Source organism: Malaclemys terrapin, chromosome 3 (assembly GCF_027887155.1).
Source record: "Malaclemys terrapin pileata isolate rMalTer1 chromosome 3, rMalTer1.hap1, whole genome shotgun sequence".
Lineage (NCBI taxonomy): Eukaryota > Metazoa > Chordata > Testudines > Emydidae > Malaclemys > Malaclemys terrapin.
Window position 1 is genome coordinate 92,621,929 of NC_071507.1, and position 72,089 is coordinate 92,694,017.

The following is a 72,089-nucleotide window of genomic DNA, read 5'->3' on the forward strand; positions in this document are numbered from 1 at the left end:
AGGCAGAGGAAATATCCTATCAGAAACCATACTTGTCAACTTTGGCCAGGAGGCGCTGCTGGAAGAACTGATTCAGGAATCTTCTGACCTAACAAAGGGAAATATTGAAACAAAAAGGCCCCTGTTTATTTGAACAAATTACTGTTACTCCACTGTCTTTTGGGGCCTCTGCTGCCTCCATTCCAGCAACTTATCACCTGTATCAGCTGGCTTGCCTCTCCACCCACTGCAGCCTGGCTCACATTTCCCCTAGGCCTAATTCTCCCATCTCCCTTGCTTTCCTCCAGTACCTTGGCCTGCCTCTACAATTGCCACAACTTCCCCACAGCTCCTCCCTTCCCCAGGTTGACACTATTTTCTGAGGCACAGTCTTCCACAACCTAACCCTTAGGCACTGCTATTTGGAGCCCATTTGGCTACAGAATGGGCCCCTGCCAGGACTGGGATAGCAAGGTGTGATGCAGGCCAGGATTCAGGTGTGCTGAGAAAGTGCTGTGTAAGGAAAGCTTGCGTAGCCAGCACTCTCAGTCCCTCACTTTTATGAGCACTAACCTCACCCACAAAGTTGGAAGGAAAAAAAATTCCACCCTGGAGCAAATTTTCGCAGTCATGTTAAACACACTTCTCTTGAACAGCAGGGTTTATAATGGAAATGCTGATACAACCTTAACCTTGGCGGCATGAGCACTGAGGCTGTAATAATCAATTTAAAGAGCAGAATCAGTGCTACAAGCATCAATAGGAATCCTTGAGCATATGGCATAGACATAACAAAAAAGGGTCAGAGCTGAACAAAAAAGACTTAGAAATTTGCTTTAAATTCTGCCGAGATGCTCAAGGTCCCACCCCACCTTCGTATGGAAACAATAAGGCAAAAAAATACAAATTGCTCATGCCTTTAATGATTAAATGACATCACATCTGAGTCTAGTTTCTGTTTTATCCATCCTGGCAAGATATCAGAAGAGCAGCTCCTTGGTGGATCTGGATTACAGAGGATGTAATATGTGCAGGAACTGTGTGTGTGTGTGTGTGTGTGTGTGAACAGTTGCAAGGGGGACATCCCTTTAATTAGGCAATAGATATGCTGAGGTTCAGGTTCCTCTAGACTAGAAAAAGTTGAAACTCAGCCTAACTAGGCTGCCAGTGGCCTTTAATGAAAATTTCCATTTGGAAAGGCTTGATGTTGACTTGGCATGACACCAAACAAGCAGCCTGCTGCAAAATTTTACACCAATTGTATTTTTCCTAATTAAACCCTGTCTGACCTCAGCATTAAGAAACAATTTGTTTCAGGATATAACCAGCACACATAAGCTGTTACATTCTGTTTGCCCCATTAGCATTATTTGGCTTCTACGCCTTCCAGTGCTGCTACTGTAGTGAATGCTGCCTGGGAGCCAGAGCTATAAAAAGCTTGAACTGTTTAGGTTGGTTGGGTTTTTTTGAGTTTTTTAGACTGAGAGTATCATCATATTTTAGCAAAGCTGTAGGCTCTGGGAACAGAGTGACCAGGTGAAAACTTCATGTTTATTCTGTGGAGGGGGGGGGAGAGAAAATAAGACTTACATGGATCAGAAAGAATCTCTACATTCATTTGCTACAATTAAAAACAAAACAAAACCCGACCACCTCCAGTGAAACTACTAAAATCTGATGTTATTTCTGCCTTCTTATTTTTCCCAGTTCTCTACCTTCAACTTCTTTCCACTCAGGTGTGGCCAGCAGAAAGGAAGGACTTTGGATTTCTAGCCATGAGCACTGGGCACCGCAGCTCTGCTTTAGAGGAAATGTGCATTAAAAAAAAATCCCTTCAGAAGAGACCATTAAAAAAACATCCAGTCTCCCTGCTAGATGTAGAGGTCTCTTGTCACCAGTCTTTGTTTCTCCCAGGTCAGGAAAAGAGTGGCTATGGATACAGGAGAAATAATTTGGAGATATGGGGAGAAAGAGAGAATAGGTCAGTTAGATATTTCAGAAGTTGAGGTGCTGAGCTCTTGGGAGCATAGTTTCTCACACTGAATTAAGAGCAACTCTTATTGGCAACTCAGTGACTCACTAAGACCACTCATTCCTAGTTCACAGAGAGAAGCCTGATTTCCTTCCCCTTGTTTGGGAGCATGCAGAAAACATCTGTGGTGTGCTTTCGCCTTTACCTGGTGCTACGGAAGCCCTTCCACTGATGCATTGCAGGGTCAGGTTTCTGGGGTTCAGGAGAGGTGCTATCAAGATAAGGTGGAAGTTGAGTGGGACCTGGTGAGAGGGCCATTGTCCCATGCATCTTCTGTCTTGAGACCAAGGGGACTGTGAAGCATAAGACGATGCTGACATGTTACAGTGTTTGTCCCGCCACTCAGTGAATCCCCCCAGCCTCTGAGAGAGTTAGTGACATCACTGAAATAGAAAAATGGAACAAACAAAATCATAGCTAAACTCACACCACTGTGTCTAGATATTGGAGCCCACTTGCTATTTGGAGATCTCACCTATGCTGGTCCATGGTAGGGTGGGCAAAGCACTAAGTTAGAGCCTTATCTCTCTACATTTCCTTGCTGTTTTTGGTCTAAGGAAAACTATTTCATCTCCAGATTTTCAAAGAGTTGACTGGAAGTTAGCAACAAGACACCTCTGTGCCCAGGCTGTTAACCCTGTATTACTGCCAACACTGTTAACCCTGTATTACTGCCAAATTATTAAATGAGAGAAAGAGAGAGATTCACATAATACTTTGACTGTGATATCTGGGTCAAAACAATACTTTTGAAGACTCTGCCTGCATTCAACTTTTACACAATTGACCCTTATGGCACTTTTAGAATTGTTGTGGCTTAGTGAGAATGTATGCATTGAAAAATTTCAAAATACTCATTTACCTGATAGATTCTATTGGCTCCTTATAGAGAAGCTTTTAAAGTTGAATAAATAATATGTATTTTTAAAAACTGCCTAACCACATTCATTTTATGTTCTATGTATTTTCATATTTACGCAATAGACTATAAATAGCCCATTTACTGTCTCTCGCTACACACAAGACAGTCTGGCTAAATCCTATGCAAACTTCTTGAAAATGTGGGGCTTAATGTGATTTAAATATCAATTTGTGTTGTTTAATTTTCTTTGTTGTTTTGGCTTTTTTTCATGTTAGTATTATACCCACACACAAAATAAGAAACTGCAAAAAGGAAAGCTTGCCTGGAACTGTCTGAGAGTAGAAACAACATGTGCTTTACAGTCCATTGTGTAAATATGAAAATACATGGAAATGGAATGTATTTAGGCAAGTTTTAAAATGCATAATATTTATTCAACTCTAATAGCTTCTTATTAGGAGTCAATAGAGTCTATCAAGTAAATGGGTATTTCAACCATTTTCAATACAGACATTATTTACTCAATAGACCATAATGATTCTGAAGGAGACATTAGGGCCTATTATGTAAATCTGTGTGTATTGTAGGTGTATTCAAAAACACTGAAGTTTGACCCTTTCTAATCTAACTGTTCAGCAGAAACTAATGACATGACTCTTTAGAAAGCAAATGGTGTGATTTAATCTGAATTACAGTGAACACGTAAGAGCATTAGTGTGAGTCAGGCATAGTACGGACAGGTGCTGTGCAAGCTTTCCAGACTTACGGCCTGCCTGATCCAAAGCACATTGAAGACAATGGAAAGATGTCCATTGATTTCAATAGACTTTGGAGTCAACTTGTGTTCCCTGAGATGTGTTGGTCAGAAAGGGTTTACTTTGGGGAGCCCACCCAGTGTACGCTGAAGAGAGAGGCAACTTCACAGGGTAATTCTCATCCACACGTAGTGGCCCTGAATTCCCTCACATGACCAATGTACATTTTAATGTAGGGGTATTATGGTGGAAGGAGACATGGTAGGCTGGAAAAGGAGTACAGCTAGGGAGCAGCCAGTTTGTGCAGCCAAGGAAACCTGCCTTGTGTGGCAAATTCCTGTGTAAATTAATGCTGAGTGTGCAGGATTAACAACCCTTCTGCTGCTTCTGAGGGAGAAGTAGTGCTACCATGACAGGGAAGCCAGTGGTACCACATCACGTGAGTCAGCCAGGTTGCTAATTCTGAGTAAGCTGCTCTGTGTTGAATGACCTGAGCTCCAGAGGGTTGGGCCATCTGTTCTGGCAAATTCCTGGGCTCCAGGGAAAGAGAGTAAATATCGAATTTCAGGCTGGCGAAATTTTGTTTTCTCAGAGGGAGAAAGGATGGGTTGTGGTTTGAATAGTATAGATCCATAGGTGCGGGAATTAGGGGTGCTGCCGCACCCCCTGGCTTGAAGTGGTTTCCATCATATATGGGGTTTACAATTTAGTTCAATGGCTCTCGGCACCCCCACTATACAAATTGTTCCAGCACTCCTGCATGGATCAAAGAGTCAGGAAATCACAGTTTTATTTGTGGCTTTGCCACAGATTCACTATGTGTCCTTTGGGAAATCACTTAAATGCTGAATGACTCAATTTCCCTCTGTAAAACAGGGATAATAATACCCACCTCACATGGACTATTATGAGGTTAGTGTTTGTAAACCACTTGGGAATTTTTGGTTGGAAGGTGCTATAGAAGTGCAAGTAATTATTGTTCTACTAGGCTCCTAGATATCTGAAAATAGGGGATTAGTAATAGACAGAAGCTCCATTCTTATCAAGTGCTGAGAAATCACGGGGTTTGAAAAAAAGAACAGAAAAATGTGCTACATTTGATAGAGATATAAATGAGATGTGTGCGCAGCAAGGAAAGTAGATAATGGAAAAGGAAGCCACATGACATGCAGAAAATCCCAAGATTTTTTGACTGGTATTTGCATGACTACATTAGGGTTTTTTTTAATGCCCAAATATCTGAAAACAGCAACAAAAAATTGGTGTGTTTGTGTAGCTCTCAGAACACCAGATATTTACAAAGGCAAAGTTTTTTGTCTAATAAATAATAAAAGGATGCAAAAGGTAAAGATTAAACCAGAGGCTAAATCTACACTGGGCCCATGTGTAAATGTGTGAACTGAGTGTATTTGGGGGGAATTCCGGGGGGTAATTGGCACTTACAACCCACAAAATAATTAAGTCTCTATTCAGATTATGTGACCGGAACCCACGCTCTGAGGACTGTGGACCAGGATGTTAGCTATGCTGCCATCTCTCAGAACAATGATACCTCATTTTTGGGAGTTGACTGACTCAGTTTACCAGAATAAGCTCTCCACTGAACCAGCCAGGGCCTACCACTTCCCACTCAGGGTACATACACACAGCAATAAGGAGGCGTGATTGCAGCATATAAAAGCATACCTGAGCTAGTGCTGATTGAACTAACTCAGTAAAATAGCAATGTAGCTCCAGTGGCATGGTGTAGCCACCTGAGTACAATAATTCCATCTGGGACCAGAGGTATGTATTCGGGTGGCTAGCCTGTACTGCTGTGGCTACACGGTTATTTTTAGTGAGCTAGCTCAATCAAATCTCGCTTGGATATATGTACACATGCTGTCCTGATTGCAGTGTAGAGCTACCCTCAGTTCAGCAAGTTCTGAGCTGCACTCGAGTTTAATTTTCACCAAACCCCATTGTCATTGTTGCAAGACTGCAAACGGAGGAACCTATGCTCCATTGTGACTGTAGAGTGCACACACAGGCAGGCACTGATGTCACATCAGAGGGGTGGAATGCTGTGTGTGCCAGCCACAAGAGGGTAAAGAACCAGTACTTCTATGTGTACAAGTGTTTGGGAATCACCATCTCAGAGTAGCAACACCCAACAACTTCTGTTTCCTGCTTTCTGCATTCACTGAGTGGGGAAAAATTATTGAAATGAGTTTTTGGGCAGATGAATACCCTGGAGTTGCTTTGGCCCATTACTTTCCTTTAGCCCATTTTCCTTTAACTCTCACTTGAGCTACTGTTTGGCAAAGTTAATAGCTGTAAACTCTTCAGGGAAGGTTTGTTAAATCATGTCCAAGAAAATAAATATAACGAATGAACAATCTCCAGAGAAAGTCTTGACATTTAAAAAAAAATGTAAATGAGTCTCACAAGTATCAGCCATGAAATAGGCAAAGTACATTAGTAAAAATGAGATATTTTTGCAGCAATTAGAGGTGGGGATAAAGTCTTCTCCAGGGGACCATACCTGAACTCTTGAAAGCTTAACCAAAAACCACTTGTCTATTGTATCCAGAAATCTAACACAACTGATCTAAATGTGTTCTGCTCATGACTTCCTTACCCTGCCTGCATTTCAATGCACTTCTGCTGCTGCTGAATCAATGGGCTTTGATATGATGAAGCTGGAGCACAGCTTTGAACTCCACTGAACCCAATTATGTCTTGCTATTTAGAAGTGCTGCAGCAGTATGATGGTAGAATCCTGCTCTTTGAACTGAGAGTTCAAGACAGGCTTGAGTGCAACAGCAAATTCATACATAGTAGAGGTATTGCTGGCTTTACTGTCCTGAAATGAGTACATGGAATGTGAAAAGTGAATTACATTCATCAACCTGAAGCTATTTTGGCAACTAGTGTAGCCTGTTCTGAAGAGAATATGTGTTTTGTTTGATTTAGGTTAATGTCTTCTCTTGTCCTGGGATGATTTATAAGTTCTACCTCACAGAGCACTTGAGGATGCTGAAGGAAGTCCTTCCTTGGAATAAGGGAAGTCAACTTTTCCCTCCTCCACTACTGGCAAGGGCAAATTGATATCTCAGTGCCACACATGCCAGTCATTTGACCCCTGGGATAGGCTGTGCACATCCCCTTCACCCCTTTAAAAAAATCAAGTCTTCTGTATCCATTAAAAAGATTAAGGAAAAGGCACATTCCCCAAATACCTTTAAATAAATGGCAACGATAAGCTATTACTGCATGAGAGCTTCTGAGACCCAGCCCCCTTTGTGGTCACAGGACTGCATTTAGGCTTTATAAACTGATCCTCCAAGTCTGAGTTGCTACTCTTGCTGTAGGAGATCTCCTGAGGCCTGGCTTCCTTTGTTGTTTGTAGTTTGGGCTTCCAACATTGCTTCTCATAGAGCGTTGTTGATTTTTTTTCTTTTCTTCTTTCTCTGTACATAATTTCTAAATATAGTTTGAACCATGAATCAAAGTCAGAATAACTCTTTTGGGATGGACTCTGATCAGCCCCCATTGGAATTTAATCTGATTTATCTACTTGTTATAAACCAAGCAAAATTATGGATTTTTTTGGCTGTTCTTGTACATATGTAAAGTTACTGTATCTCATGCTCATACTGTATCTCATGCAATATTCTTCTTGGTATTGCCACTATCTCTCAGGTTGAGTCAGAGCTGGACATTATTAGTTTTCGTAATGAATCTTATCAAAATATGTCACCACCACTGAGGTGAGGATTTCATTCAGAGGGGAGTGAATCCCTCTATTTTCACCACTGGGGGGCTAGTTAAATGCTTATGAAAGTCTATACCTTAATTTAAAAGTGCATTCTTTAATGTTAAAGTTTCACTGTCTGGTCTGTGGCAAGAATGGGGAAACTCCCAAGTTTTTAATAATTCTGCTCCAGAAAGAAGAATGATGCTCAAGAACTCAGATTGAAGGCAGGAAGGGATTGATTTGCAAATTCATAATTATAGAAGGAAAAAACACCAACATTTTAGATGATTAAGAAGATAAACTATCTTCCTAGTTATTATTAGCGGAGATAGAGTTGGTGGAAAATAACTGTCAAGGGAAGTAGAAAATTACTGTCTCCCCAAATAGGTTCATCTCTGTTAAATCCTCATATGGTTAAAAATCCAGTATTGCAACTGACTAGCTCTCTTAGGATTCCTAAATAGTCCTTTGCTTTGATTTTAATAAAGTCCCGTACTGAAAAGGGGAAATCTGTAGAAGTTTTTATAATATATTTTTGAAGTTTGGTTATTGTTCCATTCCTAGGGATCAAACATTTAGGTGTCCTAAACTTGTAATGGCAGGTGTATACTACTACCAAACTATACTACTAAAAAAGGCATTATTTAAGAACTAGTGGGCATTTAAGAAAATGCAGGGAATATAGAATTTTGTCTTTAATAGGAATTAGGGTAGAAAGAGTGGAAAATGAAAAAAAGTAAGATATAGGGTAATTTTCTTAGACGGTTTTGCCTCCAAAAATGTTAGTAAACTTTTCCAAATGTCTCTTCAAATATGGCTGTTAAATTTGCTTTCCTTAACACTATTCCATTACAAATTTTCTGTTACTCAGATAAATTTCCTCAGGCTTGCTCTCTAAAATGAGGTAGGTCATACAGATGTCTTGTTTTGGGACAAGTTTCATAGACTGATTCTTGACTCGCAATAGTTCATATTACAATAAATAAAGCAGCTAGGGAAAGGAACCAGACACAGTTGCCCCTGGTCTCCATTATTGTTAGTTAGGGAGATAGTGTAGATCCTCTGGCATCTTTAATAAGACAAGAAAAGGAAATTGAAGGTACTGTAATACATTAACAGACACAGTATGTCATCCTTCATCCTAAAGAATCCCGATGATGTTTGGAGTCTACATATACATTTAGCATTGTCCATTTCACACATATCCATTCCCAGAATCCTGCAGAACAAACATTTTCCTGCTGGTTTGTAATTATGATTAACCTTTTGTTTCTGTTTCCTGTCTCTGTTGGTACTATCCAGCGGATATGGCCAATTAGAATTTGTTCTGTTTTCCATTTGGTGCATGACATAGTGAGCATAGCTAGAGGACCCAAGCTCACACATGGTGTAAATGCTCCCAGGCTGCAAGATGAGCATTTTTAAACATGCTCAGCGTCCAGCAGCTCCCTCTGAGAACAATGAGATTTAGGTGCCTGTGGAGACACGATTCCTTTTGAAAGTATACATTTGTTTACAAAATGATCTTGTTTTGTCCAAATGGCTATGAGACAGGTCCCTTTTAAATAAGAAAGCAATTTAATAGCTTCCCCAGTCCCTTACCCTTCTTCTCTGCAAACATGCATGCACACAATCTCTGTGTCGCTCTGGTTATCACAGGCTAAAGGGAAAACTCCTCTTGGATGTCCCTTTCAAAAACACTGTCAGCTCATCACTGCTAATAAATAAGAGCTTCCTGCTGCAAACATTATGACTCTCTTAACCCTCAGCATATACTCTTGTCCTCTTCCTCTTAAAACTCACCAAAAACATCACAAGTAAAATGGCCACTATAATTAACCAAAGCACTAGAGTTCTCCAGTTGCTTTTAAACCGAACCACTATTTTCTTTTTTAAAAGTGCCCCTTTCCCTCCACCAAAAGTCTTCCGCAGCAAAAAGCAGAAAATCTCTCTTGGCTCCTGTTTTAACTGTGCCACCTCTGGATCAGAGGAATGCAAGCCATGAAGAGTTATTCCCTGATGGGTAACTCCTAGTTTTCAGTGTCTTTTTTGTTGCTGCAGAGCTGTTCACAGACTATTTCAGGGGTGCAGTTGGAGAATGCTTTTCAAACTGCCCCGTGGTTCAAAAGAGTTCAGCACTCCTTGGCATTTGCACACAAATGCTCTAGAAATGCATTATTTAAAGCCTTTATTCCTCTGTGTTTCATAAATAAAGGTGTAAACTTTCGTTAGAGGCCTGAGAAATGAAATCCTTTGCTCTAGTAAGAAAAAGTGAAAGGCCAGCCGTCAGGCTGCATATCCTCTGAGAGTCTTTGCACGGGAACAAGTGAGAATTACTTGAGATAATATTCCCATATCCCTGTTTGCATCTAAGGATGGTAAAACCACTGAGGCATGTTATGTCGACACCTTGCTGCTGCAGTCACTAGAAGGGTGGTGTAATGTTACCACAGCAACCGCACGTCTTGCGTAAGACTCTCTGTCTTGCTGGAGATGTGGGAGCTATCTTAAAAGTTTTATCAGGTTTTTCAAAGATTTATGATGCTTCCCTGCCTTCTACAATTGCCTGCTTGACCAGTTGCTCATGGTTGATAGCATATTAAAAGTTAGAAAACCCCTACCAGATGGTAAACATGTCCAGTGTTTTGAAGGCCTGGATCTGGAGCATCCAGTATAAATATTACGAGTAGAGCTGGTTAGAACATTTTCAACTCAATATTTTTCATCAAAATATTCTGTTTTGTCAAAGCCAAAGCATTTTGCAGCCATGTATGGCTTTTGATAAAGTTTTCAATGGGAAGATTTTGGAGATTGAAGGTTCTCTGGTCATCTCTGACTGGGGAGAGGAAGCGGGGATGGGAGGAAGATAGACCCAAATAAAACACCTAATAAAAATGGAAGTTTTGAAAAGATCCCAATGTGCGAAAGCTTTTAGAAGGTTTGTTTTTCGTTAACTCTTTGTGAAATGGAATTTTTGGTCTCTGGCCAGCTCTCATTCTGAGTATTAGCCTTACTACAATAAATAGTGCAGTATTCTGCAGTAATGGTCCCAAGCACATTAGTGAAAACAGTGTTACCTGGAATGTTTCGGAGCATAACTGCGGCAAAATATGATATTTTTATAAAGGGCTCAGCACACTTGGACTCCTGGAGTTACACACCCAGTCTGTGTGTGACACATAAGCTGTATCACCACTGGTCCTTGTAATGGGCCTCACTAGGGGTCCGGTTGGAGAGCATGGCCTAGTGGTCATGGCTGCAACCGCTGACTGCCCAGGGGGTTGTGGGAAGGGGAGCCCAGGCCCTCCTACTGTTCCAGGTTCCAACCCAGGGCCCTTTGGGGCTACCAGTGGTCTGGCAACCAAGACTGCTTAAGGCTGTCCTCCCTGGCCCTCATCCTCTCGTCCACCCCCTCTGGGGTCAGCTTAGTCCAAAGCTTTCCCCTTCTGGGGAAACCCAAACCACAATAAGTAAAGGGGGTTACCAAAGTCCAAGGTCCACAGGATACTTCCCTCTCTGGTTGTCTCTGGGGTGGGTTCTCCCTTTCCTCAGGGAGGTCCCCTTTGGGCAACTGTGTCAGAGTCTTAGGCTTCCCGCTGTACTGCTGGAGCTGTGGGCTGTAGGTCAGCTCACCTCCAGCTCTACAACCCAAATGAGCTAATTTTCCGCCTTTGAATTCCTCCAGCAGATGGAGCATCTGCTGCTGGTGTGGCCGGGCAGGGCTGAGCCTAAAATAATCCCTTAACACCTTGTTGTCCAGTGTGGGGTTTATACACCCTATCACAGTCCTCTACTTCTGAATGGCCATTGAATGCAGCTGAGTTTGTTGATGTATGGATGATGGAACATCTGCCCTTCAAAATTACAGTAATGCATCAGGTAAATGGAGGTGAGATTAACCCTTCATGCTGTGTCTAATATAATTAAGGTGATTAAATGTCATTGTAAAAAAATGTGGAACAGGTATTAATCCTTGGCCTCCATCACTGTATTAGTCCCTCAGGAATTAAGGCTGCACTAGATTTATGCCAGCAAAAGGATCCCCCACTACATACTCTGTAACTTTCATCATATGCTACCTGCTACAAAGTAAATGTTATCTCTTTGCAACCCTGACATGTTAAGATATAGTTCTTTGGATTATGTCAGGTTACATCTTGCCACAAGGGACAAATCATGTGTGATAACTTAATCCTCTAACAGTTGGATGTCTGTCCATGGATGAAATCTTTGGACTACTATCTAGGACAATATGACAAGTGATAGGGAAACCTGAGAAAGGTTCAATTGCAGGGGTATAAGAAGAAAAGTGGAGGAAAAGGGCTTGGTGTCATCTATGCAGTGGATCAGCTTCACTACTGACAGCCCTTCTATTACTGAAATCACTGATAAGCTGAACTAAGGGTGGCTGAGCCTTGGTCCTTAGACCTGGTATGGTGACAGTGTTGCGGTGAAAAAGATAACATAGAAGAGGCACCAATAGTGAAATCACTAAGAGCTGAAATCGTTAAGAACTGGGCTACGTGCTGGAACCCTTGAACACAGCATGGCTGCTAAAGGCAGCAGTGATGGTGTAGCGGAGAGTAGCAGCAGTGACAGTGGCAGAGAGAGCAGCAGAGACTGCAGCTGACCTAGGACAACAAACCACGAGTGGGGTGCAGTGGAGGGAAAAGGGGAGTGGTATGTTAAAGGGACATTCGTCTGCTGGACTTCCACACTGCAAAGTGGGAAACCAAGGCAAAGGATACTACCCAGGATACTGTGGGTGGGTATTTTACTTACTGCCTGTATACTTCCAAGTCATTGTCGCAGTGTTTTCCCAGATGAATGCTGTGTTTTCTTCTCCTCTTAATAAATGGTTTTTTTTGTTATACGCAGACACAATGCTTGCAAATGGGGAAGTATTGCCTGGTAGAGGCACCCAGGGGTGGTGTTTAGTTTCCCAGATTTCTGGCTGGGTGCTTGAGCTGATTCTGTTTTGTGATCCTAAGAGGACCCCCTAGATATTGAACCTGGCCCTTGTTGCTGCCAACATCACGTGGCTGAAGGTTACACTTAAAATGGAGAATGATGCTGGCGCGAGTAGTGCCTTGACAACCACAATAAACATTTGAAGTGCAGCTCGTTTATTTATTTGTCCTGCTGCAGCACCTGGAGAACCCAGCCAAGGATCAGGGCCTCACTGCACTACGTTGTGCACACATATAACAAAAAGACAGTCTGTACCGCAAGTGGCTTAAATATGACAATGTCTGTGTCAAAATCTTACACTGAATATGCAAGAAAAGTGGTGACCCAAGTAACAGAGTCGTATGAGAAGAATGTGAAGCACAACAATACCAGGCAAGCCAAATGATTCTGCACTGATTGAAATTAAGATAGAATAGATGCACTAAAACCAGCAAGAAAACCATTTCAGTAGCCAGGCTGAGAAAGAACCAAGGCATGCACCAAAGTCATTAACCAGAGTCATTAACCAAGCACAGTTTTTAAAGATGTTCAATAAATGGAATTGAAAACTCTTCACAACAGAGTTAATATGGGAGTCAAATAACAAATCAGAGTGAAAGGTTACACCCAAATGCTGTGCTGCAGAAGCAGGAACTTTACAAGATGATTTTACCTACAAAAAACAAACAAAAACGTGAAGGTGGAAAGCTGAGTGACTGGGCCTAAAAATAAACAGGAAACAGAACAGGACTTTGTAAACATGTTTTTGGAAATAACATGAAATCAAGTTGACTTGTATCACCAATTTCTCATGCTAATGAAAACAACTTGGTAAGGCCTCAAACTTTGGCTAACCATTTAGACCAAAGGGCCAACACTATTTGAATAATCTATAATGTCTATTGATGGTTCTGTTCTGCAGCCTCTCCCATATGAATTAGGGTCCTTAGCGGCTAGGACCTTATTTCTTTCTCTGTAATTTCTTGCGGATCTTTGTCCTCTTATTTCTTGCTCTTTCTTTAACTTTTGTAACTATGGAAAAGCTTCAATAAATAGATTTCAGAAATTGCATGAGGTTACACAGTATTATACAGTATGAGTATTACCATATTAGTGCTTCCCCTTTGTGCATTTGCATTATGTTCACCTAATGGAAGTTTCTGATTAGAGCAACCAGGTCTGTCTGGGAAAGGTAGCTGGCTATATGATGTGTGATTCTATCTTGATTTAGTAAGACTGTGAGTGTACAAATTCACCCATAAGGCAGGGCTGCTTTTACTTGAAAATCCAAATTGGATACTGGTGCAGACATAGTATCAGGACGCTTTGTGAACAGAATTGCATGTCTTAGAACTGTTCCAGGCATTTTTCTCCCTAAAGGGAAAGATGAACCAAGGTCAACAATTTCATTTTTCTAACAATTTTATGGTCAGGATTGTTTGTAATCCAGTTTTCTGGAAAACAGTTAGTGGGCAGCAATTTAAAAGTCTCCTGATCTCTTTGCTTCCAAAAATGCTGTGCCACATTACTGCACACAGCACTCTGCCCAATCCTCAGCTGGTAGAGTGTGCATTTCAGCCCGCAGCCATGGCATTGTGACCCTTAGTAGCTCTAGGCTTACAGATGCCTTTCCCCAGCCTTTTAGCTCAGTGCAGGTGAGACTCTAGCCCCGAAAGGTGGAGACTTGATCTGAAAAGCTCTTAGTTAGGAACATCACTAATGAGCCCTAGTGCTTTGATTCAAAGTGATCCCAGTAACTAAAGACAAGACAATATCTTTCTTCATGAACAGCAGGAATGGATAACTTTCATCCTGACTTTCTTTCTCTCTTCTATGTGGAGGTAACTTCCCTGTACCCCAACACTCTCCAGCTGCTCTATCTATGCACAAAAGGGGCTTAAAACCATGGCCAAGGATCTGGATCTGGCATTTTTAAAGCCTTTTTTTACCATCCTGTGTTACAAGAAATGTTTAACAATTTGAATTTTTCATCATTGAAATATTTCTATCTTCATCTCTTGGATATTTTCATCTTTTCCTGGAATGCTTCCTGTCTATACTAACTTCTTTTTGGCAAGGAGATAATATTTTAGGAGACTGCTCATTGCCCACATTGAGAAGGGCAGTGTCTTCAATTTTTTACGTAAGCTAGAAATACATATAATATTAGTATTAAATTAGGAAATGCTGGTCACAGCATCCCCCCAGCTAATAGTGTTGGGGGTGGGGTAATGCAGTGAAGAGGAATGAAGGGTAGACTGATGTGCCTCTGGGGAATAGTTTCATAAAGGGGTTGGTGGAAGGCTGGTATCCCTGGAGGGGCAAAGGTACTCGGTTATGGTGTGTATTCTGTGGTACATGATAGTGGGATAACTCATGCCTGTGGGTGGTGGAGGAGAAAACAGTATGTAGTTCTAAGAGGCTTAATCTTTCCTTGCTTTTGTGTCAGGTTTGTTTTTGTTTGTTAGTTAAATATATAGCAACCTTCTGTGATTCTCTGGTGGACTGGTAAACAGTTTGCTGTATTCCAGGAGTCTTAGTCTTTCTCATGGCAGCTGGTTCAAAATCTGAGAAAATGGGAAGGTCAGCCTGGTTTTATAATGGATCCTGGCAACTTTTGGTACAAAATCATATTTGTTACGTCAGTACCTAAGGGCTAACCAAGACTATAGCCCCGTTGTGCTAAGCTCTGAACAAACACAGAGTAGTAGACAAACCCTGCAAAAGTCAGCTCCATCCATCTGATATCATTTAAAAGAACAGGTGAATACTTGTGAGTGAAAAATGTTTATCGATTCCCCTCAGATAAAAATAACGAGTTACCTGTTCTTAAAATCAAAGGTGATCTGTATTTTTATCTCTAAGAACCAAAGACTTTAGTATGATTCTGACTCAGTTCACCTGTGCAAGGACCTAAGCCATGGTCTTCGAGCTACCTCACCTTGCCCCCATTCTTATTCCTGCTGCTGTTCCCCTGGCTCTTGCTGAGAGAAGGCTACTGGTGGCTGGCTTTGTCACTACGTCTTCTGGTCTTCCTGTTCCAGCCAATATATCCGGGGGAAGGGAGGGTCACCGGAGCTTGGGGCCTCCCCTGCTCAATTCCACGTCCTGTGTGTGGGTGAGGAAGGATTGTAGGGGACAAGATGTGTTGGCTGGCCCATACAAACCTTATCCCACCCTGCTACCATGTCCTAGGTCTCTTGAACCCAAAACAAAGCCTTGGCGATTAGGGCTTTGGCTGGCTGAGTTGTTGCCCTCTTAAGGCAGTATTTCCAGGGCTTGGTCACAACAGCTCATGACATAGGTGGGTAATGCGCTCACAACTATGGACAGTAGTCATTGGTATTTTCCGCTGTGCCCACCTCTCTCTATTTCACCTTGTTAAAATGATCTGAAATCCAATTATTTTCTGTCTGTCATTGATATCCGCATATACAGATGATTCATAATGGCTCCTTGTTGCTTTCTCTTGCTCTCTCTTTACGGTATGTGCATGTAGGTTCTAGGATGTGTGCCAGTTGTATCAATTAAACAGTAACTAATTCAAGTACATTTACAATCTGTGTTTGAAATGCCAGCCCCATACAGTAGTTACCAATTAAGCATGAGGCAGATTAATGGGATGCATTGTTCTCCTGGGTTAACTCCACCATGTTGTCATTAGGTATGTAAGCCCCAACGAACCAAAGACTTCCATTTGAAGGGAAAAGAAAACACAAGCTAAAAACTAGGGCAATTTCTCCCAAGCAGAATCAGTGGAGAGAGAAAGGAGTCTGCTCCACCCCTGCTTTTTAATTTTGGTTGTTAATTGTTTCTTCGACCCAGCGGTTTAGTGATTTCACGTATATTTAATTAACAGAGAAATGAATAGGGCACACTGGAAAACAAGAAAGAAAGATCAGACAGACAAATGGTCTCTATAAGTTCACAATTCTTAAAACAGATGTTCACCTCAGCTGGCTATAGTATATCATTATCTCTAGGAACCCTGATGAGAAAGCGGAATCTTTCATTGAATATAGGAAAAATAGAGTGAGCTTATAGGGCTAAACAGCCACATTTGCCCCCACCAGCAGATCCCATCTCACTGTGATTCAGGCAATGGCCAAAAAGGGGGGAATTATTTCTATTGTGGATGTATATTAAGGGGTAGATTGTGACTGCACCCACGTCTACTTCTGGGTGTAGACACCCCAGAAGTAGACGTGTATAGGAGGGAGGATTATGGTTCAGACATGCAGAGGCTCAGCGGCACAATCCTCTTTCTGCTTACCCCTTGTCAGGGCCATGGAGATTGTTGGGAGCCCAGAGCAAAATCTGAGCTCCCCCCCCCATCCTTCCAATGGCCAGGAGGCAGGTCCTACTTCTCCCTGAGCTCCAGCATTGCTGCCCTTGGGAGTGGTCTCCCCAACCTCACTCCTACCTCTGGGCTCTCAGCCTGTTGGGTCACCTCAGGCCTGGTGTGATGATGCCAGCGGCAGTGACACTGTCAGTGGGGGCCCACCTGGGGAGGGAGGGTTGCTCCCTGTACTATCGATGGTGGGCACCAAGCTTAAGTGGTGCTGTGACTCCATGTGCCAGGCTGCAATGCCTCTCACTCAAATTTGGCCCAGCTGCTCTTCAGTTGTAAATCCAAACTCTATGCTCTGGATCTACTGAGAAGGTATTAAATGTCTAGAGCCTCAGCAGGCTGAATCAGTGGTTTCTCCACTGGCCTCTCTGGCACATTTCCTGGGCACTGACTGTCAGTCTGCTACCACTTCTCGGAAATGGGATTCCTCATCCCACCTGCTGTAGGCCTCTAGGACAAGCACTGATCCCCGAGATGCCCCAGTTATTTGAGCACACCCCTCTCTCAGAACTCCACCGAAGGCTGTGAAGCTTCTGGTTTATAGTTTAACTTTCTCAGAGGCACACAGCAATTGTGAAGTCGAGTACCCACATTTTGCACAGTTTAACACCTTTATGCTCTTTTATACTTAACCATGTAAAGTGCAGGAGAATACAGATCATACAAAACAATAAACACTACACACATCTCTTTCTATCTTACCCGTCCCTTTGGGAGTTTTTAGGGCCCAATTGGTGTCCAGGAATGCAGGCAGAGAGGGTGTTCTTTCCTCATGCAGGCTGTTGCATGCTAACTGATCTCTCTTTCCCTCTGGGACCCCTTACCCAGCTTCTGTGACCTTGTTGTCTCTTGCCCCATGCTTCCTCTTCCTCTCTTTCTCTGTTCTTGTGTGTTTCCTTATGTTCAGCCCCTCCTGGTCACCTGGCCTCTTTTATTCTGCTCCTGGTAAGTTTCCACTGCTCCTACCTTCCCTCTCCCTTCAGACAAGTCAGCTTATTTCCTAAGCAAATAGCTTAACCATTGTTCCAGATATTTGCACCTAAATAGGGACAGTAAGTCTCAAACACCTTCTATTGTATCTGTTTGGCAAGTACCTTCTACAATCTACAGCACCTGTCAGCAATGGTGGATCCACATACATATAGGCAGTTTTGCATAACACAACTTCACAATATCAAAGAGAATTCACAAGTTGTACAGACAAAGCTCCACTTCATCACAACCTTTGCTCCAGGAAAGTTGTAACTTGCTGTTGACCTATACTATCACCAAATTATGACACACTTTGTGTAGGATCTGCTGTAGGGGTCAGTGCATAGGGGGAATGGAGCCAAGACTAAACCCATTTCCTGCCCACCTATGCCAAGTGGGTAACAAGTGACATGCAGCACCTGCTTATCCCTGTGCATCAAGACCCAAGGTTTGTAAAGCCTGTTTAGGGGTGTGAGCTGTATTTTTTACTCCCTCTTGTTCTTCTGCACAGACACATAAGCAAAGTCACAACCTAGCTCTAAATAATTATCATTCCTTTCATCCAAAAAGAGCAGTAGTTACAAAACACTCTGCTGCTCTTGGGAGAGTTGCAAAAACACATTAAAGGCCACATGCATACTTTTGCCAGGAAGAATTGTACATGCATCTGTTTGCATGTCAATAGACCCACAAGTGCAAACTGTAATTTTCATGTCTGACTGGTTTTTACATTGTTACCTAACTTGTGGGGAATGGGGGGACAAATGCCGGTTTTTCTTCATATAAATGGACATGCTTACAAATTTTAACCAGGGCTTTTGACAATTTGGCCTGAACAATTTGATTAGCAGTAGCCCCAGTTTTACAATGATCCTGCGATTTTTTTTTTTTTTTTTTTTTGCTCATACTGACTCCACTCACTTTAGCCACTTCAGAGTATTTCCAATCTGGCTGCCATTTCTGCCTTCCATTGCAGTAAAGAAGTATTCAGATGCCCAGAGAACTAGAATATATGAATATGTTAGAAATAAGGCACTAGATGAATCCTCTGCCTCCCCTATCATTCCCACCCTCCCCACATCCACTGGTGCACTAGTCAAGGAAAAGAGATGTTGGGAATCAATATAAGAATAAATTGCCACATGGTCTTTATTGTGGAGGCAAGGTTTCGACAGCAAATCCTTGTAATCAGAAAAGAGGGAAGATGAGATTAAACTGATTAAACTGAGAAAGTCAAAAAAGGACAACTTGAAAGATTAGCTCTAGGACGACTGAAAAGCATAATCCTCCATGCATGTTAAGTAGAACAGTCCCTCTCTGTTATCAGCCCCTTCATCTGGTGACCTTCTGTTGCATTAGCACAGCACTACTTGATCCAAGGCAAATAGTGAAAATTGAAAAGCCAGAATGCCAGTGATTACAACAGGTATCAATACTACTGCAACGATGCTTTGTTATCATTAGGGAGCCTCTTTGGGGCTCATTGTGGAAGCAAGAGGAGCAGACAATAACCAGGCATCAAGCTTGAGCCAGGCAACAGAAGAAGAGACGTTGTGCTACTGTGGAAAAACCTTTTTCATTTGTTTCCACCTCGAAAATTACAGCAGAAGAAAAGGGGGAGAGAGAGCTCAGCTACTGAGAAGCACTTAAGAGCTCTTGTCTTAGGAAACAATTGAACTTCAATAGGCTGCACACAATACATTAGCATCTGTTTTTGTCAACTGTGTGAGGAAAAAAACCAAAACCATGCATTTATTTTGCTGGTTTGATGATTTTACACATCACATATCCTATTATATGCCAAATTATTTCCAGTGCACTAACAGTAGCAGCAGCAGCAGAGAGGTAACTTCTGTGTTACCTGCACAAAAGGCTTACATCTCCACAATACATTGCTCCATGTTACAGTTCTGAATGATGGAGTTCAAATGCTGCATGTTGTTTGCTTTTCTTGGGAAGCGGGGAAAGACCCTTGAATAAAAACCAGGACATTTTTTGAACATACTGTTGCTGAGTTTATGCTGACCCAAAATACAATAAATCTCACATAACTGATTAATAAAATAGCACTTTCCCTGACTAGGGGTATGTCTATACTAAAGGGGGGGGGGCCTCAATTTAAGATACGCAAATTCAGCTACGCGAATAGCGTAGCTGAATTCGACGTATCGCAGCCGACTTACCCTGCTGTAGGGACGGCAGCAAAATCGACCTCTGCGGCTTCCAATCGACAGCGCTTACTCCCACCTCCGCTGGTGGAGTAAGAGCGTCAATTCGGGGATCGATTGTCGCGTCCCGACGGGACACGATAAATCGATCCCCAAGAGGTCGATTTCTACCTGCCAATTCAGGCGGGTAGTGTAGACCTAGCCTAGGCTCACTTTTAATGCTGTGGAAAATGTATATCAGCTAATTTATTGGATCAGAGTGTTTGTTTGTTTTTTGGTTTGTTGGGCTGTTTTTTTTTAAAGTAGGAATGGACAGCAAACGCCCAAGTAAACTGCTCAATGGATTCTGAATGTACATTCCACACCCTAATATTTATTAAGGATAATACTTTTCACTTGTGTTCAGAAGCATTCTGTTTGTCCCTTTCTCACTGCCCCAAACATCTTTCAGAAACATCTTTGGAAACTCAAGAAAAATCTGAGTTCGCAAAGCTACTTTTAAAAGTCCTGGTGAAAGAGCAGTGTGCTGAGAGCTCTTACTACTCTTGCAAAATGACCGAAATCCTAGGGTCATATTCATCTCTGGTGTAATTCTGTGGACTTAAGAGGAGTAAAAACAAGGGATGAATTTACCCTTTCCTATGTTTACATGCTTGGCAGGGTTTTGTAAAAATCTTACCTCTTCCATTGACTTGCTGTGTGACTTTGAGCCAGGCACTTTCCTTGTCTGTGCCTCTGTTTCTTCTCCTGCCCTTTGTCAGTCATGTCTATTTAGACTGTAAGCTCTTTGGGGCAGTTACTGGCTCTTGCTTGTGTTTGCACAGTGCCCACCATATAATGTGGCACCAGTCTCAGGGGAGACCTCCAGTCACTATATATATAATAAATAACAATAATAATTCTCCATTGGCTTTTTTTTGGGTCAACAATAGGAAAAAAACCTCACTAGATTTTGTTTCTGTAATATGTCAGTAGACTGGGTCCAAATGTAATCTGGATGTAAGCAGGTATAACTCTAAGGATTACATTGCAGTGGCTCCCACTTACACCATGGCTGAGTTTGGCCTCCGTTGCTTAACACTCTCTCTCTTTCTCTCTCACTCTGTTCCTCTCAAAAAAAGAAATCTTCAATTTAGAGTATAAGGGGTCCATTCTTGGAAATATCTACCTGATTGAGAAAGAGTCCCCTCAGGGTTGGTGCTCATGGGAAGGAGGGAGGTTGAAAAATGACCCATTTGGGAGTTTGTCTAATTAGCCACCGAAATATAAGTTGGGTGTTTTGCTAGATGAATTACAGTAATTATCTTAGTGAGGCTGCTCATGCTAGGACTGTCAGCAAGAGAGGAAGCTGGGAAGCTCAAAAGAGAAAAAAAAATAGAAAAGCACAATCCTTTGATTGCTTGCCCTATTATACTAATAATCACGTGATAAAGGAAAAATGGAAAGCTAAAAAGGAAAGGAGGCAAGACAGCTTCTACAAAGTTAAAATATTGAGGGCTTGTCCCTTGTAAATAAAACGATTGCCCAAGCTCTCTACATGAAAGCACTGCAGACAAATCATCACATCTAAACAGTGCATTCATCGTACAGAAGTGACATCCTTCTTCAGAACCCAGCCGGTAGATGTGGGGTGCTCCCACAGTACCGTATTTTTTTTTTACCTTTAGCATTGCCTCCTTCACTGAACTATGTTAAAAAAGAGTGACATTATTTTCTCTGGTTTGGAAGTGTTTCTTCTGCTATAGTATAGATTGGAATGAGATTGAAAAAATTATCCTCTATTTTTTCAATCTTCTGTTAAACTAGATTGCACACATCTCCTGAGATCATGGATGGCTCCTGACTACAGGGTTGCTGGCAGCTATGAAATAGCTTTCTCCAAGAAGGACTTCCAGTAAGAAACACATAGGACTGTGAATGGCAGGTTCTTTTTCTGGACTTGTTGTTGTTGTAAGGTTGCTAAATCTGCAGAACAGAGGAACGTTACTTGTGCACATATTATCTGTGAAATGTACTAATTCAGCAGGTGGGGAAACAGAGGAAGACACCTGTCCTAATGGCACAGCAGTCAGATATACCCCTTTCAAACATTTATTTATAAAATTTTAAGCCTCAATCTTGCAATTTGTTTTGCACAGGCAGAGAGGTCCTCACACTCAAATTATATTGCAGAATTGGGGCCCAGCGCACCTACTGCCTTGATGTCTATCATCATCACCATCATGTTCCTAATATGCCTCTGGTGTTTAGGGCAGTGACGAAGCTCCTCCACTCCGGTCTGTTTCTGGCAACTCTTTCAGTGGTTCCCCAGCTGTGCCCCAGGTTTTTCAGCTCGGCTTCCACAGCTCTTCACCATGTTGTTTTCGGGTGGCCTCGTTTTCGCTTGCCTTCAGGTGTCCATCTTATTGCTACTCTGGTGATGGAATCAGCTTCCATCCGAAGCACATGGCTGATCCATCTCCAACGCCTCCTGGCAATGTTGCTGCTCGGTGTCAATAGATCTTGTTCTGAGATCGACTCAATGCATTCAGCCAGCAAATTGGACTGAAAATCAACCGCAATAAGACAGATATCAGGACCTTTAATATTGCCTCACCATCACCAGTACGGATTATGTTCTCACCAATGTAGAAACATTCACATACTTGGGCAGCACTATCAGCCAGGACGGAGGAACAAGCCAGGGCATCTAGAACAAAATCAATAAAGCCAGGAACACCTTCAGGAGCTTAAATACAGTCTGGAAATCATCAAAATACAACACCAAAACCAAACTCAAGATTTATCAGAGATGCATACTTTCAACACTACTTTATAGTGCAGAATGCTGGGGAATGAGACAGTATGACATGTCCAAACTGTTTTAATTCCATACAACCTGCCTCAGAAAAATCCTCTGTTTTGGCCCAGGACAATCTCAAACCAAGATCTTGATGTCTATGCACTGAATAAAATCCTATAGAAGTAAGTTAAGTGAGAAAATATTTGCCCTATCTGCTGCACATCTTTTTTTACCTCTAACCCAAACTCTCCCTAAGCTTCACCTCTTTTATTTGTGGCTTTTCAGTGTATCTAAGTGCACAACCTTAATTCTCCCCAGTTTCTCATTAGCTTTTTGTTCAATAACACTGTGATCTTTTTGGAACAATTCTTATGTTGGAAGTATCAGAAATGGGTTTAATCACTTGAATCACGTGACTTCCAGAGGCACTGAGCACCAGCAGTCAAGAGGTGATCAGGACCACCTCAGGCCATTGATTTATTGAGGTTTTGAGTCATAGCTGCTGATTCTGACCCCAACTTGATTCCATTTTCTTTAGTGTGTTCTACACTAGAGCTGGGTGAAAATTTTCTGACTGAACATTTTCCTGTTGGAAAGTGCCATTTCATCAAAACTGAAACTTTCAGAGGTAACATGTTGCTTTTGATGAAATTTCATTTAGAAAAAAATGGAAAAAAAGCTTTTTTGATAAAGTGAAAACAGAACATTTTGACCTTACTGGAACAGAACATTTCAATTTTTTAATTTCTAAGTGATTTTTCATTTATTTATCTTAATATTATGGTGTAAATTAAAATATAAAATGTTTTAAAAGATCAAATCAACACAAAATGCTTTGATTGGACACCCAAACAATATATTTTTAGAAATTCCATCTTGCGGGAAATTTTGATTTTTTTTCTTTTGGTTTTTGTTCAGATTTGGAATGAAATGTAGAAATTCCAAGTTTCAACCAACTCTACTTAATGTCTTGTGCTGAGGTGACCATCACTCCCATCTACCTCCCTTAATAATTTCAGCATTAACCTACTCCTTAGTTTGTTTTTCTCCTTCCGCTGTAAGGGGAAAGTTCTCTTCCTGGATCAGAGTAAATATTTGCTGTGCTGATCTGAGACCAGCATTTTGCCCTTATTTTCTATTTTTGACATGCCACTGGGCTGTTTAGGAAGATGAATCCTCCTGGCATTTAGTTGCATCTGGTCAATGACAAATGCCTATTCCTCTTCAAAGTGAAGACCGTTTTGTTTTCTGATATCTACATACAAGTGCTGAGCCCCACTATTCTGTTCTCATTACTTGCATACAACTCCCTTTGATGACGACTGGCTACCTGAGAGGAGAATTTCCCCCCAAACAGTGCAATGGTATAAATGTGTGTGCATGAGAGAGAGAATTGAAGAATGAAAAGGGGAAAATGTAGCAAAGAATGAGGAAAAAATAAAAGACAGATGCAGAAGAAAGTAGCTAGGAATTATATGGGAAATGAAAGTAAAAAGGAATTAAAACCCTATCATTATACATCATGTTTTAAGTTGAATGAGAAACTAATTTTGGGAGGTTGCGTTAGCGAGAAGGAGCTCATACCAGTGGCTGCTTTTACTGTTGGCTCATTGATAAATTAGTCCCGGAGTCTTATCCACCTATCATTACAGTGGCTGTAACCCCAAGAACAGACTTTAAGTGATTATGTTCTGCACATGGTGATCAATCATATTGCAGGACACTGACACTTAAGCCATTCCAACTGAACGATATTACCACCTGAGGTACTTTAACTTGTATATCTGTGCTAAGGGATTTATGTTTATGTTTTAATTTAGGTTTAGATGTATTAGGAAAAGCTGGTTATACTAAATAAAGAAAAGACTTTGTTTTGGAAAAGTACTGTCTGGAGTCAATCCTTTGAGCGGAGGGCTGTATCTGTGTCCTCCCTCGGGGTGACTAGATCTAGTCTCTCCTCGGGAGTTTACTGAAAGGCATAGGGTAAACCCTGGCAATTCTATTGGCATCCCCTCTCCTTTCACCTTGCAGGAACAGATTAATAGGTCAACGTCTTGGGAATCTGGAAGTGAGCAATAGAGGGGGCTACTCTGGCATCCCTGCGTTTGTTCTTGGGGTAACATGGCACACTCTTAGGATTCCTCACTGTTTTATGTTCAGATGGGTTTCTGACACTTTTTTCTTAACTTAATTTCTGTTTTGCTTCAAGGATCAAGTAAGGACTCAGGAACAAAGATCATGCTTTGAAGAAACTCGTAAGGTTAAAATTTCTTTAGGACCAGCTATCAGCTTGCTGGGGATGTATATGCACCCAGGGTATATCAGATATGTCCTGAGAGGCCCTTTATGCATAAATAATTTACAATGGTCTGGGTTATTCATTCATAGAATCATAGAATCATAGAAGATTAGGGTTGGAAAAGACCTCAGGAACTCATCTAGTCCAACCCCCTGCTCAAAGCAAGACAAACCCCAACTAAATCATCCCAGCCAGAGCTTTGTCACACTGGGCCTTAAAAACCTCTAAGGATGGAGATTCCACCACCTCCCTAGGTAACCCATTCCAGTGCTTCACCACCCTCCTAGTGAAATAGTGTTTCCTAATATCCAACCTAGACCTCTCCCAGTGCAACTTGAGACCATTGCTGCTTGTTCTGCCATCTGCCACCACTGAGAACAGCCTAGCTCCATCCTTTTTGGAACCCCCCTTCAGGTAATTGAAAGCTGTTATCAAATCCCCTCTCACTCTTCTCTTCTGCAGACTAAATAAGCCCACTTCCCTGAGCCTCTCCTCATAAGTCATGTGCCCCAGCTCCCTGATCATTTTCATTGCCCTCCGCTGGAGTCTCTCCAATTTGTCCACATCCTTTCTATAGTGAGGGCCCCAAAACTGGATGCAATACTCCAGATGTGGCCTCACCAATGCCAAATAGAGGGGAATAATTACTTCCCTCGATCTGCTGGCAATGCTCCTACTAATGCAGTCCAATATGCCATTAGCCTTCTTGACAAGAAAGCCACACTGTTGACTCATATGCAGCTTCTCGTCCACTGTAATCCCCAGGTCCTTTTCTGCAGAACTGCTGCTTAGCCAGTCGATCGACAGCCTGTAGCAGTGCATGGGATTCTTCTGTCCTAAGTGGAGGACTCTGGTCTTGTCCTTGTTGAACCTCATCCTCCAATTTGTCTAGTTCACTCTGGACCCTGTCCCTCCCTACAGCGCATCTACCTCTCCCCCAGCTTAGTGTCATCTGTGAACTTGCTGAGGGTGCAATCCATCCCATCCTTGAGATCATTAATGAAGATGTTGAACAAAACCGGCCCCAGGACAGACCCCTGGAGCAATCTGCTTGATACCAGCTGCCAACTGGACATCGAGCCATTATCTTGTTAAATGTAGCACCCTCTTCTAGTTCTAGCATAATTGTCATGTAAATGTAGATGCTTCGAGGCCCTGACCCCTCTAACTCCCCTCTCCCTCTCATGGCTGGAGCCCCTTCCCCCCACCCATGGAGAAGCCCTGGCTGTCCCATCCCAGCTGCACTGCCCATCCCGACCCGAGCCGCACTGGCTGACCTGACCCCTGGCCAGCCCGAGCGCCATCAGCCAGCCCAAGCCACCCGGATGGCCCGACTCCCACTGGCTGGCCTGAACCGTGCTGGCTGGCCCAATCCCTGGGGCAGCCCTAGCTACCCTGGGCTGAGCCAGCTGGCCTGACCCCTGAGCCGGCCCAAGCTCTGGCCTGAGCCACCCCTAGCTGCCCCAGCTCCTTGCCTCTGGTGGAGCCCCAAGCTCCAGGCTGGGACTGGAGCTGATCTCTTGTCAGCTTCGGGAGGGGGGAGGAGGGCATGGGCGGGACCACAGCCTAGGTTAGGGGAAGCTTAGAAGTTAGGAGAGCTGGCTAGTCATGACTTCTTTAGGAGTGTAACTATAGAAGAGACATTTCCTGTCTATAATGCAGGGTCAAGTCTTCTTTAGTTGGAGGATTGTTCAATAAACAGCACCTAAAATAAGGACTTAAGGATAATATTGAGATTTTGCCTTTGTGTTGCTTTGAATATTCACTCTGGAGACTGTTCCTTGGTTTTTGGATAAGAGATTTCCCTTCTTTCCTTTCCTGCTATCCTGACAGAGTTACCCTATTCCACCAGCATTATATCAATGTAACCTGGATTCAGTCTGAGCCAGCTGGCGATTTCCTGCAAGTGCTGTGACATCTCCTAATCATGTCAGCAGTGAAGGAGATATAAATCTGGACCAATGGTTGCATGTGTACAGGGCCCTATGGACTTCATACCTGTAGATTTTGTCACAGAAGTGTGCCTGGGGACCTAAGTTTTCATTTTTTAAAAAAGAATTATGTTTGTGAAGAAAACCTTTCAAGCATGAAGCAAATGTGAACCCATGCAGTATGTCATTTTCAATCTGCAGTGAGCCTGAAATATTTACTCTGAGTGGTGTGCACAGCCCTGGTCATTTCAGGGGTTGTTGAAGCTGAAATATAATGATGGTAATGTATATATTAACACTAGTAACTATATATAACTATATTAACACTGATAACTTCGAATCGTTTGTGCAGAAACATCATGCTCGTGTGATTATTCAACAATTTAAAACTTTCTCTCTCTTCTCAGATGTCAAAAGCTCTAACCGTTTCCTCTCTAGCTGCCCAAATCTCCAGCTTTCCCTTGGGCAACTTCTATAATGCAGATACATGCTATCAATGGAAAAATTTGGGACACATTAAAAACTGAAAATATAGGGGCTGTATAAAATTAATTGAACTTAATATCACTATAAATAGTACAGTGGCTATTATATTGCACTGAAATTATTCACTTTTTAAAAATTTCATTCCATTGAGTTTTTTTGTCTACATGAAGCTGTTTTGGAATTTCCAACCTCCCAGCCTGGATGCTGTACAATGCTGTGGGGCATTGCCACAGAATTTAGGTACAGCTTGCTGTAGTGTAGAGTACACAGAGCTCAGTTTCCTGCAGTGATGGGGAACTACATCAGGGGCTGATATGAAAGAAAGAGCCCCTGAATGTGGTTCAAGGATAGAACCTGGTGGGAATTGTTTCCCCTTTCTAGCAGCTGGTCATGAAATGCTAAACTTGCCACCAAGATGCTACCCTGGGTCTTGGTGCAGTCCCCAGCCACCTTTTGTATTGGCCTCTGGTTGGCAGATTTAGTTGTCTGGCTAGCAGGGCTGGTCAAGATATGGGATGAAACTTTCACAGATGTTTTCTTAAAAATGTTAATCCTTCTTTCCCAACATCAAATTTTGAGATTTGAACCACCTCTCCTGATGAGTAGGTGTCTGGAAATGTTTTCTAGTCCTGGGATAGAGCTGTGCTTAATGAGAGAAAGAAAAGTATCTATACATATGGAACCCTTCTGCCAGGCAAAGCCAGCAGCAACCATGGCCGGATTCAATATCTAAGGGTTGCTTTGGGAAGCATTCATTCAGACCCTACTTACACATAATTGCCCGGATTATCCTCTCCCATGGGAAAGCCCCACAGGATGAGACAGGGGAGGGCATCCCCTCATGAAGATTTCTCACCTTGTTTGTTGGGGGACGGACAGTGTTTGCCTCACAGCACAAAATGCTGTCTACTTGGCAGATTCCCCATGATCCATGCAGATCTCTGGAGGGTCCAGAATAGGCCTGGGCCATCCTTGTGGAGATCCCAGGCAGCCACATCATGCCTGACTCCTGGTATCTCAGCTACCCACGGCTCCCTAGTGGCACAGCTGTGTTAGAGCCACACTACTAGGGGCTCCCATGGTCATGGATGTCTCCAGTACCCCTGGCAGTAGAGTCAGTGGTTGAGATAACACAGCCTTACAGCCCAGAGTTGTCTCGTCTTTGGGGAATCTCCGTGGGGCCTGAGGGAGAACGATATGCATCTGCCCCCACCCCGCCTAGTCTCCATCCTCTCCCCTTTCTCAGACCCAGTGGGGAGGTATTTCTGGGGTTCTACGGGTGGTGGGGATGGTGCCATGGGGGCAGTTTACCCTCCCCTTCCACACAGAAGGGAGATGATTCTATGGAAGCTGACTTCTTTGTGGGACTCAAGAGGGGAGCGTTTGGGCAACTAGTAGTATTTAGCACTTTGGAAGGTACGTGTTCCATGTGCTGTACAAACATTCTAATCAGTTTGACTTTAAGTTGTGCTAGAAATTTGTTTGGCATCTGCCTCCGTTGTCAGGGTTTCCAAGTACTCAACAAGAAGGCATAACAATGTCATTATAGTCACTAAACTGTTTTGTGTGTGTGTGTGTGTATTTTAAGGAAAATATCTGGAAACAGCTTTGGCTCCCTCTTGAATATGTTTTTTTTTCCTCACACCTATCTGTGACTGGGAAATGAAACCCGATAAGTAATGGTCAATAGAAAATCTTTAAAAATATATAGTGCTTTAAAATACTGTCTATTTCTAATTTGATTTAGTCAGGTATCAGATGGTCCCAGGTTTTACACTCTGCCTTTGGCAAAGACGAGGGGGTCAGCCTTTCTCAGGTTGCACGGCCGTCAAAATGCTCTGCTCTGTCAGGTCAACCCAAAATACTGCAAAAATGAGAACTAAATCAAAATGAAATGATTTGGAACCAATTATTATTTCATTTTGGACCACATTGATATCAGCTGTAAGCCATTACCAAAATTCCACATGGCAGGGAAAATAGCATAGGCTCAGTACAATGCTATGAAATTGAAAACCATCCCTGAGCTGATCAGAAAAGCCACTTCCCTCTTCAAATCTCTCCTCAAGATTCAGCTCTGCTATGATACCTAGTAGAGGGTCAGTCAGTTATTGGTGAATAGGCTGAAGGCCAGATGGTCTGATCTGACACTTTATACTATTTAAAGAAATTAAAATCTACCTGGGCCAGATTGTGGCATTTACCCTATGTAGAAGGTATGTCACAGACTGGCTGGCTCTTTAAGAGAGTTGGATGCAGCCTTGCCTGTGACACAGCACTTAACCTCCAGCTGATTCTGAGCTGGTTGATTCAATTACAATTAGTGGTCCCAACTATGAAAGCGTCAGGGAGGACTACCCAGAGAAAGAGAGGGGAAGGAGATCCAGGAGAGGGGAGCAATGGGTCTGTCTCTCTGGGGTAAAATTGGTAAAGGCAGTTTAAAGAGAACACTAGGGAGCAGTTCAGGCTACTATGGGAGGCCCTGAGACAGAGCTTGTAATATATGGAGATATACCTATCTCATAGAACTGGAAGGGACCCTGAAAGGTCATTGAGTCGAGTCCAGTCCCCTGCCTTCACTAACAGGACCAAGTACTGATTTTGCCCCAGATCCCTAAGTGACCCCCCTCAAGGACTGAACTCACAACCCTGTATTTAGCAGGCTAATGCTCAAACCACTGAACTGGAAGGGAAGTCCCTGGGAAAAGCTGCCAGAACTCCTGGTGAGGTGAGGCAGTGGGGGAAACCTGCCAGGAAGAAGAGCCTTTAGGGGGAAATAACCTGAGACGTCGTGCTCAGCCAAAGGCACAAAGAAGGGATTCTGCAGTCCCTGGGAGTAGGGATGAAAAGCAGGATCTTCCGTGGAACCTCAAAAAGAGTCAGAAAGATCTTCTGTGCGGATGTTGGAGTGGATTCTTTTAGTTGAACTTTTGTTACCTTGGAAGATGATGGAAATGGAAAGATGTGAGCTGGCTAGAGGGTAATGCCATGGAAAATCTAACTGAAGATAGTCATTGCCGGACCAAAGAAGTGGACAAAGAGGGGCGTGAGAGAGAGAGAGAGACCCCCTAGAGTGTCCAATACTCTAATACCACGGGGTGCTATGGTTATCAGTGGAACTGCTTACAGGATGGTTTGGTGCTGAACTGCCTGAGGAGGAACACGGGAGAGATTTTGCCTCAGGCAAATACAGTCTCTCCTAGGACTCGTGCCGACATGTGGGGTGTGTGAATCTGCTTCATCCATTAATAGGGAGTATGCAGGTTTCTCCCTTCTGTGGGCTAACGTGGAGGGGTAGGGCCATGCTGCTGCTTCCTTTCTCTGCCCCATCCCCCACCCTGCGCTTTTTTTGGCAAGAGAAAGCAGGAGTGAGCAATCCCTACGATCTCCAGATCTCAGTCAGTGGAGGGACTGCTATGGTGAGAGACTATTGCACAGCCACATAAGAAAGGCACTTCTTGATCACCCTTCTGTCCCTGAATACCCATGCAAAGGCCTCTCAGTATATGCCCTTACATGTGTATAAAATTGTGTATATATATTTGACTTTCTCCTCTATTGTTTGCATACTACTTATAGACTGTGGATGGAATCATGGCCCCAAAGAAGTCAACAGGAATTTTGCCAATACCTCCATAATGCAATGTTATAGCAGCATCATTGGTGCTATTGCAATTAAGGGTGTGTTAGTCACTCCAGGTTCAATCCACAAAAGGTAAATCGTCAAATAAAATAGTTGCTCAGAGCAACTGCTTATGTCTTTGGTGGTAGTGCAGACAAACCCTAAGAGAGAAGAGTCTTTTAGCTCAGGAGTGTTGGTGTTGCACGTCTTTCCAGGAACAAAGCGAAGATATTTCCAGCATAAATTTGTTTGACCAGTGGTGTTGTCTCCTGTCACAGGTGAAAGGCCAGCTATATCTCTGTCCCCTTTGTGGGCTCTATACCCCTCAGATGTCAGGCCTTGTGCCCTTACCTATCCTGGAAATGCAACTCTTCCACAAGGTACTGTAGCCCAAGCCCCAGTCTATCAACTGTTCTTATCCAAAAGATTCAATTGGATTTGGCACCTGCAGCTTTCCTCTTAGTGAGTCTGTGACTAGTGGTGAATAAAGTGACCGGACAGCCTCCTTCAAACCAAAATATTTTTTAATTTTAACAGTATGAACAAAGCATGTAGAGAAAAATTATTTTAAAACAACTGAGTCTAAACACATCTGTATTGTACCTGTAGGCACTTCTCGTCCCCTGATGACAACTTCCCAACAGCTACCACCCACATGGAAAGAGACAGTCCATTTTATCTAGCCAGTATTCCTTTGCCCTTTGCATTTCCCATGCTTTCGCCCTGTTTGTTCCAAGATAATTTTATAGATGCTGTAAGAAGTTTGAGCCAGTTTCCTCAGACCCAATGACTCTGCCATTGTCCTGTAACAACCTATTTGCGTGGCTTATCTTGACCCAATGTAAAAACCCACTGACAAGGCCCACATATAGTATTCATAAATGATTGCAGGGCATCATCCCTCCTTCTCTGGCTATTGTTGAGAAAATGGTTTTGTTTAAATGGGAAAATGAATCTATTGATTCCCTAGTCCCTCATCTTCATGTCTGAAAGCACAAAATTTAGGACAACATTTTGTGTGGGATTTTTTGTTAAAACAGTCTCTAAACATTTCTCTTCCCAAGAGGTTTGGATTGATTTATTTTATATTTTTAATACAAATACCAACATCAGGTCTTACACCAAAGCTTCTGTCTGTTATATAAACTTAGTCGTTTAGCAGGCTCACATCTTGTAGAATTATGGGGTGGTGGTCAAGAAGATAGAAGCTATTTTCTGATTTAAAGATAGGTGTCTCCCTTGAGAGCTTTTATGGCAGTTTTAAAAATCCTAACACAATGCTAAACTTCCCTATTCAAAAACATAGGATATTATTAACCTGCAAAAAGTTCTTGCGTCCTTATCTTGTAAACCAGGGCCAATCATCAGATATTCATTCTTAGGATGCTCCAGGAGTCAAAAATGAAGTGGCAAACATTAATGGTATTACTATCATGAACTGGGGACAGACAGGTAATATCTGGCCATTTTGATTATGCATTTGCTAGTATCAAAGTTTTCACCTATGAAAGGGCCAACTCAAATAATATGAATTTACTGTAAATAAGAACAGCCATTGTGGGTCAGACCAATGGTCCATATAGCCCAGTATCCTGTCTTCTGACAGTGGCCGGTGCCAGTGCCAGGTGCCTCAGTTTTGCTCCATTTGCTCAGTTTTGCTGCAGAATTTTGACCAGGGTACCCCTGAGTTTCCCCCAACACCACCGTGGAAGAAAACAAGGTGCTCTGTGTAAAAGCTGAGAAACCCAGATCTGCACTAGGACTACAGCACTGGCAAAAAAAACATGTTGATTCATACTTCTTTCTTTAAAAAGGACATGTTACCTGGAAAAGACCTATCAACCAGATAAGAGGTGTATTGGGTTCTGGGTGATATAATCAGAATGTGCCATGGGCCCCTGAGGCCTCTAATCCCTCCCTTCACGTGGGGTGTGCTGTGTTCTAGCACAGTTCCCTCCTTTTAAAATGAGCCCTCCCCCATTTTCAGGGCCTTTCCTATCTCTCACTGTGGTCAGTTGAATAGCTCCCCATACATTCTCCCTCTCCACCTACATGTTCTCGGACAGTGGCCTATTCTTCATCAGAGAGCTGCTTTGGGTTCCATTTCAGGAAGTGTCCACCCCACCAGCTTAGCCTCCCTAGCAGGCATATATTGTCAACCCCTCTGCTGCTTACTGAGAAAGGCACAGCTCTCATTAAGAGTATGTCTTGACTGCAATCAAAGGTCTGATTGCAGCATATGTAGACAAACCTGAACCAGCTTTAGCTCAGAAAACAATAGTAATGAAGAAATGGGAGTATGGCAGCATACCCAGGGGCCCAGGTGGGATTGTATAGCCCAGTCTGCTGCCCTCTGCACTGCCACAGCTTCACTGCTATTGTTATTCAAGCTAACTAGATCAAAGCTAGTTTAGGTACCTCTACGCATGCTGCAGTCACACCTCTGACTGCAATGTAGACATACCCTGAGGGGACCAGCTGAAGGAGATGGAGGGATTCATGGGAGAGGAGAGGCAGGCTGGAGCACAAGTCCTGACCAAATTCTTCCTCCCCACAGCTACAGATCCTTCCACATCCCAGGCACAGTAATTCTTAATAGCCTGACCCCAAACCTGTTAATTAGCCATTCTCCAGTCCAGGTTACCTTCACTAGGGAATGGGCCAGTTTCCCCAGGGTCAGGAAACACAGTATTACATTCTGGGGTCAGGTCCTCAGCTGGTATAAACTGGTGTAGCTCCTTGGAAGTCTGTGGAGCTTTATTGGTGAGCTATGCCAATTTACTTCACCTGAAGATCTGGTCTCCCATCTTCCCGATACTTAGGAGTATCAGATTATATAAACACACGCCACCATGGCTACGCTCTGTTTTAGAAGTGGAGTTTTCTCTGCTACGACATGCCTATTAGCTGCAGTAATGTTATGCTGCACTCCTTTGGATTAAAATGCTATTTCTAAGTGTCAGTTAATGGGTTTTAGTGAAAGCAATTTATTAAATTTTATGTACTCAGTGTAAATCTAACGGGGTAACTAAACATTAAAGTAATGGCGGAAATCTATAATACTCTAATTTGTATTGTGTGTTCTTTTCACCAAGAATAATTGCTATTGACTGCTTAAAGCACCACTCTCCAAATCATGAATAAGCAGGAAAAATTACTGTGACAGGGTGTACCTGACCTTTGCGGTTCCTCCAGAAGGCCTCGTGGTCCTACTACACCCTCTGCTGGGAAGCAGTGAAGAGCCAGAAAAAGAGAAGCAAAGGTGGGTCCTCCAGGCTGGCCTAGAGAGGCTTCTCAGAAGTAGCCAATCAGAGCACACTAGGCCCAGATAAAAGTAGCTGCAGGGGCTTTGTAGGTCAGTTCCTAGCTGGGAGCAGAAGAAGAGGAAGGGGATGGGGTCCTCTCTCTAGCTAAAGAATTTAACAAGTAGCTAGAGTTTATGGTGGGCTGAACTTGCACTGAGATTGCATATGGAGAAGGCCCTAAGGATGTTGGCCCTGGGGTAGAGCCGGAGATAAAAGGGCCTGGTATGAAGAGGCCTAGGAAACTCACAGTGAAAGATTGAATCAAGCAGTATGTGGCTACTGTGTGTAGGGTCCCTAGGTTGGAACCTGGAGTAGTGGGTTTCACTACCAGCCAGAGGTAAAGTGATGTAAACCCCAAGAAAAGGACAGGCCTTATTTGGCAGCCTGAACAAAAGGCTGAATTTCAAGGGACCAGAGCTGGGGCTGAAGATCCTACTGAGTGCAAATAGATTTAGTTATTGGACACCTTAATATCCCAGAGGGGTTTCATTTGGACTCTGTGACTCAGCTTCAGGGTCAAGCCACTGAAGACTCACCAAGGTTGGCTGGCAGCCTGCACAGGGTGCTGAGGTGAGAAAAAGACTATGGTATCACACTCAGCCACTGGGAGCTGCTCAAGAGGTGAATGGCCCCATTACAATTGGTATGAAAAAAGGTGTCAAGGTGGAGTGGAATAAGCCTGAGATAGGTAACCAGGAGTTACACTATTCCAATCCCAGCTCTGACAGTGACTCTTTCTTTGGTGTTAACCTATCTGTATTTGCTTTCCTTTCTCTAAAATGAACCAGGGTCTGTAACAGCACAAAGTTTTCCCTTGGGGTAGAAAATACACCTGAGGTTGATGACAGCTAAAGGTCATGGTGACCTCTCCTTTGCCCTTAACCAGCCACTGCAGCACAAAATGTTCCTGGGAGGGTACATGGCTAAGGCAGCCAGTATTCACATCCAGCAACTTCTGACACAAAGACTCAAATGGAACAATGACTTAAACCAAAGCTCCCATCCTCCAGTGTGACTCCCACTAAGGGCTGCAATAGAAACTCTGCCTGCCTTCCCTCAGGGGTGAATCCCCCTCCTTAATGCAGACTGGTGTAGGAAGGTGCTGTCTGCATCATTCTGCCTGGGTCAGGGAGAAGGAAACAGAAAAAATGGTGGGGGAGAAAGAAAAGAAAATCCACAGGATAAGGTGACTTTGTTACTTGGAAAAATAGTCTCCAGCATATCATCATTTTAGATAATATTTCATTTGGTATTTGACATCCATTAGGAATTTCACTTGTAAGAGAAAATCTATTATAAAGAGGGCCCCCTTTGTGCTTTGCCCATCTTATTGAGTTAACTAAAACTTCATCACAACCTGTGACTATCCATCATGCCTCCATATAATAATGGTCCTGCAGCTCAAGAAAACGGTGCTAATCTCATCAGCTGTCTATACAGCAGGAATTCAAAGCTAGAGTCAAGAAATCGCATGCTTGAGGGATGTCTGCAACATCTCTATAACATCTGACTGACAAATTACACTGTACTTGATCTCTGTCTTCAGTATCTTGATCCATAGCTGCTCCCTGTTCCTCCCTTTATTCATGGTAATAGAATGTTCACCTACAAAATAACAGCTGTGGCTGTTAGCAGCGAAAGCTGTGATGGCAAATATTCCTTTTTAACCTTAAAGTTTGCATTTAAACATGCTATTATTATGAACTCTCTGAATAGAAGGCTTTATAAAATTTTAGAAAGCCTTCCTATCTAACTGGAATTATATTTCTGTATATCTCCTTGGATAGCTATGTTTATTTGTTTAAATCTCTTCACATACAGGGAGGAAATTTATTATGCTTTACTGTGGATTTATGTGATACATTTACTGTGCACCTTTGACTATCTCACCTGCACTCTGCCCACAAATCAATTCCCCCCCCCCCACCTCCACAGGGACTCACTCTAACACTCTGAACCTCAGAGCAGCTCTAAATAGCTGCCATTATCTTGTTAAAATCAACTTCCCACAAAAACATTTAATTTATTTTTCCAACATGGAATTCTCCTTGCTGGAAAAATCACACTGGTCTGAGACCCAATATTTTGTTAACAAACTTGTTCGTTTGCAAAATGTAGTGGCATTCTTATGTCTTGTTGAGGCTCAAGGCTTTTCACATCTCAAATTCCTTGGATGAAAGAAGAAAATATGTATCTGCATAGCAAGGTTTTGAGCTACATATTCTATAGAATTTCTGGCTCATCTTATTCTGCAAAATGTTCTAACTTTCTGTCACAAGGATAAATCCAGAAGGCACCAAAGAGAGTCAAACGGAATCTGCTGTATAGCTTATTACCTCCTGGCCTATGAAACAAGGTCCCTGAAACTATAGAAACTCTGTAGGGAAGGGATTATGTCCTCTCTGTTTAGAACAGTGTCAAGCACACAGATAGGACTCAGTAAGTCAATAAAAATTACAATGGTCATAGGGTACGTTAATGTCCAAGTAGTAAACTTTTGGCTGGATGTGTTATGCATGTCAGCATGGAGATTGGAGAAATGCCTGTAAAGGTACCATGGCCAATGAGAGGATTGATCAGCCACCAGCTCTGTGATAGGGAGTGTGCAGGATTGATTCTTACATTGCAGTTTATACTTCTTGGGCAGGGAAAGGAAATCAAACCTGCTTTAGATGTGAATTCCCAAGTAAAGCTATACATGTCTGGGACCAGCCATTTCTACTGCTCAGACAATATTGCAAAGAGTGAGCTTGTTTTACTAAGTTTGGGCACTTTGCTCCTTACAGTAAGATATAACATTTTAAGGTGCATGCACACACCCCAGTAGTGATTAGGGGGGAAGAAATGGTCGAAATGCATTTCTTGGGAAAGATTCTTCTCTGTAAAATTGCTCCCAGAGCTGTAGCGGTTAAAATAATAAACACAAACAACACTCAAGCTATTTCTTTATATAATTGTTTCCTATAGATAGTTTTAGGCTCCCCAGGCTACTAAACTACCTACCAGCCTTTGCAACTTCCCATGACCCTCTTTATAGCCCAGTCTCTATTAGGAGTGGACTCTGGGAGTGTAGGTGGAACTTTATTTTAGCTCCACCTCTTGTCAGCCCAAATATAAGGGCAGAGTAGCTAACAACCCAATCTGAGTTCTGATAGTACTGCCGTGGGAGCTGCCTTTAATAAAAAGTGATTGTTTAAGTTTGTAATGGTTACAAAAAAAAATGGGGCAGACTTTCGGCAGCAGGATAATTAGAACTCCATAAGGAATTCAATATGCTGCTGCTTTTATCATGGTGCCAGAGTCTTACAGGAAAGTAAGCAATGTGGAAACCACTCTGTGATTCGGTAATGATGCCTTTGAATTAGTCAAGTGAGAATTGTGTGGCCACTTACTCAGCCTATTAGGGCTGGGTTGTGCCACTCTGGCAGTGCAAAACAGCCTTAAAGCAGATGGTATTGATTTATGGAGGATTCTCCATGTGTAGGAGAAATGCTTAGATGGCATAGAGCCACCAAACTGGCAACTCCTATGCCATTCCTCCACCTCCAGTCTCAGGCACAGGTGGTTTTATTGGGGGTGGGGGGAGAAGCCGATGTGCCTGGTACAGCTGGTAATTACCCAAGGACAGGGCACTCCAGCCACAGCATAGAATTTATCTGAGGCTATTCTAAATTAGGCAGGAACGTTAATCTCTGGCAGACCTAGGATCATGGATGTGTTCTGGGATCTTGAAGCCATTTTCTTTCCTTTCTCCTCCTTGGCTGTGTGAACTAGAGCTTGACTCAAACTGATAATCTAGCCCAAAAGAATTTAGATCCCTGTTCCCCAAAGCACATAAAGGCATGCGTACATCCTATTGAAATCAATGGGTAAAAGTTAAGAATAAGCTTAACTGCTTTGTCCAGACAACTTCAAGTGACAAGATTGTGTGTAACAAACTCTGAGATGTACGGCCTAAGTCTTCATCTCTGAAATCTGTTTATGTTGAGATCTGCATGTGGCATGTTGGTTTTGAGTAGATCATGCAAAATACAGGTCTTGTGTGCTCTTAATGCTACAGTATGAATGTTGAAACAAAGTATTATCACTCCAAGGGCTTTTGGAAAGGCCTTAAAACAGGTCTAAATTTTGCCACAGACTGGTACAATTATTTCATAAATGTATTTGTCTCTTTAAAAACATCCTAGGAAGAAATTGGTTTAAATTATGAGACCAATATGCACAACATTGCTACCATTGAAATGTGCATTCTCATTTCCCAGTAGAATACCTGGGATATTGTTTCATTATATGCAGTTATTGATAATGAGATTATATTTGCTACCTCAACCTCCAGCAGAATTTATTGAGTGCTAAAAGATTGCAAATACCCTTGATCTGAAAACATGTTAACCCTCAGAGTATTAAGAATTAATCTAGTTCTGAGGGAGTGCGAGGACCTGCAGCAGGCCCAGGTACTTTACAACAGAAGAGTTGCTCAGAGGAAGAGGGAGCATTCCTGGTTTTGGTGGAGGTAAAGTTGGCTCTCTTGAGAGAATAAATTCTATTTACTTCACTTCCCAACAGCCAGAGACTCTCCTACCCAGAACAGAGTGTCCATTCTAACATTCTGGTAATTAGCAAGTTCCTGGGGGGGCATTTGCTATGAGTAAGCTAGTTGCTTAAGAGGCTAGCGAAGACAAGGCAAGGTCAAAGGCAGGCTGTACATTGTAGAAAATGTTATGACATGCATAATAAAAGTCCTGCTTTAAAATGCTCTTGTATCATTACCAATGATTGCATTGAGTAACATGACTCATACAGTACTTGAAAAGCAACAAGAAATATTCTAAGTAATACTTACACATCTCACTTAGTGTTACGTTGTTACAAGCCAACCCAGATTCCAAGACAAATCGGAGAAGTGATACTTACTGTTACATAACCAAACTGCTTCTCTGGGGCAATTTATAATATGTATGTTTCTCTCTCTCCTCCCCCCTCCCCCTTTCTTTCTGTGGTTAAAATATAGACATACTAGGTCACTTGCTGTCTGATTTTCAATAATGTAATGACTTAACTACCATGACAACAGGTACAGTTTGTACTGTACAACAGCACATGGCATAGTTGTTTTCAGTGACCAGATGTAAAAGCGTCTGACAAAGCCCCTTGAGGCAAGAATTTCTCTGTGTGGGCCTGACCACTGCCCTGGTGCTATAGTAACTGTACTTTTAACAAAGAGGCCCGTATCACGGCTATTCCCAACTTCTTTGTTACCCTCCAGCTCCTTGCTGCAGTTTAGTGGATGCATGTTCATCTATCTGCTGAGATGGGGGGTGGGGGAGCATGTGGAAAAACTGAAGGGGGGGGGCTTAGCACACATCCCTCTCCTCAGTGTCTCCCATTGGTTCATTTGCACAGCTGCCTGCCTAGGATGCTGGCTTTTGTGGATCACATTCTTAGGCACTTATCTCTCCCCATTTGTTGTATAGGGCACTTAACTTGACTTTGTGAATTGCAGCATTGTTCTTGACTCTTTTTAAATAAGAAGGGGAAAAAAAGTTTGGCACTGTGATGCTCAATGTTGGAATGCCTAAGTCCCCTTGTGACTCCCACCTTGATTGGTGTATGAGGATTTCCCTTTCTGGATCCAGACCAGGTACCACTGTATTTTGCTTTTGGATAAATTTGGACAGCTCTACTTAATGTACATCCTCACTACCCTGAAGCCAGTCACCCCTTACTTTAGCCTACTTGGAAATGTCAGGATCTCATTCCTTACAATTGCCGTGCTTTAGAATTCAACTCCTGGGGGGCTCTTTGTTTCTGTAGTTCTCAATTGTGCTGGCTAAATAATGCAGCAAGCTCAACAAATTTGAATAAAATTTCTGATTGGTTTAACTATCTAGAATAATTCAGTGTTCATGGATACTTCATATGATGAGGCCATAATGTTTAGACTAGAAAATAATAAAATGCACTCAATTGATTAAGCTGTTTGTAGGAGTCTAAGAATTAGCATTCCGTATAATGGCAAATAATTCATAATGATGAAGAGGGTCTGATAAAGGATTCAGTGCTAGTGACTGTCCGACTTGATAGCCTGGATCGGAGAGCCTCATTAAAAGAGAAACTATGGACAGAACATTGGCGTGTAGATGCCCATTGATTGGTGCTTTGCCTCTTGAACTAATGAGTGCAGCTCTCTCGAATGTCATTCCCAGAAGCCCTGCTTCCATATTGCTTTCAAATTACATCGCAGCACTGTGCTGTACTGATTGGCTGGCAATGTATTGTCATTCCCAACTGATCTGCTCTCTGCAGGCAAGTCTTCTGTTTGAAAACACAATGATAGAGTAAATTCAGAAATCCACTCACAGCAGGATCTTTGCCTGTGTAAAACTGGGCACTAAATGAATTAAATATGCATACTGTGGTAGGGGAGATGTGGTGCACTTAGGTTGCTGGACAAATTTTTTTGTCATGTTTAATCATTTGGAACTGATAAACATTTACATTAGACTGGCCTGAGCTACAAAGTGGAGATCTTGATCCAAATTTTCTCAAAGTCGGAGCTGTTTGGACCTATGATGAAGTTGGGGCCCAGCTGTAAAGTTTGAGGCTGTTTGGATCTGAGGTTTTGGTTTGTGCCCAACTCTTCAGTTGTATGTGATGGTAACTACCCAAATGGAAGAGGGAGTACTCTGCATTGTTGGAGGAACAAAGATTTCAAGAGGAATGAAAAGGACTTTGTCAAAATTGGTAGCACTAAAATAAACCTCTTGGTGCATGTGCCATTGTGCAGAGTCAAACTTTCTGCTCTGCTTTGCTCTTTCCAAGCAGACAGGAATTGAAATATATCCACTTGCTGTTCACAAGAACACAGTACTTGGTTCATGCATATGGAGAAACCCAAAGTCCTGAGTTTGTGGTGAAGGTGGTCCTCATTAGCATGTGGCTTTTTCAATGTGGGGAGCAGGACTGGAGGGTTGATGCTTGTGGTTTTGGAAGGCTGGTTTGAGGTGGAAGGAGAGGGGAAAATCTGGGTATTATACTTTGTAGATGGAATGTTGAGTCTGTCAGCCTTGACAGGGCCTATTTATTCTGCCCTTTATTCTGATAGAGCAGAATACTTGGTCTGAAAAGGTAGTTTCCCATCCTGTACTCAGTCACTACTAGACACTCAAGGTTTCCTTCAGTCAGAGCAAAGTGACAGAGTTTGCTGAATGCTACTTAAGAATATGGGGACTGGTCTGCAAGTTCTGTGTGCAACTAACAGTTGTACCTGCAGACCTAATAGGAATGGGAATTGCTAACATGTTGTGCAAACAAATGGTTGCCTCTCTTATCTCTGTACTCACTAATACATCATATTTAAAAGGCTGAGACTGTAAGGATAGAGTATCTATTGAATAACAAAGTAGCAGTAATTGCTTAGCTAGTAACTGAACACATTTCACCTTTCTTTGAAAATGAAAACTCATTGTTTTAAGTGTTCAAATCACACAGAGATGATTACCTCCCCTCCCCCCCCCACACTCAGTTCATTCTATCCTTCTATAGTCTCTCCCCTCACCCCATATCAGTTTCTTTAGAACTACTGGTTCCTTTCAATCTCTCAGACATCAAAATGATTTAATTTGGACAGCTGTATTGGTAGGCTTCATTTTAAGATCATAAAACTCTGGATGTTTCTGCTAATTCAAAAAAGTGCTTCAGAGAAGGCACATTATGTCCACACAGCTGCCAGTGAAAGTTGTAAGTAGACATGGCACCTTGAAACTTGAGAGCTGCTTAATCCTGGGATTTGAAATTTCTTTAAATTCTGCTGTGATTTAAGTCCAGTACTTGTAGCCAAACTAATGTCTTTCTAATTCATATACATTAACTTATGAAAATGATCTGCAACATCCTTAAGCTCTTGTTTTTTATCTGAGTCATATTAGATAATTAGCACATAGGTACTGATCTGCCCTCAGATACAAATCAATATCACCTGAGTTGCATTTAAACTTCAAACTTAGGTCTAAATAAATTTAAGTGATGAATTCACAAGGACTAAATTATTTTATGAATTTAGAGTTTCTACTTCGAATTTCGATGTCTGTATATGCTGTGTTAACTTATTTGAAGAATATCTTGCTGACACTTTATTTTGCTTGCAAATTGTTTGAAATGTTGAGCTGGTTTCTTAACTGTTACTGGCCATATTAGCCATATGGTTGTTTCTGTTTCCAGGTGAGATGAGCCTGCATTAAAACATCCCACAGATAGTTGGTGTGGAAACTTATGATCGGTTTTTCATGATCAGCTGTGCTACTTCAAAAATTGCTTTCTGTCAGTGTTTTTCCTAATAGGTTCCATTGTGTGAATATTTTTTTTAGAATGTGCACACCAAGGGAATGTGAAGTGGGCTGAAGGGAGAGAAAAGATGGTCCAGTGGATGGGATGCTGAAGGGAGAGGAAAGATGGTCCAGTGGATGGGGTGCTAGCATAGGACTTAAAGGACCTGGGTTCAAAGACCTTGCTCCATCATAGATTTCCTGTATTACTTTTTTGGGGTAAGTCACTTAGGGCTGAAACCACAAAGGAACCTGGGTGCCAAACTTTAGATCCTAAAAAAATCCTACTCATCTGCTAACTAACCATGTAGGTGCCTAAATCCATTGGCTAAGAACCCTCAGTGCATACATTTCTACCCATGTGCAAAGCTGAGGTAGTAGTAGTCTCACCCTGTCCCTCCATGGTTAAAACACTCATCCAGCTACATGTTCCCATTTTGCCTGAGGTAGAGTGGGGACACAAACCCAGGTCTCTCTCTCTCTCTCTCTCTCTCTCTCTCCCCTGCTCAGCAAGATACCCTATTTCCCAGTGGTTAGGGATGGATCTCTTCTGCCGAAACTGTTCCACTCCGTAGGAAATATTGGAGCAGGGACTGGAACCTGGGTCTCCCAGATGAGTGCCCTAATCAGCAGGCTATAGTCATTTTCTCTCTCTCTGACCCAATGACTTTAAATATTTTATACAAAGTGGAACCACTTCAACAAGAGACATTGAGAAAGATCCACCCTGGAATATGCCCCAGTGATGATGACACTCACCTGAGAAGTGGGACACCTGGGCTCTCAAGTCTCTTCTCCAAATCAGGTAAAGTGAAGCTGAGTCTCCCACATCCTGGGTGAGTGCTCTAACCACTGGCCTATAGAGTGTAAGAGGGGAGGGGGGAACTATCCCCACACTATGCAGTAGGGGGGAGGGTAGGCTGTTCTGGCTTACACATAACTCCAGGAGAGGTCTCACAGTCAGGGCCGCCTCCAGGATTTTAGCCGCCCCAAGAGCAAAAAAAAAAAAAAAAAAAAAGCAGAGTGCCGCTGCCGCCGAAACAAAACAAAACAAAAAAAGGGCCGGAGTGCTGCCCCAAAGGGCCGGAATGCCGCCCCTTGAAAAGTGCTGCCCCAAGCACATGCTTGAGACGCTGGTGCCTAGAGCCGGCCCTGCTCACAGCTGTGAATTGCAAGTGGAGGGAGCCACCTCCCTCCTGCCTGGACTAGGTGACTAATAACCACTTCCCTAGTGGCTAGTTTAAGCAGCTCCTCGCTCGATATGCTGGCTTTTGAGTATCCTGTTCTTAGGCAGCTAACTCTCCCCATGCATTATAGAGGGAGTCTACGGACCTAGTTCAGGGCTAAGGATTCCACTGGGCAGCAGGGCACCTAAAGTTAGGTGTTAGGCTCACTGTTGTAAGTCCCATTGTGAATCTAGCCCTGAGCCTCTCTGGGCCTTAGTTCCCCATCAGTAAAATGGGCACAATAGCACTGCCCTCTGTCACAGGGTTGTTGTGAGGATTAATACATGAAAGATAGGGAAGCACTCAAATGGTACAATGATGGGGGGCGAGGGGGTCATAAGTATTGAAATAGACAGAAATGGATTATTTTAAAAACCAATGGATAGTCATGGAATTGTTTTGATCTCACTCTAGTTCTCAATTGGGCAATAGGAGTTTGGCAACCTCTTTGGAGGTTTCCTCACTATCGCTTTTTTTTTTTTTTTAAACCCTGAAATCCATACTGGGCTTTGTGACTCCACCTGTTTTAAACCAGCTGTTAGGTCAAATAGAATTATTTACTGCCAACAACAGGCTTGAAAAATCTTAAGGTCAAGAGGCTTAAGAACTTTGTCTTCCTGCTCATGTGCCAAATCTTGACCAAGTTTTTGAGGCCAGGCTGTGGTTGTATGGTGGGGATTGGCAGGGGTGTAGTAGCCAGAATCCCTCTGGAGCTCTGACTGAGTGAGCCAAAATTCCCCCACAGCAGCCTGCCCTGCAGTCGTGGCACTACCACTCTCCTTGATGCACATTGTGCATTCCACTCTAGTGTTCAGGAAAGAGGGGGCTATGGACTTGCCCCCTGGGGGAGGCTAGTGCCTATGTTCTCTATCCTGAAATGCCTCTGCTGGGGAAGGCTCCCTGTGTCCTCCTCCCTACCCCACCGGTGCATACCTAGTCAAACTCTTGGCATCCAGATAACTTTCTCTCATCCCTTTTCCTCTGTTCCAGTTAGTAAACTGCATGGCAGAGCCCTGCTTATCGCAGCTGGGAGTCTGTTGTTATGAACACAGAAGTTCTACAGTGGTTCTGAAATTTGTTTCTGCCCTGTTTCATACAAATGAGTGAATAGCATGTCTTATGCATCAAGACACCTGCTATGTTCTGGGCCCGGATGTAATCTGGCACTGAGACAAAAACAGGAGTAATTCCAGCAGCAGCAGGAGCTACACTGGTGTAAGTGAGATCAGAATCCAGCCCTGCTCGACTTTGTTGGAGAGTCAATACTCGGTTCTGAGTGAGTCTCCTAAATTGTTTTGTGCCTGGACTAGCTCTATTTTATTAAAGTAATGAAATAATACATCTTTACCAAGTCTTGAATGCCCTTTATATTAACAAAATGCATTATTTCATCTGTCTAATTAATATCCTGTTTTAATAGGTATCTCACTTCAAGTTAGGTTCCTGTATTCTTAAGAATTTTTACTAATTTAATTGAGAGCAGTCTCAAATTAATTGTATAATTAATCTTGTCAAATTAGGTAACATTTCCTACAGTACCTTATTAAAGAAACTTGAATATTTTAAATTACCATGCTATTAGGCATTAATAAAGAAGCTCTTATTCTGTATTGTTCTATTTTATAACACAAAGAAGGTAATGGCAATGTAAAAGCTAAGTTCTATAGTACACTGATAATTAGATACACCTAATTCTCCATTATAGCTTTTCTCCTAATTCAAACATAGAATGCATAAGCCTTTTTAGTTTAAAAAAAAAAGAAAGATTAAAAAAAACAATGCCAGGAATGAACTATTGTGCTGATTACTGAACAACTGGCCAGTTGGCCCTTACATGATTGTTTGACTGAAGTCTCACAGAAGAAGCATGCTTCTGAGAAATCTAGTACAGTGCTTGGCAGGACTTAAAGGCATACAGAGCCGTAGAAATCTTTCTTTTCATCAATTGCTCTCATGTGTGGGAATAAGCAGCATGTCGATTTCCTGACTGAGAGTGAAGAGCCATGATCCCTGACGAGCTCCTGAGAATTACAGAACACATCTGCCTTCTTGCAGAGACTGGAAGAGTTCCCTCCAGAGATGTCTGGAGGATGACCATGAAGATGATGGGCAGGACTGGAGAATCAGAAGTGACGGCTGTGATGTGGGAGAGGCAAGCAAGTGGGCTGAGGAAAGGGGAATGGATAATGAGGCACCATCAATTTTTTATGTGTATATGGAAATGGCACTCAGGGTCAGAAAGCCCAAATACCTGACTTATCTGTGAGTACCAAGGAACTCTTCATCAGAGTGGTCTAGTATTTTAAGTCTTAGTACCTATAGTTTTGTGTACTCAATATACCTATTGGATTAGATACTTGAGAAACAGTAACCACCTACATCAATGCTGTATTAGTAAAACTGCAGTTCATATGAAAGAACATTTCAGAGTGGTAGCCGTGTTAGTCTGTATCAGCAAAAACAATGAGGAGTCCTTGTGACACCTTAACAACTAACAAATTTATTTGAGCATAAGCTTTCATGGGCTAAAACCCACTTCATCAGATGCAGGGAGTGGAAAATACAGTAGAGAGATATAAATACACAGCATATGAAAAGATGGGAGTTGCCTTACAAGTAGGGGGTCAGTGGTAACAAGCCAATTCAATTAAAGTGGTAGGCAACGCCCATCTTGAAGTGGGTTTTAGCCCACGAAAGCTTATGTCCAAATAAATTTGTTAGTCGGTAAGGTGCCACAAGGACTCCTCGTTGTTTTTACCGAATTTCAATTTCAGCCACACCTGGATTTTAGCCAGTTCTGACCCATTCAGAGTAGTTATTGTTGACGGGAGGCCAGGCCCCTGGTACTCTTTCTTTTTTTTTTTTCCCCCTCCACTATCAACACTGTCGACACCTAACACAAAGTGCTAATCATATAGGGCTTCACTGATCCAGATAGGATAGGCAAACTATCCCCTTGGCCCACTGCCAAAACCAAACCCATCAATAGATCTGCTCAGAGATTTTTTTTTTTTTTTTTTTTTTTATGAAACTGTTTTCTGTTTGGGAGAATACTGATTTTAGCCTAACCGAAACTTTGTGGAAAGGCTTCTCACAGGCAGGATTAAATTTCTGGTCAGATGGACCCACCCTCTTCAGAATAGCTAGCAGCCTAGTGTTTAGGGCAGTCACCTGGGATGTGGCAGACCCAGCTCAAGTCCCTTTTCTGCCTGATTCAGAGCAGGGACTTAAACTTAGCCATCCCAAGTCAAGTCCCTGCCCTGAATCAACTAGAGCAGGGACTTGACCTAGATTGCTACATCACAGGTGATTGCCCTGCCCGCCAGCTATTCTGGGGTAGATGTCTCTTATGCTTGACTTATTTTTGCACCCCTTTCTTTCCCCCTGCCCTCCCAAATCAATAGGTCTTGGTTTCATCCTGATGCAGAACAGGAATATTTCTAGAATATCACATTTTCATGGGATAGGAAAACCACTGCCCAGCTCTCCCCACCAGAATGTCGGTTTCATAGACTGTGATCTCAACCTGGACCTTTAGCTATTCCCTTTAGACCTAGCCTTTGCCCCGCAAGCTCCCATCAGCCAACTCATCTAGCGACCAAGAACATGAAGCGGTTTTAAAACTGACTAGATGTAATTTTAGAGTCTCCTGTTAATCATATTCCATGTTAATAGGCTTGTATGAAACTTCTTACAAGTAGGAGAAAGTGGTGTGACTAGAAGTTTTATTCTACATACTCCGTGGTTTGGGTATTTGCAGTCTTATCAGTCTGGTTTGCATATGCGGGAGCTCCTGTCAGATTCTATAAAAAGCAACAGAGGGTCCTGTGGCACCTTTGAGACTAACAGAAGTAGTGGGAGCATAAGCTTTCGTGGGTAAGAACCTCACTTCTTCAGATGCAAGAAGTGAGGTTCTTACCCACGAAAGCTTATGCTCCCAATACTTCTGTTAGTCTCAAAGGTGCCACAGGACCCTCTGTTGCTTTTTACAGATTCAGACTAACATGGCTACCCCTCTGATACTTGTCAGATTCTAGGCAACATGCAATTGGCTGAAAAATTCTTTGAAGCCTGGCAGGGCTGGCAAATGCTGTCAGACACAAAACTAGGGATAGTCTTCAACCTCTAGCTCACAAACAGGAAGCGTGCTTGATAAGGGAGCTGCTGCCAAATTTTGATAAGAATTCAAGTAAGAGTCCTCCCTAGAAGGGCTCCAGAGCCCTTTTATTGGGTTGTTTTAATGCCCTCCAGAAGAGTGAGGGGGTCTAGGGGGGATGGCTTTTGAAGACTAGTGTGAGAAAATAACTAACACAACATGCTGCAGAGAAACAGCTTGTAAAATCTTATACACAAATGCAAATTTTTCACCCTATAAGCAGAAGTGTTTGGGCAGTGTGATTCTCAGTTTAATGTGCTACACCTTTGGTACTTAAGCCAGTAATTATCATGGGAATGGCACTGCCGCTGCATATTAACCCTTACATGGGTATGTGCTCAAAAGAAGCTACAAGACGCACAGAATACAGTACCATGAAGAGACCATGCTGTATTGAGCATGGTCATTCTCTCTTGGTGGAGAGGGTGATCTTAAGATTCTAGCACTTGTATAGCCCTGTGGGCATCAGCCACGCTAGAAAGAGATACAATGTAACACAATCCAGTTGCCCGTGATAGTTCCTTTCACAATGCAATAAGTCATGAACCTGACAGATCTGCATTCCTGTTGATTTTTGGCAGAACTGTCATTCTGATTAGTTTGTGGGTTTTTTCCTGTGTCTAATGATATTTGTACTACCCCTGTGTGGTTGGTCTCCCCCACATAATCTGCAATATCAGACGTTCTGCATTATATTACTTCTCTTTGAGATTTGATTTCGGTCCTGTCAACCATGCTGCTCAACCTATCACCGGCCTCCTGCTGGTAAGACTGATGCCGCAGACTCCTCGCCTGTTAGTCTCTGAAGAGGGGGGCATGGGGGGGAAGTCTTCTCCAGTATTTATTAAAATCAATCTCTCTGATCTGCAGGGTTTCTTTTTATTATTTTAAACATTTTTCCTCCCACAGTCATTCCACATTATCGTTAGACATTAATAAAACTGGTCACTCACAGCGAGAGGGGAAAAAATGTGCTTTTTATCAGGTGTGTATTAGCAAAGCATGCTGAGCCCAAATGCTGCTGCTCGCGGTTTAGTCATTTGTTTCTTATAATGCTTCTCCTTCTCCCACCACCCCACTTTTGCAGCAAGCATAATTGCAGAGAGGCCTGTACAAAGATACCACTCCTAAAACTTTGTGGGCAATCCTGTTGGGAGACACAGATCTTGGTCCCCAAAGGTTAGGAGATGACTCTCCCAGACTGGGGTTTGGAGTTTACTTCATCCTTGGATCCTCCAGGCTTGCCATTCTTTGCCCACATGATGTAACTCACATAGGATCATAAAATCATACAAATGCAAGACTGGAAGGGGTCCTAAGGTCATCTAGCTCAGTGGTTTTCAAACTGCGGGTCACGACCCAGTACTGGGTCATGGAACGTAAGGCACTGGGTTATGGCGGCTCTGGTACACACCACTGACCGGGTGTTAAAAGTCCTGTCATCAGTGCTGCCCAGCTAAGGCAGGCCAGTTCCTACCTGTTCTGACACCACGCTGAGCCCCGGAAGCATCCAGCAGCAGGTCCAGCTCCTAGGCGGGGGCAGGGCACAGAGCTCCATATGCTGCCCCCGCCCTGAACACCAGCTCTGCATTCCCATTAGCTGGTTCCCAGCCAATGGGAGTTGGGGGGCTCGGTGCCTGTGGGCGAGAGCCACATGGAGCCACTTGCGTGCCTCCACCTAGGAGCCAGGCCTGCTGTTGGCTGCTTCCGGGGTGCAGCGTGGTCCGTGATGCCAGGATAGGCAGGAAGCCTGCCTTAGCATCCCAGGTGCGCTGCTGACTAGGAGATGCCTGAGGTAAGCCTGTGCCCCAACCCTGTGCCCCAGCCCTGAGCCCCCAAACCCAGAGCCCTTTCCTGCATCCCAAACCCCTCATCCCTGGCCCCACCCCAGAGCCTGCAACCCCAGCCCAGAGCCCTGACCCCGTCTCACACCCCAGCCCCCTACCCCAGCCCAGAGCCCCTCCCACACCCAGAACTACTCATTCCCAACCCTCTGCCCCAGCCTGGAGCCCCTCCAACACACCAAACCTCTCATCGCCAGCTCTGTTGGGTCGCAGGGATTAACGATTTTTTTCAAATGGGTCACCAGAAAAAAAGTTTGAAAACCACTGATCTAGTCCAGCCTCCCACCCTGATTCAGGTGTACATATACTAAGACTGTCCCCACCAGGTATTTGTCTAACCTCCAATGATGGGGATTCTACAGCCTCCCTAAGTAACCTGTTCTGCTGCTTTACTATCTTTATAGTTCAACTTTCCCCTCGCCCTAATATCTAATCTAAAGCTCTCTTGCAGGAAATGAAGCCAGTTACTACTTGTTCTGCCTTCAGTGGACATGGAGAACAATTGATCACTGGCCTCTTTATAACAACCTTTCCCATACCTCAAGGGTGTTATCATGTCCCCAAAAACAACAAGGAGTCTGGTGGCACCTTAAAGACTAACAGATTTATTTGGGCATAAGCTTTCGTGAGTAAAAACCTCACTTCTTCGGATGCATAGAGTGAAAGTTACAGATGCAGGCATTATATACTGACACATGGAGAGCAGGGAGTTACTTCGCAAGTGGAGAACCAGTGTTGACAGGGCCAATTCAATCAGGTGGTGGAAATCCATCAACCTCAACAAAAAACTTGCACAGATACAGACAGACATCATCTTCCTCTCCAAATGCAAACAGATGGACATCATACCAAAAGGACTGAAGGTAAAAAATCCATTGCAATCAACATACTACACTGAGTATGGTGAGAGACTGTGCCACACACTCTCAAAGAAACTGAGGAACCACCTGATCAGCATCCTGTACACCAGACAGGAGAAGATCAAGAATGAGCTCTCAGAACTGGAGACTCTCATACAATACCAGCCTTCTACACAAACTTCCACGTGGCTGGACTTTACAAAAATGAGACAAGCCATTTACAATGCTCACTTCACTTCTCTACAGAGGAAAAAGGACTGTAAACTAATACCTGCCACTGGGGGCTATAACAATGGTACCCTCAACTCATCTAACAACATTGTCAATCTTTCCAACCACACACTTAGCCCAGCAGAAGAGTCTGTCCTATCTCGGGGACTCTCTTTCTGTCCCACCATCCCCACGAATATGATACAGTTCTGCAGTGATCTGGAAGCCTACTTTCGTCGTCTCCGACTCAAGGAATATTTTCAACGCACCACTGAACAGTGCACTGACCCACAGGAACCCTCCTACCAACACTACAAGAAGAAGAACTCTGCGTGGACTCCTCCTGACGGTCGAAATGACAGACTGGACCTCTACATAGAGTGTTTCCGCAGACGTGCACAGGCTGAAATTGTGGACAAACAACATCACTTGTCCCATAACCTCAGCCGTACAGAACGCAATGCCATCCACAGCCTCAGAAACAACTCTGACATTATCATCAAAGGGGCTGACAAAGGAGGTGCTGTAGTCATAATGAACAGGTCAGATTATGAACAGGAGGCTGCCAGGCAACTCTCCAAGACCACATTCTACAGGCCACTATCCTCTGATCCCACTGAGGAATACCAAAAGAAACTACACCATCTGCTCAAGAAACTCCCAGCTACAGTACGGGAACAAATCTACATGGACACACCCCCAGAACCCCGACCAGGGGTATTCTATCTGTTACCCAAGATCCATAAACCCGGAAACCCTGGACGCCCCATCATCTCAGGCATTGGCACTCTGACAGCAGGATTATCTGGCTATTTGGACTCTCTCCTCAGGCCCTATGCTACCAGCACTCCCAGCTATCTTCGAGACACCACCGACTTCCTGAGGAAACTACAGTGCATTGATGTTCTTCCTGAAAACACCATCCTGGCCACCATGGATGTAGAAGCACTTTATACCAATATTCCACATGAGGATGGACTACAAGCTGTCAGGAACAGTATCCCTGATGAGGCCACAGCAAGCCTGGTGGCTGAGCTTTGTGACTTTGTCCTCACCCACAACCACTTCAGATTTGGGGACAACTTATACCTTCAAGTCAGTGGCACTGCTATGGGTACCCGCATGGCCCCACAGTATGCCAACATTTTTATGGCTGACTTAGAACAACGCTTCCTCAGCTCTCGTCCCCTAACACCCCTACTGTACTTGCGCTACATTGATGACATCTTCATCATATGGACCCACGGAAAGGAGGCCCTTGAAGAATTCCACCTGGACTTCAACAATTTCCACCCCACCATCAACCTCAGCCTGGACCAGTCCACACAAGAGATCCACTTCCTGGACACTACAGTACAAATAAGTGATGGTCACATAAACACCACCCTATACCGGAAACCTACTGACCGCTATACGTACCTACATGCCTCCAGCTTCCATCCAAGACACATCACACGATCCATTGTCTACAGCCAAGCCCTAAGATACAACCGAATTTGCTCCAACCCCTCAGACAGAGACAAACACCTACAAGATCTTTATCAAGCATTCGTAAAACTACAATACCCACCTGGGGAAGTGAGGAAACAGATTGACAGAGCAAGACGGGTACCCAGAAATCACCTACTACAGGACAGGCCCAACAAGGACAATAACAGAACACCACTGGCCATCACATACAGCCCCCAGCTAAAACCTCTCCAGCGCATTATCCACGATCTACAACCTATCCTGGAAAATGATCCCTCACTCTCACAGACCTTGGGAGGCAGGCCAGTCCTCGCTTACAGACAACCCCCCAACCTGAAGCAAATACTCACCAGCAACTACACACCACACCACAGAAACACCAACCCAGGAACCTATCCCTGTAGCAAACCTCATTGCCTACTCTGTCCCCATATCTACTCTGGCAACAGCATCAGAGGACCCAACCACATCAGCCACACCATCAGGGGCTCATTCACCTGCACATCCACTAATGTCATATATGCCATCATGTGCCAGCAATGCCCCTCTGCCATGTACATTGGCCAAACCGGACAGTCCCTCCGCAAAAGAATAAATGGACACAAATCAGACATCAGGAATGGTAACATACACAAGCCAGTAAGTGAACACTTCAATCTCCCTGGTCATTCTATTACAGATTTAAAAGTCACTATCATTGAACAAAAAAACTTCAGAAACAGACTTCAAAGAGAAACAGCAGAACTAAAATTCATTTGCAAATTCAACACCATTAATCTGGGCTTGAATAGGGACTGGGAGTGGCTGGCTCATTACAGAAGCAGCTTTTCCTCTCCTGGAATTGACACCTCCTCATCTATTATTGGGAGTGGACTACATCCACCCTGATTGAATTGGCCCTGTCAACACTGGTTCTCCACTTGTGAAGTAACTCCCTGCTCTCCATGTGTCAGTATATAATGCCTGCATCTGTAACTTTCACTCTATGCATCCGAAGAAGTGAGGTTTTAACTCACGAAAGCTTATGCCCAAATAAATCTGTTAGTCTTTAAGGTGCCACCAGACTCCTTGTTGTTTTTGTAGATACAGACTAACACGGCTACCCCCTGATACTTGACATCATGTCCCCACTCCGTCTTCTCCTTTCTAGACTAAACATGCCCTGTTCTTTCAACCTTTCCTCATAGGTCAGCACAAGCAGAGACTGCATGCATGTGAGCAGGAGCACTGTCACTGCTTTGCTGTGCCTCTCCACATTCTGTGCCTCTACAACTTTAAGAATGAAAGTAGATGAACTGAGTGCTGACAAAGAGGTCTCAAACTAATCTGTCAAATTTTGGTGCAAGGACTGAGGAGAGTCCTTTGCTATAAACGTAGGCCGTAGCGGGCCAGTTTAATACCCCTGGCAGGGTAGCTCTAAACTTGTGCTCCCTGCTGGCACCCTTACAGGGCTTGTGGCAGATGGGAATTGCTGGGCTGTTATTTCCCCGCCCCCCAGTCTGCCCAAGAACACTTCTGCACTGAGGGCTTCTGTGGGAATGGTGCAAAACTGGTGCACTGGTGCAGCAGGCTCTGTCTAGCACAAAACCTTCATGCACCAGACCTATTCCCTGGGGACGGGGCCTTACAGCTTCTGTGCCAGCTATGCCAGTGCAAAGTTGCCTTTGGGCAGAGTTGAATCTTGTCCAAAATGAGTCATCAACTCACAACCCAAATGCCACAGAGAGCTCTCTAATAAAACGCTGGATTTAGCTTCCGTGGCTAGGCCTGGCTAGTAGTGACAATTGGATACGTGTGCAGTGGCTTATGTGAAATGTTTACTAGGAACTGGACTGAAACCGTTGACAAGAGTCTGCATCACAACTGGCACTTCTGCTGACAGTCTCTGCAGTGAGGCCAAGAACTGGATGGGCTTAGGCTTGGCAGGGCAGTGTGGGCGAAACTTGCTGTGCTGCCAATAGTGCTGTGGTGAAACAGAGGTCCCCACTGCTGTCAAACTGCCAGCTCTCACAAGCATTCAATTGGAGACTCAGCCCCAGCATCCAGATAAACTCTAGATTCTGCAACTATTGAGAAATGCTCATATGACTTGGTATGGACATCATAGCTCTGGAAATCTTTGCAATGAAGCAGAGAGATTATCTTTAGGGATAATAGTTCCCTTATTCTGGTTTCATCTTTCAGTGATAGAAAGTGATTGAGTCTTTATCATGACAGTGGCCACTGCAGCAAGGTCTCAGAAATCTGTCCATGAGAACAGCAGCAAAGTCAATATTACATTCAGTCTATGGTGCTGTCTAAAACAATAAAGCTTAATTGCTCAGTTTACAAAGTTTTACAGATGATTTTAGAGGCCTGTTCTTAGGGAAGTGAGTTTCCTTGTAAAAATGTGAACACTGACTACTTTTCTGATAGTTCTCTTGGTCTGTCACATGCATTCTGGGATTGCTTCCCCCTTACCCCCCTCCATGTGGGGAAAGTGGCAGTCCAATGAAGCAGAAAATCTAATTTGCTTTGCTTAATACCACCTGCTCCCAGTTGATTTCTTTCTGTGATAAATTTATTTTTGTGGGGATGGAATGAAAGACAGAGTTACCGTTTCAAGAGACCTGAACATTAAAAATGACAATGGTCTCCTAATAGATGCAAGACCTTAAGAATCTACTAGCTCTCCTCTATATGCCACTGTCAATTAAGGTCAGAACTACGCGCTGCATAATTAGCTATATTAAATACACAAAAGAGTATACCAAGATGGAGACCAACTGCAGAGAAATGCAGCTACTAAAACAGATGCAAGTGTAAAGTATTAAAGAAACTTACTATTGAAACTGTGCTATTAATTACTTATATTTGGACCAGAAACTTGGGGGGGAAAAGTTAGTGGAAATAGCAAACTAACACAGACCTCATGGTAACCTTAAATCAGCCTCCTTGTGTCTATACATTATAATGCAGTCTTTCATTACATGGTCATGAAGTATTCTTTCTGTAGAGCTTCTGCCTCCTTCAGCAAGCAGGATGAACAATACACAGGGAATGAGGTTGCAAGGTGTATAATGTGCAAGGCAGGTATCTACAAGAACAGGAAGGAGGGCCTTCCAAGGAGAGGACTGACATGGGTCTCCATTGACCCCAGGAAGAGGACCCAAATTTCCTAATTGAGTCATCATAGTAGCTTGAAATAATCCTAGATTTAAACATTATTTCCTGTCTTAATTTTAGGGACCCTACTACTGAGGATAATCTTCCAGAAAAAAAATATCCATCTTTTCTCTATTCTGTGTGAGCTCTACAATTTCCCTGATTCCCCTGGGGAAAAATTCTTTCTTCCCAATGGAGCTACACTCAAAACAAGAAGACAAAAATCTGCTATTCTTTTCCTTGTGTTCTTAAAGTTCTGACAAGGGCCTTTCTCTAGAGAGCCATCTTCTTCGCTTCTTTGTATTTACTGTCACTTGCCTGCATTTTGTTGTGTCTTAAGGAGACAGTAGGTTAGCTACACTGCCAACTTCTTGTGGCTGCATTTACCAACAGCCTCAAACAAGCCAGGCTAATAGCATTGAGCACAGTTGTTTTGGGGCTTTTTTCCCCCCCTGTGTGAATGCTGAGTTTTTTGTTTTATTTCTGACTTTGGATCCTAATCAAGTCATTTGAAGAGTAAATGATCCCTTGGATAGATACTGATGTTCCCTATTGGCCAGAATGTGAGACCGTCTAAATAACATAACTTAGAGAGAAGATGGCTGTCAGAATGACATTGTAAATATGTTGGACATTGACTATATTACTCAATCATCACAACAGGTTGAGATGGACTTTCTGGATTCCTTATGTTCATATTGAGTTTAATGACTTGCCAGCAATCTAGAGCAGTGGTGGGCAACCTGCAGCCCACGACCCGTCAGGGTAATCCGCTGGCAGGCTGCCAGACAGTTTGTTTAATTTTCACAGCTGCCCGCAGCTCCCAGTGGCCGCGGTTTGCTGTCCCTGGCCAATGGGAGCTGTGGGAAGCGGCGCGGGCCGCAGGGATGTGGTGGCCACCACTTCCCAAAGCTCCCATTGGCTGAGAATGGTGAACCATGGCCACTGGGAGCTGTGGATGGTCATGCAAATGTAAACAGTCCAGCCCGCCAGTGGATTACCCTAATGGGCCACATGCGGGCCACAGGTTGCCCACCACTGATCTAGAGACGAGGCGGGTGAGGTAATATCTTTTCTTATTGGATACATTTCTGTTTAGCTCGAAGGCCTGTCCATTTCACCACAGAGCTGCTCTTCAGGTAAGGGAGAGCCCTAACCAGACCTGAAGAAGAGCTCTGTATAGCTCAAAAGCCTGTCTTTTTCACCAGCAGAAGCTGATCCAATAAAAGATATTACCTCACCCACTTTTGTCTCCCTAATATCATGGGATCAACGCAGCTAACAACATTTGCCAGCAATTCATCAGCTAGTACTCTTGTTATATGAGCAAAAGATTCAATGATTCAGTGATGCAAGCTAAAGCATTTGCTTCCACAATTCAGTCAAACAGGTTACTTTGAAACCCAAAGTTGTCTGTAACTGGGACCTTCACATTACTTCATATGTGGGTCTCTTTAATCACCTCACTACTTGTCCACATACAAGGCTTTACTGGAGAGGAGAGGAACTAAAGTCTTCCCAGAAATAAATATAATTCTTTCTAATCTTTTGCTCCATAAGATGCTTAACAAGATGAATTCTTTACATGAGCATGTGATCATACAGGAAGTTCTCTTCTGGCATACAGCAAATCTATTAAAAAAAAACAAGCTGCAAAATGAGAATACACGCATGTTGCATGAAAAAACAAGTGAGTTCTCTGAAGAAGTGAAATATGATGTGGTAAAGCCTTGTGCCCCATGGTTTGGTGTCTTATGCTAGGGACCTACAGAGCAGGCAAGGTGCAACTCCTGGGGTCCACTACTGGAAAAGCCAACGTATCCTTCTAGACAACAGCCTTCTCAGGGGTGGAGTTTGATAATACAATAAATTATAGCCCCCACCAGTTCTTGTGCCTCACTGCGTTAAAAAAACTCATCTAAGCCAACCCTACTTCTCAGACAGTGAGAAGTCACTGGTGGCTTTTTCTAGGAAACCACAGACCGACTGCAGTGAAATCTTCTAGACAGAGAGGATCTAATGGGAGCGTATCCTAGCTGTTGAAACACTGGAAGCGAATCCCCTTTATGGAGGCTTCTTGGGAACATTCTGTCAGGCAGAGGTTTGCTCCTCCTTGGTAGCTCTAGTTAGTTACAAGCCTTGGGGACCCTGTGCTGCTGCATGGCTCTGGTGCCTGTCGGCCCACGCTCTTTTGAAGCATCATATAAGTGGAGTGATGCCTTCCAACAAATGGGTGGAGTAGAAGACCCTATTGGCAAGGTCCTGAAGATTGTTGCCTGCACACTTTCTCTCCAGTGGATAGCATCGCACCCCAAACAGAGCAGTAATTTTAAAAAATGAATGTTTTTCTCCTCCATCATTAGCCTGTTCCTTGGGACACGCATCAGGCTTCTTAGGGTTTTCAAGTTTAAGAGCATTTAGCACCTGGTTAACTTGTAGCCGGCACAGGCATACACTATTTTAAGACTTTTGTGCTGTGGTAAATCTAATTTTAGTGTTTAAAATCTTAGTGGCTATGTAGTGCTATTTCCATGGTGGCCTGCTTAGCTCCAGGGCACTTCAATTTTGTCAATCAGTCCTACAATGTTATTTATTTATCTATCACTTAATAACCATGCTGCACAGAATAATTTATCTGGCATAGCATGACAATTTGTACTATAATTTGACCCCTGCTGCTGCAGACTTGCATTCCGTTACAGCAATGATTGAGAAAATTAAGATTCCTAGGTCACTTTTCAGGCTGTTTTCTGCTTTTCATAATTTCATTCCACTTCATCTTTGATCAAAGAAAGGTTCATCCAGAAATGTGAAATTGGCAAAAATCACCATGTTGTTCCGCTGTCTAGATCTTAGTTAATTCCATATAGATATGGGGAGTGGGGCCGTGCATGCTTGAATTGGCATGCTAGATTTACATGCCACCAAAATTAAACTTAAAATAAAAATTCTACAAATACCTAGCAGAGTTCATCCAAAATCTCAGAGTACTTTACCAACCCCTCATTTCGATTAGGAAGGTAAATAAAATACGCTCGGTATTATATGGTGAGTTTTTTTTCCTCCTTAAGCCTAAACAGTGTTAAGTAGCAGTCAGAAATAGAATTTAATCTTTATGCTAACAGGTGAGGTGGTGTTGTCTAGTGCTTATGCAGGCCCAAGTATGGGTGGAATGGGGTGGGGGGGGGGGATGCAAGAAAGGGAAATTTAAAGGAGAACAGTGTCATAAAATGTTACTGTTAGCCTCTTCCTCATAGAAAAGTGAAGGGACATAAACATAGAGAATGTTGAAATAACATAATATAATATATCTATATTCAACAGTTTAGTTGTACTTCCTAAGACTGAAGTTTTTGCTATGCAGGGTATTCTATTTGAGCTGTTTGCATTCAACACAGTAAAAGATGGAGTTGATAGAGCGGGCACTGGACTTTCTGACCTGGTCTGAGAAGTGTAGCTACTTTGTTATTCCATAGAAACTGCACCAAACTTTCCATGCTCTGATGAGCTGCAACTACTGCATTTTTCAGGGCAGTCTTCCTTTTCTTGTCTGCAGCAGGTGAGTGCCTACATTCTCCTCTTAACTACCACCTATAGAAAGATGTAAGGGACTGTGCTTTCTGTTACACATGTACAATGCTTAGCACAATGGGCCAAATCCCTGATTGGGGCATCTTGGTGCTACTGATATATAAATTTATAAGATCCTCTAGTTTGATTTGAACTCATCTCTATGAAACTTGAAATAGGAATTCCATACCTGATATAGGTCAGGGTGTTGGGCTCAGGTTCATTTCTACTCTCATAGTTTTTAGAGATGGGATCCCTGTCCCACCTCTTCCACCCCCTCCCTGCTTGTCCCCCTCCCCCCTTGCTGCGTTCCTCCTCTCTCCCTCCCCCATGAGGCCTCCACTGCTCCCCATGTCCCTCTTCTCCTCCACTCTCCTCCTTCCCCCGACCTCATGGGGGAGGGTGGAAAAGAAGAGGGGTGCGGTGAGTGGCGGGGAGGGGGCATGGAGAGGAGGAATTAGCCAGGCAGCAGCAGGCAGTGGCGATCTTGGGGAAGGGATGGAGCAGGGATAGGAAGAGGCAGAGTGCAGGCAGGGCCTCCACAGCCCAAGAATCCAGCAGCAGGTTGGTGGCAACTGCACCAGAGGAGGCTTAGCCTCCCCAGGCCTATTATACCCGCTGCTTATGGTCCCTGCAATGCACTGTCCCTTCTCATCCAACTTTGTTCTTCCATCTCCCATCTTTTTTTGTCCCAAAGGTCACCATGGCTCCCTCTGCTTGGCAACAGATGGTGTTTTCAGCGGTGTTTAAACTTTCATCAACAAACTGATGCTGCTGTAAAGATATGCTGAGAGCTTCTGATTCCTTCCCCTTCCCTGCATGTAGAAATGTAGGCACTCTGTTTGCATTGAGAATCCTGTCATTTGCCTCTCTTTGTTTTGTGTGCACTTTCCGCTCTGTGCTGTCAGAAAATGATCAGATCTCAAATCAGACTCCATTTCTGTCTCTTTAAATTTGCCTTTGAGGTAAAGAACTCTGATAAATATCTGAGAATGGCCATGACTCTGGCTTCCTATGCCTGGAAAGCACCTCACACATCTTGGCACCACCACATTATGAATAATAATTAAAACTAGTGTTTCAGAAGCCCAGAGGATGGGCATATCCAGAATGGAGGAAGGCATTGCCTGGGTTGCAGGGTACTGATCCTGTTATTTTACTTTCCCATCGTTATAAGAAGTGGAACGCGTTGGCCTTGATCTGATTGGCTTATGTGAAAATCAATAGAAGATGTCTGCCTTCACTAAGCAACTCTCCTGGCTTTGTAATTACTGTTATTCTGAATTTGAAATCTACGATCCACATTAATCCCTGGCTGCATATTTAAAGTTAATTATTTGTACAGCTGCTTACAGAATCTAATGATTTCAAAAGGTTATTTCTCCCGTCCTTGATCAGTTATTTAGTGCATCTGAAAGGTTATGTTTCTTCTTTGTATCTTACCCATTGCTTTTCTTTTTGAAGATAGTTTCCATAGCATTATTTGTTTAATCTGCCTTTTCTGTTGCATTCAGAGTACGGTAAAATTATACAGTAAGGTGCAAAGCTGTCTAGCACATTGTTGGCGACACACAAATAAGGTATTCTGTTTAAAAGGGGAATGCAACCAAATATATCCTTCAACCTGTAACTGTTTCCATAGAATTTCATGATGCTTGGCTTGGTTGTTCTCTGAAAAATTATCCAGTACTATAACCTAACTGAACCCTGGTCATACCTTTTCTGTCAGGTCTCAAAGACTGTTTTGAAATTCACTTAAAGACGGAAAGCTACTGCACATGGCTTTTATTTAAATGACAGTGGTTTGATTCAGGCAGGGGAGGAGGGAAGAGGGTGTTTTGTGCATAGCCTTGCATCGTAAAATGCAATGTCGGTTAAATTTAACATTAGTTTAAATAGCCGTTAAATCAGACTCTTTGCAAAAGCAAGATAGTCTGAGTTGGGAGTATCAACCCCTTACTCTGTACTTCCCTGGCATCGCCCAGCTGAGGAATTCCAAGCCGCTTACCAACATTGTTTACCACACAAAGGGGTAGGGAGGTGCAGGGCCGTCTCCAGGGTTTTTGCCACCCCAAGCGGCAAAAAAAAAAAAAGCCGCGATTGCGATCTGCGGCGGCAATTCGGCGGGAGGTCCTTCGCTCCGAGTGGGAGTGAGGGACCATCCGCCGAATTGCCGCTGAATAGCTGGACCTGCCGCCCCTCTCCGGAGCGGCCGCCCCAAGCACCTGCTTGGCAAGCTGGTGCCTGGAGCCGGCCCTGGGGGGGTGTAAATTAGAGCTGTACAAAGAAGTGATTTTTTTTTTTTTTTGGTTCATGGGCCAAACTGAACTCAAAACCTTCATTTTGGATTGACCCAAAACAATTTGTTTTCTTAGCAAAACAAAAAATAAATGTTATTGTGAAACAAAATGTTTGACCTGGAATGAAACATTTTGAGCATTTTAAACCATTTTTTAAAATTACAAACAAAGGCAATTTTGAAATGCTCACCAAACAGGAGGGGCTGGTGGTGGAGGTGGTGCCAGGCCCCCTTATAGCCCTGAGGTTGACATATGGAAGACCCAGGTTCAAGTTTGCCCCTCTGATATGAGCAGGGAGTAGAATTTCTTGTCATGAATTTGACACATTTTGGTTTACCCAAAACTGTATATATATATTTTTAGTGAATAAACTATTCATCTGAAAAGCTTTGCCTGGTTCCAGTGTAAATTATGTTTTCCCACTTTGCAGATGGAAAGGCAGAATCGCTTAAGTGACTGGCCCAAGGTTACACAGGAAGTTTGTGATAGAGCTGTGATCATAGCCCAAACCCTGTGCATTAGCCCATGACCATTTACTCATTATATAGTAACTTGCTGTAAGGCACCTAAGTATTGCATCATAGTTTGTAGTGTTCCTTAGTCATAATGTAAAGCTGACAGACTCTAGTCAACAGGAAGGATTGAACCCAGGACTTCTGTTGCATAGTGTATGAGCCTCTACTGCATGAGTTAGCTGAGACTGTAGCAGACTCCTCAATCTAGCTGGGCTAGATGTCACTAGAGGGGGACAGAACGCCACACCAAGCAGGCATCGGTTATAATAACACACTCCCTTTGTGCCCAAATCTTGCATTATGTCTCTACACTAAATTATGCTGTGCTGCTTTGAGGAGATGCTCAGGTTACATGGAGGTTTAATACATTCTGTGGTGTGGATTGAAATGGAGGGTTTCAAAAGCTTGACAAATGCTGCAGATGGTCTTGACTCTCTCTAGAGCAGTTTTGAGTGGGATGTCTTGTCAATCCTTAGTACTGTGCAGAAGTGGATAATGTTGATCAATGCTGTATAATAGCTTCCAATGAATTTCATTTGAAAGTTATGCATCACTTGTCAGTGTATAAATCCAGTATCTGAATATAATCTGCAATGCACATAACTTCCCCTAATTTTTTTACTAAGGATATGCAGTAGCAGGCTTCAATTGCTAATAATATATGATCCCCTCTGCTGCATCGTGTAGAAGGAATAAAAGAAATGCTCTGAAAAGGACCCTGTGTAATGAGATAATCAGTAGCTACGTTTCATGTTCTCCTTCCCACACACACCCTGAGAGCATGGAAGCATCTTCATGTGGGCATTGATGGTTGAGGCTGAGCGAGTTAGGGGTTGGCGTGTGCGGAGCCAGAAGAAGGTTCTGAGAAAAGCCAGCTTTGGGGATCCATGAAGCCAGCAGCCCTGGCCCACTCACGCTTAACTGGGTAGACCTAAAGAAAAGCTCAGATTCTCCTTTATGGTTTGTTTAAAAATAGAAAGAAAACTTGAGTTCTCCTGCTTGTAATGAGCCTTGAAAACATAAACTGATGTAAACTAATTGCTGGGGTTAAAATAAACCAAATCATCAGCCATGTTATCCACAGTTCCCTTTCAGTATCCAGGGCTAGTGTTCAAGGTCCAGAAAACAAACATGCAGGTTCCTTGAGTTTCTGGAAGTCCCCATATCAACTACCCAGGCAGCCGTTTACTGGCAATACAGCCATCCCTAATAGAGCTGAGCAAATTATTCGTTTTCTGGTTTCTTGACCAAACCGTGTCCTCCTCCCCACCCATGAAAATAGTTTTGAGTTAACCTGAAATGGAAACATTTGGGGGGCTTTTTCCTCACTGAAATGAGAAATTTCATTCAACCTGAAATGAAGCTTTCCATTGTGGGTGGTTGTTATCCTTTTAAAAAATGTTTTTAGCAAGTTGTAGTTAAAACAAAATGTGTCAAAACAGGTTGTTTTTTAAAATGTCAAAACAAAACATTGATTTAGGGTTTTTTAAAAATCTTTTTCCAGCTGACACTCTTCACCTAATTCAGCCCAACTTCACAAATAGCTTCAGTCCACACAAAACTGCATTTTTGGGAGGGCAAATAAACTATGAATCCCAAAAGTTTAGTCCACCTCTAATCCCAAACTCCCTACTAGCCAGCTGCTTAACTAGCTCCCTACTGAGCAGCCAACATGAGCCCTGCCTCATCTAATGGACTAAGAACAAGGCACTAACCCCAGTCAGACACATTCCCTGGAGACAAGGTAAGAGAGGTACTATCTTTGATTGGACCAACTTCTGTTGGAGAGAGATAAGCTTTTGAGCTACACAGAGCTCTTCAAGTCAGATGGCGAAATTCAACATCTTCCATTGTTGGGACCAACACTGCTACAACAACACTGCGTATGTTCCTTAGAGGAATTTAGCAAAAGATGTACAGTCCAATATCTGACTAGTCTGTTAATTTCAAGAAATTATCTTTCTAAGGGCTTGTCTATACTTAAATGGCTGCAGCACTTCAGTGAAGACGCTACTTACGCTGATGGCAGAGGTGAAAGTAAGCCAGTATTCCCCAGTATGGCGTAACGGCAAGAGCCGGTGCACCATACCAGGGTGGATCGGCTGCCCCTGGTGGCAATTTAAAGGGCCTGGGGCTCCCAGCAGTGGCTGGAGCCCTGGTCCCTTTAAATTGCCGCCAGAGCCCTGCTGCCGAAGGCCTGGGGAAGTGGTGGCAGGGCTTGGGCGGTGATTTAAAGGGCCCGGGGTGCCTGCCATAGCTACCGCCCTGGGCCCTTTAAATCGTCCCTGGAGCCCTGGGGTAGCGGCAGCAGGGCTCTGGTGGCTATTTAAAGGATCCTGGGCTCCAGCAGCTGCTACTGCCCCGGCCCTTAAAATAGCCGCCGGAGACCCGCCGCCGCCTCCCCAGGGCTCCAGCAGCAGGGCTCTGGGGCTCTGGTAGCTGCTACTGCCCCAGGCCTTTAAGTCATCCCCGGAGCCTGCAGAGGTGACTAGGAGCCCTGGGGTAGCGGCAGCGGGCTCAGGCGGCAATTTAAAGGGACAGGGGTTCGGCAGCTGCTACTGCCCCAGGCCCTTTAACTTGCTGCCGGAGCACCGCCACCACTACCCCAGGGCTCTAGCAGCAGGGCTCCGGGGACAATTTAAAGGCCCCAGAGCGGTAGTGGCAGCCAGAGCCCCGGGCCCTTTAAATCACGCCTGAGCCACCGGCTGTTGCTGCTACCCACAAGTTCTGGCAGCGCGGCTCGGGTGGTGATTTAAAGGCTCGGGGCTCCCACTGCCGCTACCCTCTGGGGCCCTTTAAATCGCCACCCGAGCCTTGCTGCTGGAGCCCTGGGGTAGCGGCAGTGGGCCTCTGGCGGTGATTTAAAAGGCCAGGGGCTCCCAGCTGCCGCTACTTCAGTGGAGCCCCGGTCCCTTTAAAGCTCTGCCAGAGGTCGGGGCCCCCTCCGATGGTGATTTAAAGGGCCTGGGGCTCCGCTGCGGTAGCAGCAGCTGGAGCCCCGGGCCCTTTAAATCACCCCCGGGGCTCCTAGTCACCTCTGCAGCTGGTAGTTACGGGGGTGATTTAAAGGGCCCAGGGCTCCCAGCTGCTGCTACCACAGCCCCAGCCCCGGGCCCTTTAAATCCTGATTTAAAGTGCCCGGGGATTTAAAGGGCCCACCTCTTCCGGTAGAGGCCTCTCCCCCTCCTAAGGACTCTGGAGTCCTTTAAGTTACTTTCACCCCTGGCTGACAGGAGGGTTTAGGTAATCCACCTCTCCAAGAGGGTGGAAGCTATGTCAACAGGAGAAGCCCTATCATTGACATAGTGCAGTCTACAATGGGAATTAGGTCAGTATAATGACATTGCTCAGGAGTGTGGAAAAGCCTGAGTGACATAGTTAAACATAAGTTGCTAGTGTAGACCAAGTCAAAGGAACGGTGTCTCTCTTTGTTTTGCCCCTTGTGCGTAGTAATGGTTTTATGTCTGAACTTCCATTGGTTTAGCTGTTGTAAAAGGGTCTGCAGCAAACCCATGACAGTCACAGTGCACCAGATTCTGTCTGTGCAACCCCACTGACGACTCTAGGATTTCATTGCACAGGGGTTAAATAAGGGCAAAATATGTCCCCCTTAAACTTACTTCAGATTCATATGGAGGGAATGCTACAGCATGAGTTAACTTAATCAGAATCCACAGTAACTTTACACCTTTCGCCCACCTTCATTTTTGTTCATATGACTGGAAGAGATTTGACCTCTGCGACTTGCTCATCTTAATAGCAGTGTCAGGTGATGCAGAGGGTCTGAGAGATGCATGAAAGGGCATGCATTACTAAATTAATCAGATCTCCTAGAGAGACACCTGGGGATAATGTGTGGTTACCTCCTATGCCCAGGTACATCCATATTTATAAACAACTTTATCCTTGTACAGGAACCATTAAGTCACTCTCCCTGAGGCAGCCCTGGCAGTGGCAGATATACTTACGTTTATCTATATCTTTTTATGTCTGAGGATTGCAAACCTGCATACAGAGTTAGAGGGCCAAAGTTCAAAGCAGGATATGACTGAATGGAAATGTGATCCGATGAGCGTGCAGCGCTTTATATGGAAGGAAGGCTACTTTTTAGTAATAAAGAAATTCTGTAGCCAACAGCAAAGCAAATGCCTCCTAGGCGTAAAGTTGAGAAGCCTAAATGTAGAAACAGCCTGTGAATGGTTGTAAGATGACTGAGGGATCTCAAAAAAGCTCAAGAAGCTTTGACACTTGAAAGGGCCAAATGCTGCCTTTCCATGAACATGTACAACTCTCACTAACTGCAGTGGGAGATGCACAAATGAGAGTAATATTGGCCCATTCTTTTCTACTTAGGTTCTTATACTGTCTATCCTATGGTATGGTAATATCTTGGTACCTTACCTTAATTGCTAATCCTTTATTTAGTAGCCGAATGAAACCCATTCTGCACAGATTCCAAATGCTACTGAATACCATTGAGTTCCTGGGTGGGGTCTGTGTTGTTTTTTTTTTAAATGCTTACTGCAGGACATTGTTTATGAATAGGTGTGGAAGTGCAGGTATAGTAAATTACTACCCAGGGCTTTAAAGATGTTACTATGTGGTTTATATAAATTCTCTTTTGTGTACATCCCATGCCTGTGAAAGGTGTTGGTCTGTGAGCCCTGGAGACTCAGGTCCAGATTCTCAAAGGTATTTAGGCTCCAAACATCCAGCATGCAGGCCATATGTGGCCTCCAAGGTATATTTATAAGGCTTGCATGACACAGATTCTCCAGAATTTCAGTCATCATTTAAAAAAAAAAATCTAGCCTTGGTGGCTTCCAGATGTGGACAGAGTAACTGATGCAGTGGCCTGAAACAATGACACATAGATATGAACTCCCCTATTAATCTGATTGGAGTATTAACTTAAAAACCCTTCAGTGATGTCATTAATTGCTTCATCCAGTATGGTGATCAATGGTCAAATGGAGGGGAGGATGCATGGCTTAAATTCTCCCCAAGCATTTACCAGAGCCCCGGGGCTAGGGGCATCAGTCCCACGGGGCACAATGGGGCTCTCGCAGGTTTGAAACTTCCACCACCTCTGTTCCTAACTGGATGAACGGTAGGACAGTGAAAGTTTTTTCCTGACATTTAATCTAAATCTGCTATGCTGCAGTTTGAACCCATTGCCTCTTGTCTTGCCCTCTGTGGCAAGAGAGAACAACTTTTCTCCAACTCTTTTATGGCATCCTTTCAAGTATTTGAAGACGGCTATAATGCCCCCACCCCTTAATCTCCTCTTTTCCAAATTAAACATACCCAGATACTTCAGCCTTTGCTCACATGGCTTGCATTCCATCCCATTGATCATCTTTGATGCTCACCTCCAGATCCTTTCCAGTTTATCTACATCCTTTGTATATTGTGGTGACCAAAACTGGACACACTACTCCAGCTGAGGCCTAACGAGTGCTGAGTAGAGTGGCACTATCACCTCCCGTGACTTGCATGCTATGCCTCTGCTAATGCACCACAAAATTGCATTTGCATTTTTTGCAATAGCGTCGCATTACTGACTTATGTTGAGGTTGTGATTCACCACAACTCCTAGATCCTTCTCAGCAGTGCTGCTGCCAAGCCAGTTATCCCCCGTTCTGTATTTATGCATTTGGTTTTTCTTCCGTCAGTGTAGCACCTGACATTTGACTTTGAATTTCATTTTGTTGTCTATATTCCAGTTCTCCAATTTATCAGGATCCCTTTGAATTTTAGCTCTATCCTCCCTCCTTAGCTTTGTGTCATCTCCAAATTCCAGGTTGTTAATGAAGATGTTAAACAACATCTGACCCAGAACAGATCCCTGTGGAACCCCACTTGAGACCTTCCTCAAATCCAACTTTCCATTAATGCTTGCTCCTTGTTTGTTTAACCAATTATGTATCCACTTAATGGTAGTTCTGCTGAGCCCACATTTCTCCAGATTACTAATCAGAATGTCATGTAGGACTGTGTCAAAAACCTTGCTGAAGTCCAGGTATATTATGTCCACTATATTCCTCATATCCACAAAACCGGTTACCGTCAAAGAAGGAAAACAAGTAGGTTTGGCATGATTTGTTCTTAGTAAATCCGTGCTGGCTGCTAGTGATTATCCCTTCATCCTCCAGGTAGTTGCAAATTGAATGTTTTATACATTGCTCCAGTAGCTTCCCAGGTATCGAAGTCAGGCTGACTGGTCTATGGTTCCCTGACTCCTCCTTTTTCCCCCTTTTCAAAGATGGACACTATGATAACCCTTCTCCAGTCTTCTGGGATCTCTGTCATCCATGAATTTATAAATATTATTGCCAGTGGCTCAGATTTCTTCAGTTAATTCCTTCAGTACCAGGGCCAGCCCACAACATTTTGGCACCTGAGGCGGGGAGCTCAAATGATGCCCTCATGCCACCTCGCTTGGGACAAAACTTTGAAAGGTCTCAATTCTGCCTTCTTCCTTTTCTATTCCTCTCATAGTACTGCTCTGCTACCTACCCCAATAAAGGAGAACTAACAACTTAAAATGACGTGTTCAAAAATTGTAAGTAACACTTAACTTTCAAATGCCTGAACAGCAAATGTAACTTTTCTTGTCTGCATAGTAAACACTGGCATTTTTATCTGTTTGAATAATCAAAGTGGTGCTTTCCGTGCCTTCTTAGTTGCAAAGATTTGAACTGCTTCCTGAAGGTCCACAGTCTGAGCCAGCTCATGCTCTATTGAGATGGTTGCAAGGCTGACCAGCCTCTCTTGTGTCATTGTGGAGCATAGATGTGTTTTTATTAACTTCAGCTTGGAGAAGCTGCGTTCTTCACTGGCAACTGTTACAGAAAGTGTTAGAAGTATGCGCAGAATAACAAAAGCATTTGGAAAGAGGGTGGTCATCTTATTTGTGCACATATATTCCAGAACAGCCTTTGGAGTTGACCCTGCTGAAATGTATCTTGATAGGGCTTTCAGTTCATCACCTAAATCACTCGCATCAATATCGTGCATGTCATCATGTGTCAACACTGTCTCTAGTGCCCTGCATGGCTGGTGTAGGTCTTCTTCAGGTATAGTGACGAGTTTTGGAATATCATACAACATCCCAAATATACTGCTGTGTTCCTTGAGCTGCATGAAACGTTCTTCAACTGACTGTATTGCACCATCTAGCATCTGGTTAAAGAATTCAACTTTGAATTGTTGTTTGGGGTCTCTTATGGGATTATCCCATGCCTCATAATCAAAATATCGTCATCTTCGGTGACTCTTGTATTCTTGAATGGGTAGGAAAATAGCTTCAGTGTGAAGTTCCTCTGCCAACTTCTGTGCACTCTTCAGAATGTTTTGAAATCCCTCATCTGACCGGTAAGACTGTAGGTATGACTTTGCTTTGTCCAGTTGTTCCATTGCTCCAGATATATCAAGGTCAACACCTTGTAAGCAAGAGACTCCAACATTTATTTAAAACGGTATGTCATGCCACAACACTAAGCCACACAGAAATTTGAAGTTATGTATGTTTCTGGTGATTCCATTTCCCTCTGCCACTGTTCTCCCACGAACAGTTCCTGTCAGAGCATTATTCTCCATAATGTCAACTATGGCATCATCTATCTTCTCAATTTGGTGTTTGATAGGCTTTATCACCTCCACTCGACTTTCCCATCATGTGGCACTCAGTGGTTTCAGTGTCAGAGAGGATGTTCCCACATGTTGCTTCAAAATTTGCCATCGGTGAGTTGATGCAGAGAAAAATACATAGATGCTTTGAATTACATTTACAAAAATTCAGCAGCCTCACTAGAAGCTGATGCTGCATCATTGACCACCAAGTTCAATGAATGAGAACTGCACGGGACAAAAAAAGCTCGAGGGTTTAACTTTCGGATCCGTGTCTGCACTCCTCTGTTTCCTCTCAAGTTGGCACCATTATTGTAGCCCTGACCTCTCATCTTCCAGCTTTTTAAGAAGCACATTTGTCATACCAGCTCCTGTAGTATCATCAATGTCAATAAATTCTAGAAAATGCTCTCTGACAGTCACCATTGCAGGAACATTTTCACTAGGTTCTGTTGTTATTACAAAACGCACCATTAAAGTCATTTGTTCCGTATGGCTGGTGTCAGGTTTGCAGTCCAGAATAATGGAGTAATATCTTGCTGACTTCAGATCTGCCACAATCTTCTGTTTGACTTTTGTTGCCAGTAACTGTATGATCTCATTTTGAATTATTTTTCCAAGATAGTGGTGTGTGTACATTTCTTGGGTGGTGACTCTTCTTAGATGCTCCTGGAGTACAGCATCAAACTCAGCCATCAGCTCCACAATTTTAAGGAAGTTTCCATTGTTTGGCACATACAGCTGATCTGAAGTGCCACACAGTGCTAGGTTTTGGTAGCAAGCATTCTCACAATGGCAATGAGCCTTTTCAGAACATTTTGCCAGTAAAGAGACTCTGATGCAATCTTCTCTTGATGCTGATCTATGGTGGCCTTTACCCTTAGTCTCATCTCAAGCTCTTTCCACCTATGGAATGTTCTCTTGTGATTTGCTGCCTTCTCATGGCATGCCAGATTTCTAGCCAGATTTTTCCAGTCCTTTGTTCCTGTAGAACCCAATGTGGCTGGAAGATTAGACTGGAAGAGTTTGCAACAAAAACAGTATGCAACATTCTGGGGTTTTGAGTACATAAGCCGCTTTGTCACCATTGGGGATTTCACGCCAGTAATGTGTTGGATGGAAACTTCTATTTTCATTGTCTTTGGGGAACATGAAGTTTTTCACTTGCTGTGGCCCATGCAGTACAAGGAAGTCCCTAAGGCTACTGCTCAAATGGGTCCACAGTCCTGGATCATCTAGACTTAAGGAACTAAACTCAGCAACAGCTGTTTCTTGCACCTCCACCACACTCTTCTCTGATCTACACTTTTCTTCAGGAATGTGCATGGTTACATCCACTTGAGATGGAGATATGGATGCTGCAGTAGCTGCCAGGTCACCTGCACTCTGACTAACTGGAAGATCAGGCATCTCCTCACCACTCACATCCTCACTGGGGCCGGAAGGCTCATCATGAACATTTGGCAAATAGTAAACTTGCTGAAAAAGTGCATTTTGGGGGGTACTGAAACTATTTATAAATTTGGATCTAATTTGGCGAATAGTTTCAGCAAGAAAAAAAAAGTGTTTCTGAAATGTCAAGATCTTTTTGTTTCAACATTTTTGAAACACTTTTGTTCACTAAAAACTATTGTTATTTTTTATTTTAAATTTTAGTGCAAAACAAAATATTCAGTTTGAAATTTAACTTTTCTGGTGCTTTTTCTTTGTTTTTGTTTGGTTGGCCATTGAACCAAAAAATTAATTATTCACTCATCTCCCCTTATGTCATCCAGTAGGGCCTAGAGGCTCCAATTAAGAATGGGACTAGACTGGGGTGGGCAAGCTTTTTGGCCTGAGGGCCACATCAGGGAATAGAATTGTACGGTGGGCCATGAATGCTCACAAAATTGGGGTTGGGGTGTGGGAGAGGGTGAGGGCTCTGGTTGGGGGTGCAAGCTCTGGGGTGGGTCTGGGGATGAGGAGTTTGGGGTGTAGGAGGGTGCTCTGGGATAGGACTGAGGGGCTTGGAGGGGGATCAGGGCTGGGATGTGGGAAGAGGTGCAGGTTCTGGCTGGGGGTGCAGGCTCTGGGGTGGGGCTGGGGATGAAAGGTTTGGGGTGCAGGCAGGTGCTCCATGCCGGGATCAAGGGGTTTGGAGAGCGGAAGGGGGATCAGGGCTAGGGCAGGGGGTTGGGGTATGGGGAGAGGCTCAGGGGTGCAGGCTCCGAACGGTGCTTACCTCAAGTGGCTCCCGGAAGCAGTGGCATGTCCCTTCTCTGACTCCTAGGCGTGGCTTCTGGGAGCCGTGTGGTGTGGCCCCCAACCCGGTGCCCCGGCTGGAGATCGTGGGCCGGCTTAAAATGACTCATGGGCTGGATCCAGCCCACGGGCCGTAGTTTGCCAACCCCTGGACTAGACTGTTCTAGATGCTGAACAAACACATAGTGAACTTAGTCTAACCAGACAGTGGGTAAGTGTCTGTGCCTCTGTTTTGATTCCACAAGTCAACACAGCAGGGCAGTGGCAGAGCCAGGAATAGAAGCCCGGTTCTAATCCATTGGACCAGTCTGCTTCTTATTCCATTATTCATCGAAAGTACCTGATGTCAGAAGTACATCACTAC